Here is a 72,089-nt window from a genome sequence, read left to right as displayed (position 1 = left end):
TAGTGGTTAAGCAATTCAACCATTTGGGGTCAAATGAGTTAATAAATAATGTCATAATTAAATAATAAAAAATTAAAATATATAACACAAAAAAGTAAAAACAATTGGGCATATCTCTAATATTGTTTATTCATTATACTAAACAAAAGTAAGTATGAAATGTAAGAAGTATTTTTATTAATGATGAAAATGGAATGCTAAATTTAAAATCAACCTAAAATGAAATGATGTCTTAGTCAAATAATAAAATTTTTAAAAATAGAAAATACAAAGAATCACAAAAATAAAAACTAGAGACAATTTTGGGCACATATCTAATGTTATATATTTATAAAAATAAAATATTGGGTACACTTCTAATATTATACATTTATTGTATTGAACAAAAATAAGTATTGTACATAAGAAATGATGGAAAGTTTAATGTCAACCTAGAAGTCAAACTATTTTTCTTTTTGGGTGTTGGGTTAGTGATTTTGGTCAAATGGATAAATTGAAAATATGAAAGTTAAATAATAAATCTTTAAAAGTAAAAAAGTACAAGTAATCAAAAGAATATATAAAAAATTATATATCAATTATGTTAAACCAAAAAGTAAGTGTGAAAAGTAAAAATTATTTATATGATGTAGATGAAATATATAATTAAAACTAATATGAAAGAAAAGCTATTTCCTTACTAGATGGTGGGTCAATGATCAAACTTTTGTAAGAAATTAATGATGTCATAATTGAATAAAAATATTAAAAAATATATAAAACACAAAAAATGAAAAAGTACATAATTCTGTAAAAAACATTTGGGAATGTTCTAGTGTTATATGTATTCATCATATTAAATAGGAAGCTAAATCTTGTGGATAGGGGTGTCAACAGTAATGGAAATTTTGAATTCGATATCGAAAGCAATCGAGCCAAATTCGAATAGTTCGATTAGTGTGGACGGTCGAATTCGAATATACATCATGTATCGATTATATTATCGAATCAAATCCGAATACACATTGATTTGATTCGATAATTAACCGAATTCGATTATTATAATAGAATATAATATAATATAATATAATATAATATAGTATTTATAAGTGTCATGATTTTTTATAAAAGAAAGATAAATATCTTCAAAACTCGGCCAAACCGCCAAAGTGTCTATAACTTTTTGATGTTAGATACATTATTATATAAAAAGGAGAATTAATTACTCCTAGCATGATAAGACCACTCGGTACAAACTTTTTGACAAGTGATAAGTTTTGCCAAAACAACCTACTCCATCTCATCTCCGCCCTTTAGTACCTATTCCATTTCATCTCTGACCTTTAGCCAATTTCAAAATTCCCCATTTCCCTCCCTTCTGTCTTCTTCCCCTAGCGCCTGGTTTTACTGGTTTTTTCATAAAAGATTTCAAAAATATGAATAGCATATATTAAAGGCAAAGAAGGTCATGTATTAAAGAAGCAAAAGAGTGTTACAGTCATAGTTGTAGCTATTGTTCATTGATTTTACAGCATACAAAAATATTGTAAAAGCCTCTATTCTCCCCCCCCCTCTCTCTCTCATCTCTTGCTTTCTCTTTGTTACCGAAGACTTATTATTTATTTTAAATTTTATTATTTTTTTGTTTTTTTTTCCCCTTGTTCTTCGTCTATCTTCATCATTCATAGAAACAGGCTTGTCTCCATAGATCATTAAAAATGAAACAATATATTTTCTTCTTTCTCTTCTCTCTCTCCCCTCCCTCATCTCTCTTGCTTTCTCTAGGTTACCGAAGACTTAACATTTGTTCTATATTTTATTAGTTTTTTGTTTTTCTTTTTATTTTTCCCCTTATTCTTCATTTGTCTTCATCATTCATAGAATTAGGTTTGTCTCCATAGATTGTTAAAAATGAAACAAGATTTTTCTCCTTTCTCTGTAGTTCATTCAAAGGGAATGAGAGTGCTCTATCGTTTGGTTTCAAGAATTAGGTTTAATACATCGAATTTGAATTAACCAAATATTCGATTATCTAAGTCGAATTCGAATTCAATTTTTACTTTTGAATATCCGTCGAATATTTAACCGAATTCGAATCATCAGTTTTGCAATCGAATTCAAATTCAAATATAACATGATTTGATTTGAATTCACTCCGCTTATAGGCCTACCTCTGGATCTCAAGTGGTTTGGTGTTATAGAGCAATGGTTAGCTATGGATGTAGATTCAGCTTTAATTTCTATAAATAGATAATGTTTTGATTGACCACAAAAATAAAAAACTAATGTTTTGACTTTTGATTGTTTTACTTATCTAAAAAGAGGAAAAAAAATTACCAGGGCATATAGCCATATAGGTAGGGATGTTAATAGGTCAGGTTTAATGGTAAACCCAAAATGATTTGACCTATTGGGTTAGGATTGGATCAACCTTGGTCAGTTTTTAGGTGAGGTCCATGTCGTTGTGAGTTGTGACTTGTAATAAACCCCACCCATGAGACATTCATGTACATAGTATTGTTTTAGTCAGACTGGGTTCGGGTTGAGCCAAACATATAACAAACCATACGTATAGCAAAATCAAATTATGTGAGTACAAAATTTAAAAATACTTCTCTTAGTCTATTGTCTATAGTTGCAAAGTGTAACTATTTTGGAATGTTTAGAACACCCACATCACAAGAGAGTTCGGCTTCAGTCAAGGCAAGTCTCTGTTCATACCATTCGAATAGCCTCTTGCAACCTTGCATTGGAAGTATCTTCCTATGAAATAAGGCGCATAAGTATGAAAGATATTCCCAATGTAAGGTTGTAAAGGCTGTTTGAAAGGGCATTGCACTGATCGAAGCTGAACTCATCACGAGATCAAATGGGTGCCAACTAAAACAGTGAAAATGCCAAAATCAATAGAACTGGGATACGTTATCAAATTTGGGCATTATTTAGAGTCCCTTTTGAACTCAAGACTTCTCCACATTCCATTTAAATGTGGTAAAATCAAATGGCAATAACTAGGGTTCTCAAAAGATACCGAAACCTGACTTGAATCCTATCCAATTATTTCAGTTTCATATGTTATAACCTACATCCCTTTAATAAGCAAATCAGATGATCTGATTAAGGTCCAAGCATAAGTGTGCACATGCAAATCACGTTGCAATTCTAGATAATCATAATGATTGTAATAATATATCCAAAATTTTTTATAAACTTTATGTATTTTTTATTTTTTGTTTTTTATTATTAACTAGATGTAGATTGCAAAATCCAAATTTGATTACATAAACATCTCATCCAATTATGTGATAATCGGATCAAGTTGTGAAGTTACAAGTATCATTGACAATCCTACATGCTTGGCTAGAATCTTCTTTTCGTAAAGTTTTATTTTTATGTGTATCTTTTTTATTCATTTATAAAAAAAATGTAAGATTTAGATAGAGGGAATTGAATGAGGTGAAAAGAGTAATTCAATTTAGAATTTAAACCACACAATTGAACATTTTAGTAAAAAGAAAGTTCCATAATCTTATTCATATTTTTAATATATAGTAGTGTAAATATAGAATTATAAATGTATTCAATTTTTTCTATATATATTTTTCTGTATTTTTATGTATAAAAATAATTCTAATATGCTCAACTAAAATTTTCTTTCATATAATAAATATATGATATTGTACATGTGCCTAAATATTTTTTTTTAATTTATGTATTTTTATATTTTATTAGTTATTATTATTTATTTATGACATGAAAGGATAACACATTTGACCAAAAGTTGAACTATTGATCTTTGCTAAACAATCAAATAATTTCAGTTTTGGTCAATTTTAAATTATGTATTTCATTTGCATTATCAATTTAATTATTACACTTATTTTTTCATTTGATTAATAAAAATATCATAAATGCGTCTATTTTTTTCTACATTTTTGTAATTTTCTATTTTTATTTTATTTTAAAAACATTATTACCTAATTATGACTTAATATGTTAATTAATATGATTTGGATGGTCGAATTGTCTAGCCACCATTTGGATAAAGAACGATTTTTTTTTTTAGTCAGTTTTAAAATATATGGATTTATATTGTTAAAAATATTGACATAGATCTAATTACTAGCATTTATTAGTGAAAAATAACTAAATATAGGATTTAATAAGAGAAAATGGGAGTTAAAATCTAAATTATAAGACTTAATGAGAGGGGATTAAATGAGGTGGAAAGTAATAATTGAAGTTGCATATTCAACTCTTACAATTAGATATGTACTAAATACACAAATATGGGCATATTAATAGCCATTAGCTGTAATAAATTACTTTTATACCTTTTATCAAACAAAGAAATAAAGAGTAATTTTAGTCCAAAAAATCTTTCACTCTACATCCACACATTGATAAAATATATATATATATATATATATATGATTGATAATTTTAGCAGTTATATTTTAAAAGTTGTTATATATGCATAAATTAAAAATTAAATATATTTTTTTAATTTTCTTCATTTTAAAGACAATTATCCGATTTTGGTCTGAATTTGATATTTTGAACTGGATTTGGATTTAAAGTTTCAATAATAGGATTGGATATTCTCATATCCAATCTAAATATGTCCTAATTGCAAGCCTAACTAAAACTCTTTGTTAATGTTGATTGAGTTGATCTACTAATCTAGTGTTTGGTATTATGATTTTATGGAGACATTTCATTGTTACTCCGGTAATACATGGGCATTTTGACCATTAACCCATCTTAAACTACCATAGTGCACCACTAGCTTGACTTAAATCTCCTCTTTCAATCTCTAGAAGGATGATAAATCATAAAACTATTTGGGGAAGAATATTCTTTTCTTCTCATTCATTCGTTCTTGTATATTGGATTACATCCTCATAATGTCCTCACAAAACTTGTAACTATGCATTGAGAACATTCCGGCACTTGCATGTTTTGTTCATTGGGAATTGTTCTTAGTATATATCTATAAGTATTGTAAGGACTGTGTGAGGACTTGTCAACATCCAATTTTTGTTCAATCCCTTCACACTATCTTTTTACACCAAAACTTGAAAACATAATTAGGTCAATGTAAGACTTATTAAAACCCAAAAATTTCTTTTTTTTTTTGGCACAATTTATATGTTAAACGCCTAACTAAACTACACTAATAAACTTAACCTCTAATTAGCGAGAACATTGAGATCAACATCTAATATTACATAGGCTTTATTACCCTAATCAAACATAATTCATAGACTTGGGAAATGAAAACTTAGTTACACATACGTTGAATTTTGTGACCAAACTCCAAAGACCCATCATTCATCATACCAACTTACTTTTCGATGGTCCCGATATCTATGTAGTGTTCAAACCTCAACTTTACAAAATAAAATCCAACACATCCATTGCTCCAATTATAATAAGATAAAATCAACTCCCAAATCCCACATCAAATTTATGACAATAAACCATAAAAATGCCAAGATTTTATTTCAGTGTTCTTGGATGAATAAGTTAGACAACCAAGACCAGCAAATTCTTTATCAAATCTAAACATTTCACTTGATTCCTCATCTTAATCAATACATACACTACAAACTTCAATTCAAATTCCTTTACTTAACCGTCCAATTAATAAAGATTCCAATTTGATATTTAATATTAAATTACATAAGAAATTGCAACTCAATCCGCCCAACTCCTCTCATTAAGTCTAGCATACTAAAAATAACCCATCAATTCAATTTTAGGCTTAAATTCCTACATTTCATTCCAAAACAAGTAAGATTTTGTTTCAAGACTTCTTATTCGTTGAACCATAAGCTAAAACCTTAATTAAGTAAATTTTTTAATCCACATCTTTAATCAAAGATCCAACTCTTCATCATATTTATTAGGACACTCAAAAATATCTATATGCCCACCAAATTTCATCAAAAGATTCTCTCATTTTACTGTCAAGACAATATTTTATACTAACAAATATCATTCTTTAAAACTTATCAGCTATAAATCAACATCATCCAAGCCTCATTTGACTAATCAAACCTCACTATCAAGTTTCACAACCTATTTCCTTCATTTCAATGTTAAACAAACAAGATTTTGTTTCAAGCTCTTTTATTAATTAATGAGTTATAAGCTAAAACATTAATTTAAACCAAATCTTTCAATCCACATATCTGATTAATGGCTCGTCTCTTCCATCGGATTTAGGACATTTAAGAAATTTTATCCACCAAATTTCATCCCAATACTCCCTTATTTGACTTACTATCAAGCCAAGTTTATGTTTCAACAAATCTTATTTATTAGAGCAAACCAACCATAAATCTTTATCATCAAAACCTTATTTGACCAACCAAACCTCACACCACTAAGATCAGAGACCTAAAAAGTCCTAGTATGTCAAATTTCATGACATAATTCACTCGTTAAACCATTAAACTAGAGCGATCCAATTTAGATGCACTAGATTAAATCACCCCTTCATCTGTCCCAACTTAAGACCTCAAAAGGGTGGGGTAGATTTTAGCCATTTACTTGACCTATTAAAACATCTAGACCAATAAAATTGAGACTAATAGACTTAAAACCCCCAAAACCCAAATATACCTTTACTTAAAGTTAAGAAAAGACAACATTTATAGTTGACTCAAATTTACACTTTATGTCATTGGGAGCCCTAAATAATACAAGTTTGTTATGTCAAGAATGCTCCAAACTTTCATTGGATGCACAAAATAAGTTCCAAATCGGGTAGAAGTGTTGCACTAAGAAGAAAATGTTGACTATAAACCTTTTCTATTTGAAAATTCATAGTTTTTTTTTTTCATTAAATTAAGCACCTTCCTAGAAACTTAGTTTTGTGATTGGATGAATTTTAAATTTGCACTTTTCCTTTTTTTCTCTTTGAAATGGACCCAAATTGAGCCTAAAAGGAATATGTGAGATCTTGGAAGCATTCCTAGCCTCTATAGAGTTCTCATTTGCAAGAAATCTCCAAGTCTTTGAGCCTTAGACTTTAAATCCGCCTCACTATGTTTTAGGTTTCAAATTTGCAAATACTCTCCAAGTCTTTGATAGTTTCAAACATCCCTCAACATTGAAGGGTCAGTTAAAAACACACCATAAGCCTGAGTATTGATTCAAGCATCCTTTTAATTCAATTTAGCTATTAAGAATTCATTGTCAAGGTTATGTACGAGATGTAAGCCTCTTACCTTATCTTTTCTCACTAAGTTGTAATTCTCAGGTTTATCCCAGTTTTGGGTTATTTGAAGTTCCAAGAACTTAGAGAACTTGCACTCTTAGCTTCTTTTGGACTTTTATAAAGAGGTAGAGGGGCATGGGTTTTAAGAAAATTAGTATCTAATGCTCGATAGCATTTCCTCAAACAAGTTTTAATTAGAAGAAGTTGGAAGCATTTTCCATAAAATTTTGGAAATGATTAGCAATTTACCTTACTATTTTTTGTTGAAGTTTAAACCTAAACAACTCAGAGTCCATTTGAATTTGATATCTCTGGGTTAATAGTCTTTCTCATAGAGAAATATAATTACTATTTTGCAAATAAAACCAAATTTTGAAGACTAAAATGAGGGCCCATTTCCTCTAAAAAAATAGTAGCGACTCCTATTTGAGCTAGCCATGAGTTTCCCATAGTTCATAAGTACAAAATCAAAATTCTCTTCCTTGGGTAATTTGTTTTCTATTTACATGGGAAATATCACATTAATCACATGCCATATTGATGGTTCTACAACTTAGCTCTGGCAATGAGTCTTATCAAATTGCTAAAAGTGCTTTTTAGGGAACTGTTTTACCTCTAGGGTTAGGCTTGGGATACGTGAAAACTGGTTTTGTAAACCTAGGGGAGGTGTAAATGGTAAGCAATTTTAGGAAGAGGTTAAACGGAAAAGCTTATTCTAGAAACAAAGTAACTTCTCTCTATATTTGCATTTCCTTTATTGCACCATGAGTTTCATGGGTTGTTGAAATTGACGTGCATATTCACCCATCAATGGTTTATTTTTTCTCTTTGGAATGCGATCGATTTTTTGTGAGTTGAAGGGTGGATTTAAGATAAAAGTTACTATTATGAGTACAAGGAAGCTAGAGATATATTTGGACTGATATTGTAGCTTTCTAATGAACTAATAGGAAACTAATGTTAGAATCTTAGTTGAAGAGTCCATCATTAAGTTTCACACATCGAAAATCCATGTCTGATTTGACATTTGATTCGATTAGCTTGGAGTAAGATGAGCTTTATGCATCATCGGATTGGATACGGGTGGGGTGAAACATTTGATTGAAAATCAGATTGAATTCGAATTAATATACTCCATTTGGTCTAATAGAACTCCAACTTTGACTTATTATATAATAAGATAAATTACAAATAGGTGCCCTACACTTTTGGGGTATAATGACACTTTAAGGATATGAGCTTCTAAGTACTACATTTTAGTATCTTCAACTATTAGAAATATACACGTAACTCCAACTCCATTAAACATGCATTTTAATGAGGGTGAAAATTACTGAAATGTCCATCTTCAAATTACCCTTTTTTACTATTCCTCTTCTTCTACCATTAGACGCAATCTAGTGGTGGCATACAAGAAATGCCAATTCATAGAATAACAGCTAAAGTTTGCACTTTGCACCTAAATAGAAGTATTTGGAGACAAGTGAGAACATTTTAGTTCTCACTTAGATGTTGATTTTATACCACTATTTACCTCCAAAGGTAGAAGAAGATGAAAAAAAATCTAACATGGATATTTTCTTAATTTTATTCTTATATTAACATTAATTTTAAGGGAGTTGGATTAAAGTGTATATTTCTAAAAGTTGAAGATATTAGGCCATGTTTGGCTTGATTCCACTGGCTTCATTCTTTTAATTCCTATTGATTCTAAGAAAGAATGGACAAGAATGAATGAGATGGGGGTGTTTGGATAACCATTTATTGCCATAGGACTCGTTCTTCCTAGAATGAAACTTTCTCTAGCAAAAAAAGAAAACATGTGTATTTTACGGCATGAAAATTATTCGTGCCCTACTTTTCCAATTTTTTGGGAAAATTCCTGATCAATACCCTAAACTTTAGGGGTTGTGTCAAGTCAGTACCCGAACTTCAAAATGTGTCTATACAGTACCCCGAACTTTCAGAATGTGTCTAATAGGTCCTTGCCATTAATAGTTCATCAATTAATTTAGGAATGTCAAAACTACCCATTAGGTGTCATCTAATTTTCTTTATCTACCACTTCCACATAAACCAAATTAAACAAAACTCCTTGTGTTTAAATCTTGATTCCAGTAAACTACGTTGTCGTTCGACCTTGATTCCAAGTAATCTTGTTTTCCAGCTTGTGGAATGATAGGTTACTAGTTACCAACATTGAATTTGTGGACGAACAACAACATAATCAACATGATCTTAATCCTGTCCAAGAGAGTACTTTTAGTTGTAGTGATATTTTGCTTCATCGGCTTGATATTTCCAGACCTTTTTAGAAAAAAAGGTATTTCTTAATAATTCCAAGGATCTCTACATCAAAACAATCATCATCGCCACTCTCAAATCTCATCCCACATATCTCCACCTTCACCTCTTTAATAGTGGATGTTGTTTGCAATAGATGCAAACATTCTTCTTCTTGTAGTATGAAGCTATATGTCCAAATCCCTTTCACTCATAACATTGAGTTTTAGAGGGATCCTTCCCACCCGATTTCTTACTTCCACATGCAATAAAAGTTGTATTCATCCCCGAGACAAGTTGTTTTCTCAATATGTTTACAACAGTCATAGGTCTAGTCTGCTCCCTCAACAACTCTCCCATCACAGAGTCCAAGTCTGGAAGAGTTCTTTTACTCAAAATATTTGACATAATTATTTCATATTCAGGTCTCAACCTCATAAGGAATTGATTCACTTTTCTAATTTCAAAATGCTTTTGTAGATACTTGACACACTTTGGGGGATCCGATGGTTTAATGTGAACTAGTTCAGATTCTGCCCATAAATCAATGAAGCTTGCATATTATTCTCGTATCTTTTAGTCCCTTTGGTAGTAGGCAAAGATTTCAGATTCAATCTGATATTACTGAGACATACTGGATTGATGGTAAACTTTCTTCAAATAGTAATACATTTCATGGGTTGTTCTTAGTCTTCTCATAGGAACAAAAATATGAGGTGAAATGGAACTTAGAATTCAGGAGATTAATCTTCCATTGTCCAACTTCCATTGTGTAAAGGCTTTGTTGTTCACTTCATCGGGTTTGCAGACAATGCCATTCAAATAGCCTTCAAGTCCCTTGCCATAAAAAAAAAAATTGAAATGAAACTTCCACGTATTGTAGTTGGTTCAATCAAATTTCACAAGGATAATATCTATTTTTTTAGTCATCATAAATAAATAAAGGTAACCCAGGAAGCAAAGTAGCAGCACTGATATTTGTAGCATGGTTTTTAAAACTGATTCGAAGACCCAACCGGTCAAGGGTTTGGTTACTGGGTCGAATGGTCAATCCATTTTGACAAAAAAAATAAAAAAATAGTCAAAACCGTTCGAACAGTTAACCGCCTGGGTCAGCGGTTTGCTGACCAAAATCAATGATTTTTGAAGAAAATCCAGTTTTGGGGAAAACTGAAACCAGTCACCTAACCGTTTCCCGGTTTTTCTAGTTCAATCATTGGTCCGATCCGTTTTTGAAAACCATGATTTTTAGTTCAGGATTGTTAACCACTTTACTTGATTCAACAACAATTTAAGTACTAAAAAAATAGTATTGCATCAACTTAACATAGCTTTCTTCATAGAAAAGGAACTTAATATCACGGTTGCAACAAGCAATGCTGACAAACAGTAACGAAATATGGTCTAGAAGAGAAATATAATCAAATATCTTCAATATAGATATGCCACTCTGTAGAGGACTCAAAATCCTCTAAGAAATTTTTCAGAACAACTCCAACCAGATTGTGTGCTATGTTGACTATCCAACTCAACAGTGTTCTAGGACTATTGAACTAAAGAGAAAGGAAGTACTCTCCAAAACTGATAGACAACTGCAACTAGGTAGTTTAGGGAGTAAGAGTACCCTAGGATGACACCAAATCTAGGGTAAAAAAAAAATAAGATTGCCGATTAAGTAGAAGAGGCAAATTTACCAACCCAATACATGCAAATTTCCAGAAACTACTGCCTAAGAGAGGAGATCAAAATTCCCCCATACTTGTCCAATCACAACGAGATTTTTTGTGTAGGTAGACCAGGTCTAGATGGCACACCATATAAAGTTTCACTTCAAATAGATGCTTTCCCAAACAGTTCTATGAAGATTTCCCTTGTTGAAATCGTAGAATATAGTAACTGGGATTAGGATTGACTGAAACAACTCTAGCTTCAGTTGATGAGTCCAAAAACTAACAAACTTTTGAGATATCAGAGAGAGAGAGAGAGAGAGCATGAAGCAAGTACTGATTATAGAGCAACTTGCTTTGATACTATGTCAATTAGGTAGTTCGTACAAGAGAGGAAAATACCGATTTCTGGGGTGAAGAATTGAATAGTTTGGCTGAACCCCAATAGACTCAATATAAAGATTAATAAAATAAGAATATTTACAAAAAAGCCCTTGCAAGGCTAAAGAGAAAATAACAATAAAATACAAGATACAATACAACAAGGATTACACTAATATGGTACATCAGTGAGACAATGATTAGTCATTTTGGACACCCAAATGATTGCAATGAGTGGTTGGTACCTATATTCTGACTAGTTGACCACAAAAAATGAATGACATTTTATGTAGTGGTTAGTGCCAAAGGTGATCATTTTTCATCAATTGTCTTTAGCATCAACAAAAACAAAATTATTAGACTTGTCCTATTTTGGAGGAAGATGCATAAGAATGAGGAAGGTGGACAAAAAATAAATGGGTAAATTAGCCATTGTGGGTTTAATAAAAAATCTGAAGATCCATTGTAACTGTATAAATTTTATATTTTGATAAATTTCAAAAGAATCAGATGATATTTCCAATTATGATAGAATTTATATTTCAATTTGATTTAAGCCCTTTACACTTTTTAGAACATTATGAGTGTTTGCATGGTGATGTAGGGAGCCTCCTTTTTTATGAGTAGTGTTAACACCTGATTTTTGCTCGGTCCGCCGCCTGAACCTCCAATTTACCTCAAACATCTAATCAGACACTCTTGATCTCTTCAAAAGACCCCAAAACCCAAAAATCATGAATTTCACCCTAAGAGCCCATAGAACAACTTTTAAACCTAACTAATACCTATCCGATGGCCCTGATCGACCCCCACTTACACCTCAACCATTAGAGTAGACAGAACCATTAGACTTAGGACCTTCCAAAACACCTATCTACCCATAAAATTTTAGCTTAAGATTCCTCCATTTACCCCTTCATCGAACAAATATTCCATTCAAACGCCTCTCGATGGCCTAAACACCCAAAACTCAGATTCCCTTGATCTTGACACATCTGAATCGATCAAACCACACCATAAAGTTTCAACCCTAAATTCCCCCAAATGTCATTCCACAAACCAAGACTCCATTTCAAAACATCTCGTTGACCCAAATTCCTACAATATTGACCCTCTAAGATTGATTAGACATCACCAACATATCCTGTACACCTCCAAATACCCACCTATAAAATTTCATCTAAAAAAACCTTTGCTTACCCTTCCATCGCACCAATATTTCATTTTAAGGCTTTATATTGACCAAATTCCAAATCTGCCTAATCTGGGCATAGTTGACTCAATCTAACCTTATGAATCACCTCATACTACCTGAAAATCATATCCTATGAGATCTCAACCTAAAACACCTTTGTTACCCCTTAATCACTCATAGATTCCATTTCGAGGCTTTAGATTAACTAAATCAAGCTCTTTCTAGATTTGCTCGATGAGGGCTTATTTGGGCCAATTTAACATTCCAATCAGTCCAAAACCCCCAAAAACTTCACCTTGCCAATTTTCACAAAAAATACCTCCATTTTCCCTTAATCATACCAAGATTTTGTTTCAAGGCTTCAGATTGACTAAATATCAAGTCCTTTTGATCTTTGACCATTTGACCCGATCTGACTTTACCAATCATCTCAAACTACCCAAAAACCCTATATTGAAAAGTTTCATCCAAAATAGACCCAGTTTGCCCCTTGGTCGCACCTATATTCCATTCCGAGACCCCATATTAGCCGAATTAAATCTTATCCAGATCTACCCGATCTGGGCCCACTTGGCCTAATCCAACCCCACCAAACAACTCAAGACCTCCAAAAACTTCACGTTGTGAAATTTCAGTCAAACATACCCCCATTTACCCATCCACCAGGAAATATTCCATTTTTGCCAACATTGGTAGCTCACAAACACAAAAGCCCCCTTTGTTATTGAACGCACCAATCTCAATCCTCCATTTTTCTTTAACCCGAACCACCCATCATCGAACCAAACCCGGTTTGACCGAATAAACCCTTTTTGACCCGCGTGTGCAAAGCTGTCAGTCTCCCCCGAATTTTTCTTAAATTTACGAACTTGCCCCTAATTATTCTTTAAAAGGGGCCCAAGCTCTCTGGGTGGGTGGGAAAGCTGTTCCGTCCCTGCTTCACTTGTCAGCGGTGGTCCCTGCTTCACTTGTCAGCGGTGAACGAATAATGGCCAGCTTCTTTTCCCGACTCTTCCTTCTGTAGCTGGTCTCTGTCTTTCTTTTTCTTTTTTTTTTCATAAGTCTTTCCTCTTGTTCTGCGTTTTATCTCTGTATTTCTTTTCTCTGTTCTTCAATTATAGAGTAATAACTCGCGGAGTGAGGTTTGGTTTGATCTCCAATCGGATTCCGGCGATTCACTATCATTTCCGTGTATCAAGTTCCAGAGTTTTTCATCTACCTTCGTCGTCAGTCGCTGTTTGCAGCGCCAGTCAAATTCAGGCCAAAATCTCAATTAGGTCAGTCCCAGCCTGGCCAAAATCTCACTCAGGTCAGTCGCTGTTTTCATCTACCTTCTCTGTAAATTTTGGTATGAAATGATGGGTGTCGGGAGGGTCATCAGAACCGATGATGATAGCTCCACTGAATCTGTTCTCTTGAGACCTACCCAGCCTCGTCGTAACATCCCTTAGATCTCAAATGTCGCATCATGTTTTGAGTTTACAATGGATCCGTTATATAATGGACTTTTGTTTTTCTTTGTTTTCTCTATTAACGATTATGCTTCTCTGCGTTCACAACTGCGTGCGGCTCATTTCAATTTATCTTTCATTACATCCTTTGTCTGATCTATTTGAATAAATGGTCGTAGGTTTCAGATCTCTTATCGTCTTGTTATGTTGAAGGATTGTTTTCTTTTAATAAACATTATTGAGTTTACAATTCAGTTGGTCACAATCTCATAGTGTTTGTTATGTTGAAGGACCGATACGGCCATGAACCAGCTGCGAGAATATTAGTTAGAGGTTTGATTGTTTTGAAACCTAGACTGTGACAAAAGATGTTGGGGGCATATTGACCGTTAAGGCTTATTAATGCTGTAGACCAGGGAACTGTTGATGTTAAGGCCCGGTTCTGAAACCTCTTCAATCACAAAAGAGAGTATATAAACTGTTTGATAAAAAATAAAGATGATTGGAAATCTTAATAATTATAACATTTCAACAAGAAGGAAGAAGAGAGTTGGGGAGTTGTATGCAAGGTTGCTAGGCAAACAAAACAGGGGGTTTGGTGGCTAGAGCTGAAGCTATGTTAGGGGAAGATTCAGCAACCTAGAGAGAGGATTAGAAAGGAAGGGGAAGGAAAACAGATTACAGGGAGCACAGTAGTCTCCCAACAAAACCAGAATAAATCATAAAAAAATAAACATAAAATGGAAATCAGCAACAAAAATGGCATAAAAAATAAAAAAAGAACGTAATAATAAATAGTGGAGTCAAGATATTTTGAGCAGATTTGTGAGTTTGAACAGTTAGTTTGCTTTTGGGGTAAAGTGATGGGATAAGGAGGGTGAGAATAGGAAGAGTTGGAATTGGTTAATGGGTGGGGGGAGGGGGAGGGAATTAATGAATACATGTATAAATAGGATTCAATTAAAAAAATAATAATAATAAAAAAAAGAAAAAGAGTTGACATTGCAAAATAAAGTGGATGTGATAATAAGAAATATGATAAAATATAATAATAAATTTGATGTAGTAGTTTCTTTTGTTTGTTCTTGTTTCTTATTCTTATTACTATATCTTGTTTGTTTGTGCTTGTTGGTATCTCATGTGGGCCCCACCTATTGGACCGGGGAGAGGGGTGTCTAACCCCTTCCCTCTCCCATTCGAGTCTTACCCGGACTGGTGCCTTGGGCTTTGAGTCACTATTAAAACAAAGTATTTTGAAAATCACTCTCGAAGGTCCCATCACCTCCATTTCCTAAATTGATGGGTGGTGATTCCATTTCCAGCCCAAGTGGAATGTGAGCCGTTTTTCCGATGCTCACGAGTAGCTTGGATTGATCATATGGATCCTCCATGTAGTGGTAATAGCTAGGGATCCTCTATTGAGCATCCCTGCTTGACCTTATTAAACTTTCTACTTATATATGGGATTTGGGTGAGTAATTTTTTTTTCTTTGTGTGTGGTATCAAAGAGTGAAGATAGATATTTTTTTAGCAGTCAAAAAAAAAAAAAACAGGAAAAATGGGAAAATGAATGCTTTGAATTAGCCCTGCCATTTTCCTACATGCTAAGAGAGATTAGTGTAGTGAAGAAACTTGCATGATCATGTTGAGTGCCCTCTCACTTTTCATACAGACATACTACATAATTCTCTCTTGGTTTCAAAGCTGCCTCTATACATACATGTTCTCTCTTGGTTTCAAAGCTGCCTCTATACATACACGTTCTTTCTTGGTTTCAAAGTTGCCTCTATACATACATGTTCTCTCTTGGTTTCAAAGTTGCCTTTACTAAACTATGGCAACATATGATTGATAAAAAAAAAAAAAAACTATGGCAACATATGAGCTTACTGGATTCCTGTCATAAACTCATAATGGATGATGTTGTTGGTACCAATTTTGTTTTATTGTCGCACTGACGCATCTTGTTAAATCTTGTAGATTCTCAACATGGGATTAAGCAAAGTAGAAATTAACCTGAGGAGGTTGCTTGCAGCAGCACCTCAACAACAGAATCAGGCAAAGCTTATGCATGTAAGTACAAAGTGGTATAGATTTACCCTGAAACTGTTTGGATTCCACCAAGTCTACTGGGTTTCTTTATGTTTGTGTTCTATTGATTAGTTCTTGATGAGTAGACTGAGAAACTCAGGCCGGTAGGATAGCTAACAATTGATGATCATTGTTTAAAAACATGGAGGCATGAGATGAGGTGCTAGGAACTTTAGGTGTAAAAAATTATGGACTTTTAAGAAAAGCATCGAACTAATATGAGAATCATAAAACATTCATAAGAGGAGTATATTCTTATAATTTTGTGTAAGAAAAGGATATACTTGAATTATCAATTGCATAAACAAATGAGTTGAGAATATTAGGAGCTTTAGATAATGTCGTTGCATTCATACAAATAATTTAAGAACTATTAGGGAGCTCTAAATGATAATCAAAATGGATTTAAATATGCTAAAGCATTGATACGAGCACATATTTACGTGTAAGTGTATATACATATTCATACATACATACACACACACAAAATGCATCTTGTGTGTCAAGAATGTGTTTATACTTTCAGGCACGAGTGTCAAGATTCACACTTGGGTTATTTAAGCCTTGTATGCTTTTTAAAACACTACTGCTGATGTGTAGAAATGGGAAACAAGTTGGGGATTTATGAGGCAGGTAGTAGGATTTTTGATGTTGGAAGTGAGCTGGATTAGCTGGTTTAGGATTGGAACTGTGAAGCTGGATTTTTGAAGGGAAACTGGTGCTTAAGTTTGAGAGAGGGTATTGATGAAAGGAAATAAATTATAGGGCAAATTTCTTAAACTACCCCTACCGTTTAGCTAATTGACAAACTGTACCCTTACTGTTTAACTATTGTCTTAAACCAGCTCTATTGTCTCTGATAATTAACATCGTCATTAAATAATAACAGAAATGATGAAATGTTCCTTTTGCCCTTGGTCTCTTCCTCACTACCATTCATTCTCCCTTCCCTCTCTAGTTACAACGGCAAACCAAAAGAGACGGACAATGATGCAATAATCCCCTACCTCTGGCCTCTCTCTCTCTCTCTTTCTCTCCTTCTTCCCCTTTGTTCTCTCTTGTTCCCTTCCCCTGTTTCATCATTGCCATTGCAAGTGGCAGATTTAAACTCAGTAGCAGCTCCTCCTCGATCTCCCTCTCTTTCCCTTGATCCCCTATTCGTCTATTTCCCGCTTCCCGTCTCTGCCCCTGCTTCTCTCTTCCTGTTATCTTGTGTTGCTTCCCGTTCTGGCATTAGCATTGGCAGTGCCATTAAGGCTGAACTTAAACACCATTGGCCGAGTCGGGGCACGACCACTAGCGCTGCTGCAACTTCTTTTCTCTAGTTTTCCTCTATAATATCCCTAGAATAAGACAAAGGAGGCATCAATGGCATAGTTTTACATAGTTGCTAAGGTGAGCTTGGGAACTGGAGCTGTAAATTATATTGGAGGACCGTGTATTGATTAGATACCCTAGCTATTTGACACCTCACAGCCGAGCTCCAATATTTTGGTTGAAGAAAATAGGGAGGTAGCAAAGAGAAGTGTTGTCGCAAACGACGGAGAAGCAGAGTATAGCATTGAGGGCGTCACCAGTTAGGGGTGGGGGGGCCAGCCCAAGCGGTATCAAGGATATCCGGCCCGTTGGTGGCAGCAAGGACGATAACACCACTATTGCCAAAGAACCCATCCATCTCCATGAAAAGCTGGTTGGTTGTTTGCTCCCTCTCATTGTTTCCACCTCTGAGCCCAGCCCCACGCTGCCTACCCATGACACCAATTTCATCAATAAATACAATGCATGGGGCTTGGACTTGCCTTTTTGAACAAGTCCCAGACTCTTGATGCACCAACTCCTACGAACAACTAGACAAACTCCGACGCAGCACACGATAAAAACAACTCTTTAGCTTCTCCAGCAATGGCACGGGCCAAAAGGGTCTTTCCAGTTCTTAGAGGTCCGACCAAGAGAACCTCTAGGAATTTTCGCTCCAAATTGAAAAGGCTGTTGTTGGAGTCACTCTCTGAGACGGAAATGTCGACACTGTTCATGGCGAGGATGTTGATCAGATCTGGGTCGTAGGAGTGTGTGTCTTTGCAAACTTGAGAAAACTGCCACTTATTTGGATTCAAAGAGAAGTATTTGTGGTGGGGGAGAATGTTCTATTGTCTGCATCTTGTGATTGGCTTTATGTACCAGGATGATCCAAGGCTTTGTTCTTCTATGAGCACTGAATGACAGCGATAGTGTTCTTCAGAGACGAGGGTTTCTCCTTCTCCCTTTCCTTCTCTTTCTCTGTCTCTGGTGGTCTCCCTTTACACCACGTGAAAATGCTTCTTATCGGGAGCCGCAAATTGGGTGCTGGCAAATCCGCTTGTTGTCATTGCTGCAAAATTGGGTTTTGACGAACAAGGAGGGAGAGGGAAAGGGATGAAGGGTAAAATTGGGTTTAAAAAAATTTATTCGTCACGTGGTGTCACGTGTACAGGTTTTGATGGAACATTAATGGATGCTAATGGCAGGGATAGAGCTAGTCAGTTGTCAAAAACAGTAGGGGTGGTTTAAGACAATAGTTAAACAGTAGGGTACAATTTATCAATTAGCTAAATAGTAGGGGCAGTTTAAGAAATTTGCCCAAAATTATAATACATGATGTAAAGGGATCAATAAACACAGAATTTTGAAAGATGGAGACGAACTTCATATCGACAAATAGATGGAGAAAGATGCTGTAAGTGGAGAAGAAGAATTTCTTACTGGAAGAAACAGGTGGATTAGCGATTAAGATCAAGGAAAACACTTTGGTGTTTCTTAACATGGAGGCGATAGTGTGGTCGAAAGGCTTTATCAACAGCATTCTCTTTGGAGTTACAGTAACTAGTTGGAAGGGTGAGTTTAGCATGCAAGGGAAGAACATGCCAGTATGCTTATCATCTTTTGTTCAAGAAATTTCTTTTATATTGATTAAAACATAATTGTCTCAGTTTAAGACCATGGATGCATACTTTCGTACTTTGTTTGGTTTTATTTTTAAATATCTTGATCTTATTGCATTTCTTATCTTTTATAGAGGTCACGTTGAACTAAATCCTTTTACTTCCTGATTCATGTAATTCAATTTTGCAGTATGTTGCAACTTTACGGGAACAACTGGAACAACTTTCTGAAGAGACTACTCCAGAAGGCTTACCAAGGTTTGCCTTACTTATTTTCTAGTCTTTCTTATTTTAGGAGCCAAGAGTGAAAATTAGAAATTCCTGGAATTTTAAATATTTTTTGATTGTTAATATAAAGTGGTACTGGAATGGAAGGTGCGAACCAGCTGGTTGGTAATGTCTCCTGCTGGTCGTAGCGGAGACTTGGGATTGAATCCCGCCTGCACCTAGGTAAGTTGGGGGGGTTATGGGTTGGGGGATGGGTACCCCCCCCATTATTTAGCCCTTCAAAAGATAAAAAAAAAAGTCGTATTGAAAGAATGGAATGGTGAAACTTATCAAAAAAAAAAAAGAGAATGGAATGGTGAAACAGTATTGATGCCAATTCCATTTAGTTGGGGCAAGGCTTAGATGATGATTTTTATTCTTTTAATATGTAACAGAAAACTTTTATTAAAATGAAAAAAAGAGATGTACAACTGATGATTAGACCAGCTACAGCAGTACCTAGACTAGGCAGATCCAGCCCATCGTATTTTACATTTTGTTCTCTGCCTAATCCTTTAATAGTTTTTTGTTTATATTATATCAATCACCCACTGTTTCTATCAATCCCTAAAATAATTGCTCTCTACTAGTTTAATCATCCCTATTATCTTTTTCTTGATTGGATTGGATTTGAGGGGCTATCTCCTCAGTTCAACAGTCCAGTGAACTTGCCTTTTTTGGATTGTCACCTGCTATCACCCTTTATCTAGATGATTTGTTGATTGGGTATTGACCGCTTCAATCTTCTGTTATTATTTGCATTTTGTTATCAAGTTTTGATCTGTATTGGTAGGACATCTGCCTTGTTCTCTTCTTTGGTTTTCTTGAATCTTTCTGCTGAAATGGCTTTGGAAAAAAAACATTCTGAATGTGAAGTTTGATGGGATTAATTATACCTATTGGAAGTTCCACTTTTAGTTCTTCATTGAAGGGAATGGTCTTTGGGGGTATGTTGATGGCACAACAAAGCAACCTGATGAATCTACTTCTAAGGGTCTGAAACAATAGAAGATTGACAATGCAAAATTTGTATCTTGGCTTCTTAGTTCAATCAAAATTGACATTGCCATTGCCATTCTGATGTGAAGCTTCCTGGACTGCTAATGAGATGTTTTTTTTGATAAGTAATGCTAATGAGATGTCTGCCCATATTGAAAGGTGTATCAACAGTCTGACATGTACTGTCAATATCAAATCAAGTCAAATTTTTCTTAAAATCTGGGTGAAAAGAAAATACAAGAATACCATACTGTTTTTGTGAACTTGTGGATAGAGTATGAGCTAGTTCATATGGGTCACTCAACTTTTTCTTGGTACATTAAAGCTATGAAAGAACACTTTGACAGGAGAAAGATAATGCATTTCTTAATGATTATGAGACCAGGGTACGAAGTTATAAGATCAAAAACCCTTAATAGGATACCTCACCAACTCTTGACTCGGTTGGGATAATTCTCAGAGAAGAAACTATATTGATTACACAGTCTGCTATTGGTGTGAAACCAAATTCTGGATTAGAGGTAGCTTTTTTGATGAACAGGTCAAAGCCAAAAGACTTGTCTTGAGTACAGTGCTACGAATTTTAGGAGTACGGGCATGTTGTCTCATATTGTTGGTAGAAAGAACTTTTGTACTTATTGTAAGTAGCAAGGGCATATAATAGTTGAATGTTCTACTTGGCCAGCTAAGTTAAATGGTTTGGGCCCTAAGAAGAATCAGCATAAGGCTTACCAGACAATGAAAGAAGTATCAGATAAAGGGACTGTTGGTTCTTCTGCAGGAAAGGATGAGAATTCTGGGACTCTTATAGAAGAAAAAATGGGACAGCTAGTATCTTCAGGGATTTGGTCTACGTTTTCATCCATTGGCCTCTTTTGGTGAGTCATCCTATTATTTTTTGATCAGTAGAAAGTTTATTTTACTGAAGTAGTATAAGTGAGGACAATACTATTTGATGACAAAATGTCATTCCAAATGTCAAAGCCAATTTACAAAGAAGCCCAAAACAAATGTTGCCTTGGATATATTTTTTGAGAAATAAATCTGATGTTTTCCAACCTTAAATCCTTCTTGGCTAAGATCAGAAATCAATATGATACTAGTATTGGGGTTTTCCATTCAGACTCAGGGGGTGAGTATTTTGATGCAGACTTTCAAACTTTCTTGATAGACAATGGAATTCAATCACAGAGATCTTGTCTTGGTACTCCACAACAAAACGGAGTGGCAGAGTGCAAGAACAAACACATTTTGAGTATTGTCAATACCTTGATTAATAATTCACATGCTCTTACTTCCTTTTAGGTGGAGGCTAACACTACTGTTTACCTTGTCAACCTTTTTCCTTCTTTTGTTTTTCATAATGCTTCTCCCTTCTAAAGCTTATTCCATTGTTCATTTGACTTCTTTGTACTTCACATGTTTTTGATTGTGTGCTTTGTTCATCTTTCACTTCATGAGTGCAGCAAACTCATCCCCTAGTTAATAATGTATGCCTTTGTTGGATATAACCCTGACCATAAAGATTTCCTTTGTTATGACCCTTGTTCCCATCAGATTTGTGTCTTATAGTGTTATTTTCCTTGAGATATTTTTTTCTTTGCTCACATTGTTAAACTTTCTGCTACTTCTATTTTAGTGCTACATTCATTTTTTTGGCCCCTAAATTTACTCCTGGTGGAGGGGTGGCCATCGAAAATTTTATTAATTATGTACGAAAAACCCAAGCCTAAGATGGGGGGACATAAAAACCTTACCCCTCGAGAGAAAAACTAATTACATTAAAATCCGTCCTAACTATATTGTAATTACAAAGAGAAAAAGGAATGGATCTTGTCTAAGATAAAAAATGCAAAAAAACTAGCTTTCTTCGAAAGCCAATCCGCCACCCTATTAGCCTCCCTGAAGATATGTACAACCCAAACATCCATAGTTTGGTAATATTGTTGTAGCTTTGTTTGCCAGTTCTAGAGTTTCCAAGGGAGAGAGAAAGCACCCTTTACAATTTTTGCTGGAATTTGAGAATCTGTTTCCACAATCACCTTCAAAATTCCAAAGATCTTGCTATTAGGTGTCTCTGTTATGGGCCCGGGAATAGGATCTCGTCACGGGTCGGTCCACGGGGAAAACCTCCTGTTTTCCCTTGTTCCTCCCTGCTCTTGATGAACCTATCTTGGTGCCCTAATGGTGATTTGTCCAAGAGATCACCTAACTCTCCTTTGCTCTCTTTCTTGACTGAAATTTTCGATAATTTTATTCAATATTCTCAACTCCTTAAATAGGAGATTACAAGAGATAAGAGTCCTACTTTTAGGAAGACTCCTTGCTAATTAGGAAGACTCCCTACTAATCTATCCTACTGAACTGATAAGATAAGATAAGATAAGACTCCCTTAATCTATCCTACTGATAAGATAAGATAAGACTCCCTACTAATCCATACTACTGAACTGATAAGATAAGAACACTGAATAGATAAGACTCCTACTAATCTCTACCACTGAAAGCAGATAAGGTAAGAATATTGAATAGATAAGATAGGATGAGAACACTAAATTGCTGCTGCCGAGAACACTAAATTACTGCTGCTGCTGCCGGTGTCTACATCATTACTCCCCTCCTAGACTATGAGCTTGTCCTCAAGCTCGAATTCAGGATGGGTGTCTTGAAACACAGTCAAAGGAATCCCGGATAGGTGGAATGATTTTGCCCTCCTAGATCGGGTTCCAATGAAGAGGGTTCATCCTCAGACAGCTATAGTGAGATATCAAGATTTGACCATGCGTAGCTGCATTCTTTGCCACGGCCAACTGCAGCCTTAAGGTACTTCTGAGATGTCTTGAACTGTAGAGTACAAAGATTGTGAAGGCCAAGCTGGTGCCACTGAACCGCATCATTTGGATCCTCTTCTATTGCATGCTTTAGTGTGTACAAAGCTCGCTCTTCCACTTCCGTCAAATCATTATGTCCAGTTCCAAACGTTGCTGTAATTTCATGCTGAGCCTTGTGAACCATGGCAAGTCCTGCCCATGCTATCCGAAGCTCAATTGTTGCAGAGTCCCCTTCTCTGAGTATTGAAGCCATTTCATTCACAGCCCATGAAAGTTGTTTAGTGGGATCTTGAGACCTTTCTGCATCCTTGATACGATGAAGCGGAACAACATATCGAGTTGACATACAATTAGGCTCCAATTTTGCTGCCTTCTCCAGGCACTTTCCAGCACTTCTATGATCACCAGCCACATAGTATGCATTAGCAAGATTAACCCAGATATGTGCAGCCCTAGGATCTGATTTGACTGCAGCTAACAAACACTCTTTTGCAACATTTGCAGCCGCAACATGAGGCATACAAGCTCTTTCACCAGCGATGATGACCTTGGAGTAGTTGCTCTTATTCTTCTTTGAACTCTCGTGGATGGAATCCTCGACGACACCGGATTCCTGCTTAATCGGAACATTCTAGGTGTTGCTAACCTGCGCTAGGGCAATGACCTACTGCTCGTCGGACGATTCTGCCATGTCTGGTCAGCGGACGGTTGTGGTTGCAGCCCCTTCTGGGTTCCTTTCCTTGCTGGAAAAGTACAACTCCATCAAGCGCCTTAATTCTCGGACGTCGTCCTTGACATCAATTGCTCAAAGTCACCCATGACGCCTTGCTCTGATACCAAATTGTTATGGGCCCGGGAATAGGATCTCGTCACGGGTCGGACCATGGGGAAAACCTCCTGTTTTCCCTTGTTTCTCCCTGCTCTTGGTGAACCTATCTTGGTGCCCTAATGGTGATTTGTCCAAGAGATCACCTAACTCTCCTTTGCTCTCTTTCTTGACTGAAGTTTTCAATGATTTTATTCAATATTCTCAGCTCCTTAAATAGGAGATTACAAGAGATAAGAGTCCTACTTTTAGGAAGACTCCCTACTAATCTATCCTATTGAACTGATAAGATAAGATAAGATAAGACTCCCTACTAATCCATACTACTGAACTGATAAGATAAGAACACTGAATAGATAAGACTCCTACTAATCCCTACTACTGAAAGCAGATAAGGTAAGAATACTGAATAGATAAGATAGGATGAAAACACTAAATTGCTGCTGCCGAGAACACTAAATTACTGCTGCTGCTGCTGGCGTCCACATCAGTCTCCTTGTGGTATGACAGATCTGAAATCACTAGGAACAGGTTCACCATCTGCAAACATTAGTTCCTCCCCTTTCGATAGCTATGCCTGTTATTGATCCTCTAATCCTCCATTACACCATTCATCTTGTATTTATCATCCTCCTTATCACTATGGTTTTCCTTCAAACTATATCTCTCTTTTAGTTGTTTTGTCTACCACAAATTCATAGTTTTCAAGGCGCCAAGGTGAGGCTAGGTGACTGGGGGGCGCCTTGTCGCCTAGTTGCCTAGGCGATGGATTTTTTATGTTAAAAACATAGATCCTAGGGTAGTTCCCTAGGTACCATAACCATATTTCTTTAATAATTATTCACGATTTTCATAAGAAAAGTATAAATTCCATATTAAAGTATAGAAAATCAACATATTCATGAGAAGAAAAGGAAGAAGGAAAATAAAATTCAAAAAATATAGGGGCTGAACCCTTATTTTTGTTATAAGAAAAGAAGATAAAAAGTATTAGTAGTAGTAGTAGTAGAAGAAGAAGAAGAAGAAGAAGTAGAAGAATATATGGAAGAGGAAAATGTGCTGATTAGATAAAGTTTTTAGTTCTTCCTTACTTATTGGTTCAGGTTTCTAAGTCTTTGAAGGTTCAATACAGCATTTAGCAATGTTTGTGTTGATTAAACTCTAATAAATAAGAAAATAATAAAAAGAAATTAGTATATAAACATACAAAATGATTATTATAGTTTAATAATGTTTATTTTATAATTATAATCTCAAAAAGGAATGAATAAAAAAGTATTTTATAGTAGGAAGTAGAAAACTGTTAGGCGATTAGGCAAGGCGAGCCTCAAAGGGCGCCTTGTCACTTAGGCGTCGCCTTGACAACTATGCACAGATATTCTCAGATCTCACTGGTAGACTACCGCTGTTCCGTATTGGAAGAAAGCTGGATACTAAGCTCCAAGCCTTTATTGATAATGACAAATGAGATATTGTTCCTGCCCCCTCGTTTGTTTCTCTAATTGGTAGAGGATGGTTGTATTCTATAAAGCTTAATTTTGATGGGAGCCTTGATAGATATAAGGCTCGTTTGGTGGCACAGGGGTACAAACAGGAATGCAACATAAGTTAAGAGGAGACATTTTTCCTCATAACTAAGATGATTACCATTTGCTTTCTTTTGTCCATTTCTACATCTAGACATTGGGACATCCATCAGATGGATGTCAAGAATGCCTTCTTAAATCTGGATGTTGGGCATCTCTAGGATATTATGATAGTTCTCCCATGGTGTGTCACCTTAAGAAGTCTTTGTATGGTCTCAAGCAAGCCCCTAGGGTATATGGTTTGAGAAGTTTTTCGCAGTGGTCACAGATGCTGGATTCTTTCAAAGTTGTTCTGATTATTCCCTATTTATTTTGACATCCCAAGGAATTACTTTGTTGCTCTTATATGTAGATTACATCCTTATTACCAGCGATAGCCTTCACTTTCAACCATATTTGTTCTCTTAGGCCACCCACAAAGCAGCCTAGAAGAGCCTTTTTTGGCCACCCTTGGACTTGGACCACCAACTATTCCAATTCAACTTGATAGTCATGAATGGTTCTAGTTTGCCTCAGCTTCGCTAGGCTTTTGTCATAATCCTCAAATACAGAGGATCCAAAATGTATGCATAACTCATCAGTAAGTGACCAAGACAACCATCCTATACCACTGATACCAAGTGTTGAGTGGACCGATTTATGTTTAGTTTGTTTTCTTTTAAATTAAGAAGTAGTTGGGCCTTGGGCCCATTAGTTTTTTATTTTTAAAAGAATTGTAAGTATTTAGTTTGAGTTGCTGCCCTACTAGGGGCATCTTTGTAATATCTCATATTTAAGTTAATTATAAATAGAACGAGGGGCTGGTGGCTAGGGATATGCATCACTATCTTAGTCAACCTTCTTCTCATTTTCTTTCCTTTCCTTTGTCTATTGCTGAAACCCCCAACTTTCTCCTCTTCCTTTCACAAGAAGCTTGGCCGAATCAGCACATAAGGCTTTCTACTTGGTATCAGAGCAGGTTGAAGGTTCTTGAAGAGATTCACTCCTGCAGCCCTAGATCGGCTGACTGCATGGAGATTTAAGAGGCTAATCGAAGCTCTCAGGTAAGCCCGGTTTTTGGATTTTCTTGATGGATCTGTATTCCCTATAGCTGGTCTAGGGTTTTTCATCAGAATCAGGAAAAACTGGAGAAAGGGGAAGAGTCCTGATTTTGTTGGACTCTTCAATTTTGACCTAGGTAGTGGCACCCTAATTTTTTAGGGTTCCTCTAGGTTTTTTGTAAGGGGCGATTCAAGTTCCATGTGGTTTGGAGGCTTCTAGAGAGGGCGGTTGCTTTTTCTCTCTTCTCCCATCCCACAGAAAAGGAATCTTTTGTGGAAAGAAAGTCCAGGACACCAAAGGAGTGTTGTTGGTTCCAGAAGGTATTCTGTTTGTTCTTGTTGCATTTTTTGGTTGTTTTCTGTACCTCTTTTGAGACACATGGAGGGACAGAGTTGAATATAAGCCCGAGAATGAAATGAGACCATTGGAAGGAGGTGCTGGAGACCCCTTCGGAGCTGGGACCATTAATACAATTAGGTTGGATGGTACAAACTACTTGGAATGGTCCCAATTTGCAAAGATGGCCATTGGGGCTCGTGGAAAATTGGGGTATATTACTGGTGAAGAGGTGAAATCCGAAATTGGCAACTCCCGGTGGGTTTAGGAAAATTATATGGTAATGACATGGTTTTGTAATTCTATGTTGCCACATATAAGTGGAAATTTTTTATGGGCAAACACTGCTAAGGAGATATGGGATGGGGTTGCAGAAACCTATTCACAAAGGGAGAATGTTGCTAGGGCTTATCAACTGAGAAATCAAATTATTGCCACAAGGCAGGGAGATAGATCTGTTGCAACCTATTTTTCAGTCCTTAAGACCTTGTGGCAGGAGATCAATTATCTAGAGACCTTTGCTTGGCAGGAGATCAAAGACATTTAGAGAAGTATAGGGTGTTCAAATTCCTTGCTGGCCTTAACCTTGAGTATGACATTGCACGACTACATCTTTCTAGGGATAGTGTCACTCTCTCCCAAGCATATGCCTTTGTGTCAGGAGAGGAGTGTAGGAGGGATATAATGATGAAAAATCTCAGTTTTGATCAGTTTGCTATGGTAAGTGCCGTGAAATCTAAACAGAATGGCAATGAACACAAAAAGGAAGACAAAAGGGACTTGGTCTGTGACTACTGTAAGAAGCCTAAGCATACAAGAGATACTTGTTGGAAGCTTCACCCACATCTTGTGCCGACCAGATTGAAGAATAAGAAAGGAAATGTGCACATGACTGTTACTGGTGATACTCTGGCCCCCCTACTACAACTGTTTTGGAGTTTGTTGCAGCTACTGTAGTAAGGGCCGAGCTTGAGAGGTTTGGGTTACTTCTTAATCAGAGGGATACAACTAGTTCCAGTTCAGCCGTAAGCGGACAATAGGGTACAGGTATCACAGGTGGAGCTCACTCTACCTCCTTTGCCCACACAGGTAGTTCACATGTCACTGCAAACTATGTTTCTGCTTCAGGTAAGGAGAGATCTCCTTGGATTATAGACTCTGGAGCCTCAGAGCATATAACCCATTGCTCCACTATTTTCTCCTCTTATCAGCTCTGTTCTAGCAGAGATAGGGTCTCCACAGCTGATGGATCCCATGTTCCTATTGTTGGGAAGGGATCTATCAAGATTAATGATTCTATTTGTTTACCCTCTGTCCTCCATGTTCCTAGATTGAGCACTAATTTGTTATCTCTTAGTAGTTTGACTAAGAATCTGAACTGCTCAGTAATTTTTTCTCCTGGATGCTGTATTTTGTAGGATCTGGATTCAAAGAGGACGATTGGGAGTGGTCGTGAAGTGAATGGAATCTACCTCCTGGATGCTCCTCATCTTCACCAAAGCCATCATGTTTGCAGAAACAGTGAGCCAAAATCTGTGGGTCAGATTATGCTTTGGCACAACCGTCTGGGTCATTTATCCTTTTCTTCTTTGAGTTGTTTGTTTCCAAAACTGTTTGAGTTTGTGAATCCGTCAAGTTTGAAGTGTGAGGGTTGTGAATTTGGAAAGCATTGTAGACACTCTTTTAAACCTAGTAATAAAAGATGTTCTTCTCCCTTTGATGTTATTTATTCGGATGTGTGAGGCTCTTATCATGTTCCCTCTATGGGCGGCTATCGCTGTTTTCTCTTGTTTGTGGATGATTTCTCTCGATATTCCTGGATTTACCTGATGAAATCACGCGATGAAGTACCATCCTTGGTGAGGCAATTCCACTAGATGGTACTAACACAGTTTGGGTCGAGAATAAAGATGTTCAGATCTGACAATGCTAGGGAATATTTTGAGAGGCATCTTGCCTTATATCTGTTGGAGTATGGTGTTGTCCATCAGAGTAGTTGCTCCTATAGTCCACAGTAGAATGGTGTTGTAGAGAGGAAGAACAGACACATTGTTGAGACGGCAAGAAGCATGATGATCACAGCCACAGTTCTGGTTCGTTTTTGGGGTGATGCAGTTCTCACGATAGTATATCTGATTAACAGGGTGCCCTCTCGTGTACCCGGATTTAGGACCCCATTCAGTCTTCTTTTTCCTCAGGGGGAGATGTTTCATATTAGTCTAAGGGTGTTTGGATGTGTCTGCTTTGCACATATTCTTGGCCCTTACCGTTCGAAGCTTGATCTCAAGGCAAAGAAATGTGTTTTCCTTGGATATGCAGAGTATCAGAAAGGGTACTGCTGCTATGATCTAGTCTCTGGGAACCGGTATGTTACTATGGATGTTACCTTTTTTGAATCTACGTACTTCTTCTCAAAGGATCCTTCTTAGGGGGAGTGTTTTGGGGAAGTAAGTTAGCAGTCTATCCCTCTCCCAGTTCCAGTCCCTGTGTCTACTCCTATGCTTGACCACCACCTGATGTCACCCACCTTGCCATCTCCTTTACGTTCCATTTCATAGTATTACTCATGGTAGAGACTCCATAAGGCGGTTGATTCCACTATAGCAGAACTCACACCACTTTCTGTCGATCTCTTGGAGACTCCAGATTCGGATGATACGGATTCAGGTATTCCTCTTGATCCCACTACTATTTCAGTTCCCATTGATTCTACTGACACTGTTACAGATAACCTTGATCTCCCTAGTGCTCTTAGAAAAGGGAAGAGAAAGTGCACTGCTCATTGTATCTCACAATACTTATCCTACAGTGGACTTTCTCCTTCCTACCGTGCTTTTCTCTCTTCTCTTGATTCAGTGTCAATACCCAAGGGTGTTAGTGAGGCTCTCTCCAAATCTGAGTGGAAGACAACTATGCAGGAAGAGATGGGGGCTTTGATTAAGAATCAGACATGGGAGATTGTGGACCTACCAGAAGGCAAGGAGACAGTTGGATGCAGATGGGTTTACACAGTAAAGTATAAGGCAGATGGAAGTATAGAGAGGTACAAGGCAAGACTTGTTGCAAAAGGGTACACACAGACCTATGGCATTGATTATCTAGAGACATTTGTGCCAGTTGCAAAGATGACCTCTGTTCGGATACTCCTTTCTCTTGCTGCCTCATACTCTTGGCCCTTGTTTCAACTGGATGTAAAAAATGCTTTCCTAAATGGGGATCTGCAAGAAGAGGTGTATATGGATCTTCCAGCTGGTTTTTATGATAATGCTGAAAAGGGAAAGGTATGCAAGCTGAAGAAGTCACTATATGGCTTGAAACGATCTCCCAGAGCATGGTTTGATAGATTCAGAAAGGCCTTGATTGTTTTTGGCTACACAAACTCAATCTGATCACACATTGTTTGTGAAGTGCAGGGGATCTTTGGTGTCAATCCTAATTGTTTATGTGGATGACATTGTTGTCACTGGGAATGATCTGAGTGAGATTGATAGTTTGAAGAGGAACCTGCATAAGGAATTTGAGATTAAGGATCTTGGAGAACTAAGATACTTAGGCATCGAAGTTGCAAGATCGAAACATGGAATTTTTATCTCTCAAATGTAGTATGTCTTGGACCTTATCCAAGAGACAGGGAAGCTTGGAACAAAGGCAGCTAGCACCCCCATTGATCAGAACCATAGAATCAATGCATCAGAAGGTGAACCAGTGAAGGACATTGGGAGATACCAAAGACTTGTGAGTCGGCTACTATACTTGTGTATGACAAGACCAGACATCTCCTATGCAGTAAGTGTAGTGAGTCAATACATGCATGCTCTACCAGACCAGCACTGGAAGGCAGTTGACAGGATCCTTGTTTATTTGAAGGGACATCCAGGCAGAGGCATATTGTTTACTGATCATGGACAGTTGAAGCTAGAGACCTATACAGATGCGGATTGGGCAGGATGCCTTGATGACAGAAGATCAACTTCAGGAGTGTGCACCCTAGTTGGGGGTAACCTAGTCTCATGGAAGAGTAAAAAACAAACAGTTCTGGCAAGACCAAGTGCAGAAGCAGAATATAGAGCCATGGCACATGGAGTTTCAGAACTTCTCTAGATCCGTTATCTGTTAGAAGAAATCAGTGTATAGGCAGAACAACCTATGATGCTATGCTGCGATAACCAGGCAGCAATCAATATTGCCCATAATCCATTCCAGCTTGACCGAACTAAGCACATTGAAGTAGATAGACATTTTATTAGAGAAAGGGTAACTTCTGGGGAAGTTTGTCTTTCATACATTTCTTCTGATCTGCAGCTTGCTGATGTTCTCACAAAAGGCGTTGTGAAGAATAAGTTGAAACATGATCTACGCAAGTTGGGAATGTGTGACATCTATTCCCAACTTGAGGGGGAGTGTTGAGTGGGCCGATTTATGTTTAGTTTGTTTTCTTTTAAATTAAGAAGTTGTTGGGCCTTGGGCCCATTAGTTTTTTATTTTTAAAAGAATTGTAAGTACTTATTTTGAGTTGCCACCCTACTAGGGGCATCTTTGTAATATCTCATATTTAAGTTAATTATAAATAGAATGAGGGGCTGGTGGCTAGGGTTATGCATCACTATCCTTGTCGACCTTCTTCTTCTTTTCTTCCCTTTCCTCTGTCTATTGCTGAAACCCTCAACTTTCTCCTCTTCCTTTCACAAGAAGCTTGGCCGAATCAGCACATAAGGCTTTCTACTCCAAGAACTGCGTCCACTTCCAAGTGGACAAAGGCTGAAGCAACCCAATCTTGATTGGGTGCTTCATTGTAATCGAGTATCTTTCAGCTCGGTAAATCCAACGATCAGATCCCCTAGAGAAAATTGGAAACTCTAGCTTGGCGCTCTTACTTGCTCAAGATCTACTATGATGACTGCCTCCTTGGTTGTCACCTTTCTATCCCCTTCCCTGTTTCGACTTTTGTGCATCTGATTGAGACGAAGTGCCATTGCTGTTAGGGATTCCTGGATCTTATGAAGATTACTTGACACCTGGCTGAGCTCCACCTCCAACTGATCAACCCTGGTATCAATTGGTGTTGTTTGAGTGTTCAGCATTTTTGCTTTGCTACAAAAAATGTTAGGATTGTACCTAACTCAGGGTTCATCGGGGGAACCAACCTCCAAGAATGGAGAGAGAGAGAGGAGACAAATGCAAAATTCCTCTATTCCTCTTATTTGAATTTCACATTTTATATTCCTTACATCCTACAATCCTTCTGCTATTTTGTTAATGAGAGACCAAATTCTATAGGAGCTTAAGGCAAATTTACTTTGGGTCCAACACACCATGAAAACAATCCATGGCTGCAAGCACAAGTTGGTTGAGTACCAAGTGGGTGATCAGGTTTATAAGCTTGGTGGCAAAAAGGGGATTTCAGAAATACTCTCCCAGGTACTATGCATAGTTGCCAAGGCGACTCCTAGGCATCTAGTCGCTTTTTGGGGCTTGCCTCGCCCAAATGCCAAGTGGTTTGTATACCACTTGTACAAAGTTATATAATGTTTTATATGTTTTTATATTTTTAGTATATAATATTAATATAGGCATGATACACTATATCTCTCTATTATTTTTTTCACTAAATAATATCTTTTATTGTTAGCTTCTTATTTTGTTAAGGTTCTGAGTGATAGATATTCGAAAACTAAGAATGAAGACTTATAGGGTTTGAGTGATACAGAGTTCGAAGTCTTAAGCAAGGAACACCAACCAATTGCAAAAGGTATGTTCTTCTTCCAGAACGAAAACAGGGGCTCTGCTCCGTCTTATTTTCTTCTTCTAGAAAACAAAAACAGGGGCTCTGCCCCTTCTTTTTCTTCTTCTGAACAAAAACAGGGTTCTCACCCCTTCTTATTTTTCTTCTTCTGGAATAAAAACAGGGACTCCACCCCTTCTTATTTTTCTTCTTCTATAACAAAAACAGGGGTGAAGCCTCTTCTTCTTCTTCCTTTTTCTGGAACATGGGCTCCAACCCTTTTTCTTCTTCTGGAATGAAAGCAGGGGCTGTTACCCTTCATATTTTTGGAACTAAAACAGGGGCTCTGCCCCTTCTCCACCATTTTTGTATGTTCTTTTATGTGCTTTCGTTTATGGAAGACAAGAACAGGGGCTCCACCCCATATTTTCCACGTTACAGCCGTTACTCTGTCTTTTTACTTCTTTTCCTACAATAGAAACAAGGGATCAGGCCATTGTTTTTCTATCCTTTTTTAGACACTAAGTGACACCTAAGCGACTAAGCAACTAAGCTCTCCCTTGTTGCCTAGGTTTGCCTTGGCGCCTTGAAAACTATGGTACTATGGCCCCTTCCAAATTTTGGCTTGGATTGGTCCACTGGCCTACAAGCTTGACCTTTCCCACACTTACAATATCCATCCAATCCTTCATGCAACACTCCACAAGAAGTGCCCCAATGCAGTGGCTGTAGGGGGACCAAACCTGCCAATTCCTGATGAGGAAGGAGGGCATCAGGTTGAGAGATAGGATTAGCTGAATGCAATAGCTGTTCAACAGACTTTGGAATCAATAATAACACTCCACACGAGTCATAAAATACATGGGGTCCACAACTATTCAACCTCTCAGTGTGGATCCCATGTATTTTTTCACTGGTGTAGGGCATTGTCATTGGTTCCACAGCCTGCTACACAGCTGAAGCGTTCAGCTAATCTGAATTCTCAGGTTGAATCTACAAAGATAATAGACTACAGATTGGCAAGACAAGGTGGCAAGATTATTGAGGAGGTGTTGGTATTTTGGAAAAACCTTTGGGAGGAAGACACCACCTGGAAATATTACTCCTAGCTCCAACTATTGTATCCACACCTCAACCTTGTGGACAAGGTTGACCTGAAAGGTGAGGAGAGTTGATAGAACCTTGGTAAGTGGCCAGCCCACAGATTCCACTACCAAACCCATGCCAGCAGTGGCCCAAGACGGTCAAGCTCCAGTGCATGCAATGATGGTTTACTGCAGGAGGCCACACCAGCCAGTTATTGGGGAAGAATTGATGTGATTCTTGTTGTCTTGAGATCCAGATTTGGCAGATGTAAACACTATTTAAAGGAATAGGGGAGAAATCAAGGAACTGCGAATGCAAATTTCCCTCTCTTGTTTCTGTAAGGAGGTTTGATCTCCCTCAGAGATCCCTGAGTTAGGCAGTAACCTAACAACAGTTCACTTCATCATAATGACTGATTCATTTGTTTATTTGACTTGCTGAAAATGACAAACATTCAGAAGAAAAAATTAAGGGACTGTATTAGTGCATATCTTAGGAAATTAAAAACAAGATTGTGCATGTATTTGGAGGTGTGCAATGTGAGCTGAGGATTTTATATGCCTTGTCTAAATGCATTTTATTACTATGAAGATCCCTGTTAATAAACTATGTGTGAATTCTTCAGTTCTTCACATAGTAACAGAGAATTAATTTTGGAAATCTTTCTGCAGAATTTCAAAAGCAAAGGTGAATGACTATTCAGAGAAGATTGAAGCTATAGCTGCCAAAATAGCTTCTCCACCGGTGCGTCTACTGACTAGCTCCTTTGCAAAATTCAGAGATTATAAAGGTTATTTTTAAGTTTTTGCTTTACTGTCCTGTTGAGGTAGCGCTGCATTTAAAGGCTTTTTCCTGTAGTTGTTTCCTACAAAGCATTTGTAATTTTCTTTTTGTGCAATAGTATATTTCATTAAAGTACAAAAGCAAAAAAGTTATATGGAGGTTTATAAATGGTCTACCTAATAAATTGTGGATACTAAAATACAAATTGAAAAGAAACCTACAGCTTTACCCCCAAAAATATCAAGAGCAGAAAAGAGAAACATCAATATCTTACTTTTCTAATCTGTTGGTTCTTTTTATCCATCATATGCTGGTCATTAAACTCCTTTTGAATCAGGACCCAGTCTGTGATGAGAGCAAATGTCCCTACCAGACATTTCTACCAGGTTTTTTTATATTCTAAATTAAGATCCATATACTAGAAAAGCAATTTTCTTTACAGGTGGTGACCTAATGTGCTAAATGGTATTTATTCCAAAAAAAAAAAAAAGAACTTGGAACATGCAAAAAAGAAAAAAAAGAAAAAAGGAAGTGTCTGTATGTCATTTTATGACATTTTAAGGGGCTGCTTATTCGAGCAACTCCATTGTAAAAGCACTTTTTTTTTGATCAATACATTGTAAAAGAACTTTGAATACCAAAGACAGAGATAACAGGAAGGAAAAGACACTATTGGGTTCCATTGTTTGACGGTTGTGATCTGGTTAATTTGCAAAGAAAAGAATATCACATGCTGTTGATAAAAAGAGCAACATCCCTGAAGCAACTCTAAAGAAAGTTATTGGCACAATGAGGTTGTGGTGTTGCTTTTTTGAGCATCTGATATGTATCTACATGCACATGATCTAGTTTATATGCTTTTACACTTCTGTGAATGAATACATTATACTTTTACACTCTTTTTTTTTGATCAAAAAAAAAAAAAAAAGAAAAAAAAGGAGCAAAAGAAGAAAAAGCAAAAAAAGTTGGATCATAAGGACAGTTTTCTCACATTTCAGAGTAATAGCTCCTTTTTCATTCAGTGGCTATTCTGGTTTGTTTTGCTGTTTAAATTGCCCTTGGCATTTTTTATTTTTGTTATTCTAAGGACCTTGAAACTTCTCATTTCCCATTCTAGAGATGTCAACATCAGTCGGGTCTGCATCTGGACACCAGCCAAACCGACCTCTTTTGGTGGTGAAGTCTGCTTCTCCCCTCTATCCTTAATGGTTCCTTCCAGCAGATCCCCTGGAGGAAACTCAAATTCAACATCTTCAACAGCCAAAGCTGAGTAAGATCAGGATCTTTGAATGTTTCTTCTCTGGCACCCCCTCAATTCCAGAAACCTTCCTTTGATTGTGAATGCTTTTCTTCCTTGACTGTGGAGGCTCCCTTCTCACCCACATCACTATTAGACACCTCTCTTTGCAGTTTTCCCGACCATTATCAGTCATCATCTTGTCTCCTTGAGCCTCCTTTACTTGAGTATCATTCCTTACCAGACTTGTAGCAGTTGTCGGTTCTGACTCCTTCCTCTCAAACTGCATTAATGGAAGAAGATTCTGTTACAAATGTGGAGGCTGGTTCTAGAGCTGATCAAAATGGGGTAGAGTTGGGAGGGGTTGCTGAGAATAAAGAATGTGGGTTGGTGGTAAACAATGGTGAAAAATGAATCCATTAAGGTACTTGTAAGTTGTATGCGATTTTATGAAAGAGAAAAAAAGGAATTATAGAACTTGGCCTTTGGTTGGTAGTGCTGAGAGTAAAGATGAGGGAGGAGAAAAAGGTGAACTTGTAGATGAGGTGGTTTTAGATGAAACTCACCAAGTTGGTTGAACTGTTTACTTGGAAACTGTTGTAAATGTAGAGTTCAAAGTCAGAAACTTTGGGACACTGATTTAAAAGGCGTGCCTACACGAACATGTGAGGCACATTTTAGGGTATATGCCTTGCCTAGGTCCTAGGCACAACACTTTCCAAAGATGCATGCTGGTGTGCCTTGTGCTTCAACCTAGGCATGTGCCTTTCGAAAATTTGTGCATTTTTGCTATTTTTTATGCTTAGCAGTTGGACTGGGGACTTTGTCCTTGGACCCTTGACCAAGCCTGTTTTATAATTGACCAATACGCCAAAGGCCTTAAGAACGATTGAACGTGTCAAGCCAAGCACTTTAACCATTTAGGACCGTAACATACCATCACACTTCTGTAGTCGATGTTTCAGCGGCTTCACTCTAGGCAACTCTCACTCTAGCGGTAGGTAGCCCTCCTCATGATGGCTTTCACTCTGGCGGTAGGTACCCCTTTCCATGACATCTCACACTCTTGCAGTAGGTAGTCCTCCCTTTGGCGGCTTTGACTTTGTTCCAAGTATTTCTTTTTGTGATGGCTTTCACTCTACTTCAGGTAGCCCTTTCCATGATAGCTTTCACTTTATTCTAGGTAGCCCTCTCTGTAATCTGAACTTGAGACGTGGTGGTAGGCTCTAATACCAAATGTTGTGTGCTTGATGAATATGCCAAAAGCCTTAAGACTGATGGAACACGTCAAGCCAAGCACTTTAACCATTTAGGTTTGTAATAAAGCCCATGAGGCAAGCCCAATACAAGTCCATATCAGAGGCTTAAATTCTTAATCCTTATAAAAATGTTTTATAACTACAAGTGTCTTTTAAAAATATCTTTTATTAAGATGAATGAATGACCAACATTTTGCTCGCTCACAAAAGCTCTGAAAACCCATATTTGCTAATGTTGCTCATTCATTCATCCTAATAAATGATATTTCTAAAAGGGACTTAAAGTTATAAAAACTTTTTCTATTGGGATTAAGAGTTTAAGCCTTTGATGTGGGCTTGTATTGGGCTTGCCTCAAGGGGTTGGTACAAAGATGACTCATAGAATCAAGAATGCATTATGTTTAACATCACATTAGCTATTTGAAGTAGTGCAATTGGGAAAAAAATAAAGAGATTGAGAGTTTACATGCTTGAATTTGTTCTATATGTTATGCTTGATTTTCTTTTTAAATTTTCATTTTAAATATGTTTTACATGTTATGTTTATGTATTTTAATTTGAGATAATAGGTTTTTAAAACATTTATTTTAGAATTTAAGTTTATATTTTAATTAAATTTTGTTTATTTTTTCAATATTTTGCAATATTTTGAATTTTTTTACCATTTTTTCCTTTTTTGCGCCTTGCTTCAAAAAGGTGCATACCTCATCTTTCTCCTTGTGCCTTAGGCACAAAATGGCCATTGTTCATTTTTTGCACCTTACACTTTTAAAACACTCCTTTGGGATTATTTTTCTTGGGTAGGGAATAATTTGAGGGCACAAAATGGTCCTTATCTGCATAGCCTCCATGTTAAGCTTGGTCCATCATCTCATCAAATAGATTTGTGTGATACTTCTTGATCAATCCCTTGATGGGTATTTTGAGGTTGATTAGCTTGTGTAGGCAAGGTTTAAAATATCGATATAGGCCGATACGCCGGTAGGGGCATATTGGATTGGATCGATGTTCACTCTCCTGGGTTTTTTCTTTGAAATCGTTAAGCCTGATATGATACGCCCGATACAGGGCGTATCATATCGAAATTTTAAACCTTGTGTGCAGGTGGTACCTTGTGCGGTTTGCAACTCTTTGTCCTCTAAGATTAATAGATCCTTTCTTCACTATTATCGTCTTTGTGGGCAATTCCCTTGTTTCATCCTCCATCCCCTTCATTGATTAGGGGTGCTCCTTGCTGGATTTCTTCTTCTTTAGCTTCTTGAAGTGCTTTTTACTTGTGCTTCAAGGGTTTCAACTCTCTTGCAAAGGGTAGAAATCAATGAATCTCTTTATGTATCAGTACCCCTGTACTTGCCACTACGTGTAGCCATGATGATAACAGCCTATGACCTTGGCTCTGATACCAAACTGATGTAGAACCAGCTTAATTCTAATCCTTAGAGAACGTTGAATGGTCTTCTTTGATTAGAAATTTATGGCTGTTGATGGCTGTAATGGCTTCTTGAAGGAATAAGAAAGAAAATAGGGAGAGAAAAAAAAAGAGAGAATACCCGGTATCTCTCACAGGGTTCCTAGAATCACTCTAGGGTATGGGAATCACTCACCATAATTAACATAAGCTAAAGAAAACTCAAAAAATTTCATTGCTCTTTGTGTAAAACGACCATACATCTTTATGGACTTCAAACTCATAATAAACCTAGGAGTTAAACTATTAGACTCATAATAGTCCTAGGTGTCAAATTGTTAGACTCAATAATCCTAGTAGGACTCAAACTAAGTTGTCATATCCTATTTCAATTCAAAGAGGACTCGATAACTCTAATCCTACTTATTTAATGATTGATTTTTTTGGATGAATAATAAAACATTTCATTAAATATTTTTAAGATGGATTTACATCCGATACAACATTTAGTTTTCCCAAGAGGCGCGAGATGCTGCCTTGAAAAACAAACTAAATTACAGTATCGCCCAGAATAATTGACCCCTATTCACCCCTTGCTTAGCTAGTAGGTCTGCCAACCCATTTGCCAATCTTCTCTCATGCTAAACCTTGGTTGTTAAATTATAAGTTAGCCATTTGAATCTTCTATGACCAGATTTGTGAGGTTCATCTCTTTAGCGATTTGAGCTCGCTGTATAATAGCTTTGACCTTTGCACTAACCGCATCCTCCACTTCAATTGGACCAGAGAATAAAGCCACTATCTAGCCCTTTGCATTCCTTAATACTCCTCCAATTCTAGAGGGCTTAGGATTATCGAAGTTGTTGCAATCAAAGTTGAGTTTTGTGAAACTCTTTTGGGGCTTCCAGGCTTTAACAGGTTTGTCCTTAACTGAAGAAGCTTTAGCAACTAGTTCCCAATTACTCCATATGTCATCAACGGAGAAAAGTGAAAATATTCTTCAACAATGTTACTAAGCCCCTAGAAGCAATCCATGATGGTATAAAGCATGGTTTTTAAGAATGACCCGGAGATCGAATCGGTCAGGGGTCCAGTTACCGGATCAAACGGTCCGACCGTTCAAATTGAATGGTCAGCCCATTTTGACAAAAAAAATAAAAAAGTAAAAAAAAAACGGTGGCCTGGGTCAATGGTTTGCTGACCAAAATCAACAGTTTTGGGAAAATTTCTGGTTTTGGGGAAAACCGAAACCGGTCACCTGACTGGTTCCTGGTTTTTCCGGTCTGGTCCGGTTTTGAAAACCATGGTATAAAGGACCATCCTAAGCCTCTAGAGCCCCACACGCTCCTCACCTATCTTCTATCCAGTTTTGCAACTTTTGTTTCATGCCATAACCTTTCTTTCTTCAAAGGCCATCTCCATAACCACTTTCCTAGTAGAGCTTCATTATTATGAACTAAATTCCTTACCCCCAAACCCCCTTCTTCCTTCAATTGGCTACCTCCCATCTAATCAAGTGATCCTTTTTCACTTCCCCTTGGTTCCCACAAAAAATCCCTCTCTGCCTTTCCTAATTTCCTAGCTTCTCAAGAGGGAATCCTAAAGATTGAAATGAAGTAAGTTCAAAGGTTGGAAAGTGTAGCCCTGATCAAATTCACTCTACCTCTAGACATGTAATTCTTTTTTCAAGCTGCCATTCACTTTTCAAATTTTTCTATAATAGGAAAAACTCTCTCCTTGGGGTTGGCACCTAGGGGAGGCCTAACTAGTAGGGGTGCAAATGGATTTGATCATGATTCGATTCGATCCGAGATCCGATCCTATTTGGTCAAAATTGAATCACCCCTAGTTGGATCTTCGGATCGGACCTTCGGATTTGGATCACCCCTATCCGATCCGAGAAGATCCGATCCGATGTGTTATATATTTATAAATATAAATATATATGTTATTTATTTATTTATAAATATATTATTTATATTGTATTTTTATAAATTTATTATATTAATTTTTTTTATAAAAACATGTATATATATGATGAAAATAATTAAAAAATACTTGTATTTTTTGTTTTTCTTTATTTAAATTGGTATATTTTATTTTTTCTTTTAATAATTTATTATTTTTTAAAGAAAACAAGTCGGATCAAATCAGATATGGAGATCTGTTAGGATTCGAATTCAGATTGAGTCCTATTGGATCCGATCGGATCTGACATGAATAGTGTCGGATCAGATTTGAATCCGACCCAATCTGTTTGCATATCTACTAAGTAGGTCAAAGGCCAAGAAGAGGTGGAACAATCTAAACAACTTGCAATAGACTCCACCTCCCGATTCTCCAAATTTATTCCAACCACACAAACTTTTTTCAAAATTGATCCTCAAGTTGGAGGCATTCTTAAAGGATTTTATTAGATTCTTAAGATTTCTCACCCTTCTTAGGTCACTCTTCTCTAGCTGCTCTTGAAATCATTCTACTAAGTACATCAACAACGAGGGTGAAAAGGAAAGGTGAGAGTGGGCCACTGTTTTGGAATGGTAGAATATTGATATGTTTCATTCTATTGCCAATGGGCATATTTGTATAGTAAGCTGCTGCAATAAATAGAAAGAAGAAAAAATAGAAAGAAGAGAAAATAGAAAGTACAAAAATAGAAAGAAAGAAATAGAAAGAAAAAACTTTCTAAATCAATCCTTCCACAATCCTAGGAATATATACAATTCTATTTTCAGATCTGAACCAATAACCCCACATTTTCCAACACTCCCCCTCAAGCTAGTGAATAGAGATCCTCCATTCCCAGCTTGGCTATAATTCTCCGAAAGTCTGTACTATTGAGCCCTTTAGTAAGTACATCGGCCAGTTGTCCTTTTGTAGACACATAGGGAGTGCAAATCAACTTGCTGTCCAGTTTCTCTTTTATAAAGTGTCGGTCAATTTCGATGTGCTTCGTCCTGTCATGTTGAATAGGATTGTGAGCAATATTGATGGCTGACTTGTTGTCACGATATAGTCTCATAGGCTCTTCTCGTGGAATCTTCAGGTCTTCTAAAATTATCTTCAACTAGAGTAATTCACACATTCCTTGTGCCATAGCCCTGAATTCTGCCTCTGCACTTGACCGGGCCACTACATTTTGCTTCTTACTCCTTCAAGTGACTAAGTTTCCTCCTAAGAAGGTACAGTAACCAGAAGTGGACCGTCTATCTACTGGAGGTCCTGCATAATCGACATCTGTATATGCTTCAAGAGTCAGTCTTCCATTTCTTTTGAATAAAATTTCTTTTCTTGGATTGGCTTTGAAATAGTGCAGAATTCGATGAGCAACCTGCAGATGAACTTCTTTAGGATTATGCATAAATTGACTTATTACACTTACAGCATATGCAATATCTGATCGTGTATGTGCAAGATAAATGAGTTTTCCAACTAGTCTTTGGAACATCTCCTTGTCTACACTTGCATTCTCGTGGGCTTCTCCAAGTTTATGATTGGGATCTATAGGCGTGGAAGCTGGTTTACATGCCATATTTCCTGTTTCTCTCAAAAGATCAACAACATACTTTTGTTGAGAGATAAAGATGCCTTGTTTAGAATGTGCAACTTCAATTCTGAGAAAATACTTTAGTCTCCCCAAGTCTTTTATCTCAAATTCTCTGGCAAGGCAGTTTTTCAATGCTTCCTTCTCCTTTTTATCATTCCTAGTAACGATTATATCATCCACATAGACTAATAGTGCAGTAACTCCCCCTGAGGCTGTGTGTTTGATAAACAATGTGTGGTCACCTTGACTTTGCTTGTAACCTGTACTCAGCATTACCTTCGTAAACCTTCCAAACCATGCTCTCGGAGATTGTTTGAGACCGTATAGTGCTTTCTTCAACTAACAAACTTTGTTCCCTTTAATACCTTCTCCAAAACCCGATGGAATGCCCATGTATATCTCCTCTTCTAGATCACCATGGAGAAACACATTTTTTACATCAAACTGTTGCAAATCCCAATTATAGTTAGCAGCCAACGACAGTAACACCCTTACTATATTCATTTTAGCTACTGGGGCAAAAGTCTCCTGATAATCTACCCCATAAGTCTGTGTATATCCCTTGGCTACCAGGCGTGCTTTGTACCTTTCTAATGACCCATCAGATTTGTACTTAATTGTGAACACCCATTTACAACCTACCATCTTCTTGTTTCTTGGTAGATCCACAACTTCCCATGTGTTGTTTTTTTCTAATGCCTCCATTTCCACTCTCTTGGCTTTTCTCCACTCCTTATTAGAAAGTGCCTCGGCTAGAGTATTAGGAATTGGAATGGTGTTAAGGCTGGCTAGAAAACTTTTATGGGATTTAGAGAATCTTTGGAATGATACATATTTGGCTAAAGGGTACAATGGGCGTTTGGTACATTCTCTGGTTCCTTTTCTCAGTGCAATAGGTAGGTCATACTCATACTCAGACTGTGAAGGTGTGGGTTCAGGATCTAAGCATCCCTCAGTTCTAGGATTAGGAGTTGAATCTTGGACTTGCACAGGTTGAGGATCTGGATTTTTCCTCCTAGAGTAAACCTGCATATATCTCACATTATCATGCACATCATTCGTGGGGTTAATAGTGTCCGAATTTGGTTCAATGGTTGGGTTGTTTGACTCTTGTTGAGACTCGGGAATGTGGGACTCAGAGGAATGTGACTCAGAGGGATGTGATTCTTGACGATTGAATGTCTGTGAGGAGGGTAAAACATCTAGAGAGAGTAGATCCGATGCCTTATCTTCCATTAATGAGGGCTCACCCTGAAGATAAGGTTGAGTGAAAAAAGATTTTCCTTCCTCAAATGTGACATCGATGGAGGTGTAGAATTTTCTGGTGGTTGGATGATAACATTTATAACCTTTCTGAGTTGGGGAATATCCCAAGAAGACACACCTGATTGCTCGTGGGTCTAATTTTCCCTTATTATGGACATGAACAAAGGTAGTGCGGCAAAAAATTCTTGGTGTAAGATTATTTGAGGCTCGAATATCAGGGTAAAATTGAGAAAGGACTTGTATTGGGCTTCGGTTGTCAAGAACTTTAGATGGTAGTCTATTTATGGTGTAGGCAGCAGTAAGGACAACTTCCCCCCAATATTGTTTTGGCACTTGATTTTGAAAGAGAAAGGCTTGGGTGGTTTGCAAAAGATGGCCATTTTTTCTCTCAGCTAGCCCATTCTGTTGGGGAGTGTTAACACAGGAGGATTCATGCACAATGCTTTCTTTCTGAAAAAATGGGGACAAATTCTAATTAAAATAATCTGTAGCATTATCAGATTGAAACCTTTTAATTCTCACACCAAACTGAGTTTGGACCATGTTATGAAAGTTGGGAAGAATCATACCCACATCAGATTTAGACTTAAGAAGAAAAATCCATGTGACCCTAGTGCAATCATCAATAAAGGTGACGAACCATCTGGAACCAGTAATGTTGGGAATTTGAGAAGGGCCCCATATATCCGAATGAATCAAATAAAAAGGAGTTGAAGATCTTTTATTGCTGATTGGGAAAGAAACCCTTTTGTGCTTAGCAAGTTCACAAATGTCACAATGAAAGGTTCAACATTAATTCCTTTAAACAAGGAAGGAAGCATTGTTTTTAAAATAGGAAATGAAGGATGACCAAAACGGAAATGATGACGCCAAATTAAATCTTTATTGGAGGTAGATAAGAATGACTCGTGTGTGACATACATAACAATGTGAGATGATTTGCTGGTTGCTTCAAGGTAGTAGAGTCCATCTCTTTCCTTAGCAAGTTCAATCTTCTTCCCCGAAACCTGGTCCTGAAATACACAGTTAGAAGGGAAGAACACAACATTGTAGTTCACATCCTGGGTGAGTTTATGTATAGAGAGAAGGCTAGTGGATAACTTAGGAACATGAAGCACATTTTTAAGTAATAGGGATGGAGTAATTTGAATATTCCCAATCCCTGCCACTGTGGTGAAAGAACCATCAGCAACATAAAATTTTCTATTACTAGGACAGGGTGTATAGGTGAGAAAATGTAGTGAAGAGGGTGTCATGTGGTCAGTAGCTCCAGAATCAAGAATCCATGGAAAAACACTAGCCGAGGCATGTAATCCTAGAGATAAAGACTCACCTGAGAGAGCAAGAGAGGTAGAACCACTTCCTGGTTTCAAGGATTTCAGGAAGCACCTTAGCCTTTCAATTTCTTCATCATTAAATGGTCCCTGACTTGAGTGTTCTTGCTGCGGGGTTGTGAAGACATTATGGGCCTGTTGAACTCCTTTTGAAACTCCTCGATTTCCCCATTCCTTGCTAGATGTGGGAGGTTTCCCATGAAGGTTCCAGCACCGATCTTTCGTGTGTATGGGCTTCTTGCAATAGGTGCACCAGAGGTTATAGTTAGAGTCACGGGTGGTTGTGTCACGAGCCAAGTTGTAATTGTTCTCACCCTTTGAACCACTGCAACTTCCTCCCCTTGCCACCATGGCTGAGCCTTCGGGATCTTTAGGCTCAAGCATGATTCCATGGCGGCTTTCCTCAGCTCTGACAAGGGCTATGACTTCATTCAATGGAGGCACTTCTTCTTTGCCAAGAATTTGTATTCGGACCTGATCAAATTCAGCATTCAGTCCGACCAAAAAATCATACACCCTATCTCTTTCAATAAAGTTCTTCAAGATCACAACATCATCTGCGCACTTTGTCTCAAGAACTTGATAATGATCAAGCTCATGCCATAAATTTTGCAACAGATTTGCATACTTTGTAACACTCTTGCTCCCTTGTTTGGCTGCCACAGTCTTCACTTTGACCTCATAGACACGAGCAACGTCATGGGCTTTGGAATAGGTTTGTTGGACAGCATCCCAAATAGCCTTTGCAGAGGGAAGAAACATACAAGTATCATTGATCTTGGGTGCCATTGAACTCCACAACCATGACATAATCATGGAGTCCTCTTCGTCCTAAGCATCAAAATTTGGCTCGCCCAACCTTGGTCCTGTTCCAAGGAGGTGACTAATTTTTCCTTTTCCCTTCAAATAGGTACGCACTAGTTGTGACCACTTCAAGTAATTCTGGCCATTCAGTTTATATGTTGCCTGAATATTCTGCAAATCACCAGTGTGAGGATGATAGTTTGTTGCTCCTTCATCGGTTTGGACGGGAGCACTTGTTGCAGTCATGTCGGTCATTGTTAATGGAGGAAAAATAAGGCCAACAGGAAAGGAGAATAAAGGAACACTTCTGGTTACAGATCAACACTGAAAGCCAGAAGAGAAAAACACAAAAAACTGGCAATGAAGGCCGAAAAAATCTCAAGGCTGACAAACCTTGAGCTCTGATACCATGTTTTGGAATGGTAGAATACTTATATGTTTCATTCTATTGCCAATGGGCATATTTATACAGTAAGCTGCTGCAATAAATAGAAAGAAAGAAAAATAGAAAGAAAGAAAAATAGAAAGAAGAAAAAATGGAAAGAAGAGAAAATAGAAAGTACAAAAATAGAAAGAAAGAAATAGAAAGAAAAAACTTTCTAAATCAATCCTTCCACAATCCTAGGATTATATACAATTCTATTTTCAGATCTGAACCAATAACCCCACGTTTTGCAACAACCACCTTGTCTTAAATCTCTGGAAAGAAGTTCTTTACCACTCCATTGACTAACACTGAGTAGTGACAAGATGCCAAGGCAACCACTTACCCAATTACACCATCTGTCTCCAAACCTACACCTTCTTAAAACCTCTAGAAGGAAACTCCAATCCACTAAATCATAAGCCTTTTCCAAGTCCAATTTGCAAACAAAACCTTGATTTCCTAATCTCCTCATCTCCTCATCTCCTCCACGCACTTGTTTGCAATGAGGATCTGATCTATAATTTGTTTGCCTTGTAGAAAGGCTCTTTGAACTCGACTAATGAGAGGAGGAACTGCTTTGATCCTCAAGGATGACACGTTTGCTAAGATCATGTAGATGCTAGTCACCAAGCTAATCGGCTTGAAATCTTTGGGATGTTTAGCATCAATATTTTGGGAACAAGGGCTAAAAAAGTGGCATTAACTCCAGAACTAATGCCATGTTTATCCTCAAATTCTCTAAAAACTTATTTTAACTCTTCTTTAATTACATTTTAACAATCTTGGTAAAAAGCCATAGTGAAACCATCTGGACTTGGTGCCATAGTGAAAATATTTGTTGTATTCAAACTTGCCCAATCCAAATCTTCCAATTTCACTCGACACTCTAGTGGTCTTTGCAAAATTGATTTAAAGTCGGCAACAAAGCAACTATCTATCTCCTCATGAGAATTTATTTAAACTCCATCAACCTCAAGTTTAGCTATCAAAATTTTCTTCCTCCCATTGCCCACAACTTGAAAATATTTAGTGTTTCCATCCCCTTGATCCACTTGTGCCTAGACTTTTGTCTCCAAGAAATTTGCTCCTGCAAAAGGGCCTCTTCTAATTCCTTCGTTAGTTTCCATCTCAATTCTCTTTTCTGTACACTCATGATCCATTGGATCTCAATCTTTTTAATTTTTTTGTGCAATTTGACTCCTTTCCGTTTCACCCCCTCATTTCTTCACTCCATTCCTTAACCTTATGCACAAAATCCGGATGTGTTAACCACATATTCTCAAACCTGAAAGGTCTTGATCCATTTCCAAAAGGGTCTTGCCCTAGTTCCAATGGGCAATGGTTAGAAGTTACTCTAGGCAAAGCCTTAGCCACCAAACCCCTCTAGTGACTCTCCCGGCCTTCAAACAAGTTGGGTTTTCTTGGAATCTAGACCAAGTAAAGTTGGTTTGTAGTACGGAAGCTCCCTTAGTTCACAACTGTTGATGAAGTCATTGGACTTCCTCATACTAGTCATGATGGACTGTTGAGGATTGGTCATCTTAGTTATCAAATGTCTGACATTAAAATTTCCCCCCAAACACCAGGCCCCAGGGACCTTCCCCTAAGCCTTGAATCCCACAACTCATTCCTCTCTCTATAATTATTTGGCCCATACACATTAGTTAACAACTAGGTAACTAATCCCCCCGAAGCTCCCCAGGAGAGAGCTGAGCACAACTCACTTCTCTAAACTTTAGGGGCACAGAAATGTTGCTTAATAATTCCTCCAGTGGTTCTACAACATCCTCTCTCCAAAAACTAACTAATCCCCCCGAATCTCCCCAGGAGAGAGCTGAGCACAACTCACTTCTCTTGCTTCCCACACATCTGTAGCCCATCATCTATCTAATTCTGCTAGTTTAGTCTCTTGTAGCATCACAAGATTTGTTTTTTCTCTTCTAAGTAGTTCCCTGATCAATCAAAATAACAGGCCCACCAGCAATTGAGTTGGCAGTTACGTGCCTTTTTAAAACTACACCCTCCCCGGTCTGACTCAAAGGGTCAGCCCCCCAGGCATTGGTTCAACCGTCCTAACCAATGAATTCCTTCCCTTTGAATTTTGAAGTGTTTAACCTGTTCGAACAGCTCTCTTTGGCACCAGAAACTAGTACATGAGCAAAATATCTGTTAACTGCCAGAACCTAGTACATGAGCAAAAGTTGAACTTTGATTGAAGCTCCTTGGGCCACCCAGGTATGGTAAGAATAGGATGGGGCAATCAGAAATTCGGAGGCTAAGATATTGGTTCTTTATTCAGGGCCAATTGGTGTGGCTGATTCTGTGAAGGCTGAGTTGCTGGCTTTACTACATGGTCTCCTGCTGGCAAAGCAACTGGGGTCCAGACAGTTGGAGGTGGAGGGGTACTCACAAGTAGTTAACTCATGAGCGAGGTGTAATGGACATTTTCCTTGGACTCTCGAAAATGTATACAGGGAAGTTGAAAGGATTGCAAGAGAGTTAGATGCTGAATTCAAGTGGGTAAGGAGTACAAATGGGCTAGCTCACTCCCTTGCTAACATTTTCCATGTTGATGCAGTAGATCCTTTTTCTCCAATGTGCAAATCCAAATAAGTAAAAGGAAACTCTCCAATTTGACAGTCCAAGGCAGCACATTTTCTTGCTTTATATAGAATTTTAAGAATAAGAAAGGTGGTGTAGATGTTTTGAGGCAGGGTTTGCTTGGGGGAGGGTATAGCAAATTGTTGGCATTGTAAGAGGAAGGAGGTGGTGAATTATTTTTGTGTATAATTGCAAAACTTAGAAATTCTTTTTTTTCCATTTTTTTTGGGAGGGGTGGGGGTTATGCTGTTATGTGGGAGTGGAGGGTTTCATTTTTTTGCTTCCTTATTCCTTGGTTATCTTGTCACCAGTTTCCTGTATATCCTTTCTCCCTTTTTTATTTTAATGAGTTTTCTTTTTATTATCAAGGGAATAATGACTGATAAGATTGTTCTGGACACACAAAAGAATTGGGGGGGGGGGTTGGCCCACTTGCTAATACTTAATAATAAAATGAGTTAAAGGATATTTTTTTATGCCCTTAAATGCATTAATATTGTATTCAATATAGATGTCGTTTGATTGGTAATATTCAATATTCAAAATAAATACTGTCATTACCTAACCAGCTATTTGGGAAAATCCTGTCAGTCTTTAATGCCAGGATCACTACAGGCAGTCAATGTTATTCCTATTGAGGGAAGCCCTAAAGCAGAGGAAGAAGCCCATTTTCCTTCTTCACCAGGACTGAGGAGGAGATTTGTGTAAGTGAACCTGCAGCTGTTCACATTCACATGCTTGATGTTATGACATGAATATGTTTCCTTTTTCTTATGTTATTTTCTGCATTGAATTTCTAATTTAAATATAGGCCTCCTACAAAAGTTGAAGATAGAACTATGACTGCCAAAACTGATTCATCTGCGCCTATCAAGTTGGATGCCTCAACACAGGCACACATCGAAAAGCACAGGTATCTATTCACTTTTAATAAACAATGTCAATTATTTGGTTTTATTTCAAATTATATTTTCTTAGAGAGTGGAATCATTATATAATTGCTTTTTGTACAAATTTAGCATCTCTAATCTTTAGTTCTCTAATAACAGAAAGCTCCAAGAAGATTTGACAGATGAAATGGTTGGGTTAGCACAGCAGCTAAAGGAGAGTAGCCTTATGATGAACCGTTCCTTGCAAGACACAGAAAAGGTATTATCTCATACTATAACATGAAACTGTTGATTAAAAGGCAGTCTATTAGGAATTTTGATACAATATTAAAATGAAACTGAAGTATATATTTCACCATTTTTTTTGGGGGAAGGAAAATGCTACTTTTGACTATGACCACACAAGTGGCATTTGGAAACCTGAAGTTTGATGTCACTGAAGTCTAAGTAGATCTGATTGGGATAAGAGCTCATTTTCTGAACAGTATCTGTCAAGTATGATTAAATCACCTCTGAGAAGCCCAACCAGGGGGGGATATCCCAGCTCATCAGATCTGTGATCTACAAATTTCCTCATAAATTGCCTTCTTAGTTTAGACCACGGTGCTTATAAATAATTGACTTTGAACCAACTAAAAAGTTGGTCTGTGATCTGCAAATCTCTGTCAGATTAAACCTCAATGTTGGAAAATGTTACTTATAACAAAGGTGAAAAAAAGAAGAGGGGCATCCCTGAAATGCTGCTGCAACAAGAGCCAAGATCTAATAATATTCACTCTTCTTCTAAGTACCACACCTTCTTGGGATCTTGTTATCAAAATGACACATATTCTGACAGCTCAGAAAAGGACTTCTTGATTTTCTGGAAAGCACCACTGCACTCTAAAAATGCCCAGAAAATGGTACCAAGGTACTGAAGAGATACTTCCATGGAGGAACAGATTTTGTCTGTGGCTGAGAACATAGAGGGCAGTCCATATTGTTTAGGCCTATCCCTCACCTGATTAGTTGACAAACAGTTTGGCATTTACCCAATGTACCAGGCATACTTTTCAAGGCACCAAGGTGAGGCTGGGTGACAGGGGGGCGCCTTGTCGCCTAGGTGCCTAGGCGGGCGCCTAGGTGATGCACTTTTTTATATAGAAAATATAGATCCTAGGGTAGTTCCCTAGGTGCCATAGCCATATTTCTTTAATAATTATTCATAATTTTCATTCATGTTAAAAGTATAGAAAATCAAATATTCATGAAAAGAGAAAAAAGAAGGAAAAGAAAATTCAAAAAATATAGTGTTTGAACCCTTATTTTGGTTTAGTAGTAGTAGTAGTAGTGTTAGTGTTGATTAGACAAAATTTTAAGTTCTTCCTTATTGGTTCAGGTTTTAAAGTCTTTGAGGGTTAGCAATGTTTGTATTGATTAAATCCTAACAAATAAGAAAATAATAATTAGTATATAAACACACAAAATGAGTATTTTAGTTTAATAGTGCCTATTTTATAGTTATAATGTCAAAAAATAAAGAATAAAAAAACATTTTACAAAACATAGTACAAAATTGCTAGGCGATTAGGCGAGGCGAGCCTCAAAGGGCGCTTAGGTGTCACCTTGACAACTATCGTGCCAGGCTTTACATGAATACCACTTTAGGTGGCACGTTAGGGACATCAAACTTTGTTACATTACATGGACAGGAAGCTAGGTTTGTAGAACTTGATCTCCTAAAGAATGACTGGACTATGTGGTTTCTGATCTGTCCCATACCCAGATTCTGCACTGGGGTGAGGGCAGTTCTTGCATTATTAGCAAAATTTCAGCCATGAAATCAATGTCATAGTCATTAAGGTCATAGTTGTCAACGCACCAAGGCAAAACTAAGCATCAAGGCATGTACCCACCTAGGCATCACCTGGGTGATGGATTTTATAAATAAAAAATCTAAACCTTTGGTTCATTCTCTAGGTTTCATAGAACCAGAAATCATCAAAAGATAGAAAATAAGAAAAGAACAGAAAACTTGAAAATATAGGCATTGAGCCAAGAAAAGAAGAGAAGGGGTGGAAGATAAAACTTTGGGTGGGACTTTGGGTTTCGTAGAGGTTTAAGGGAAGAGGAAATTGTGTCTCTCACAAATCTGCTAAGTCTACTTGATATAGTATGTTTGGACCCTTCTAAACCTGATATTCGGATTTGGACACTCCAGCAGAATGGATCCTTTTCATGCGTTTCTTTCTTTAAATCCATTACTCAGTCTACCCCCAATCAACTATTCCCTTTTAAGGAAATTTGGTGCAGGCCTGTTCCCCCTAAGGTTATGGCTTTTTGTTGGGAAGTGTATTATAGGAAAATAAACACCTTGGACACTCTACAAAAGAGAAGACCTTTTCTCTGTCTCTCACCTTCCTGGTGTATACTTTGCAGGTCACATGGTGAGGACTGTAACCATATACTAATATCTTGTTCATTTACTGCAGAGTTATGGGAGTGGTTCTTCTCATTGTTTGGGTGCAGGTTGGTTAGGCCAGCAGAAACAGGTTTGTTCTTTGATTCTGCTTTCTTCTCTTGGCGGCATAGAAGAGGAAGAATTATGTGGAGGTGTGCAAGAGCAGCACTGATTTGGTCCGTGTGGGAAGAAGGAATGCCAGAATTTTCCAAGAGAAGGAGAGAAACCCAAAAGAGGCATTCTAAATAGGGTGATCTTATGGCTAAAATCACTGGACCTATTCCATCATTTCTCAATGATGTGTGGAGGATTTGGTTAGCAGTGGCTAATTGCTCATCCATAAAAACTAAAGTGAGCAGGGCTTGGGAACCCCCTCCTGAAAGATTCTTGAAGCTGAATTTCGACGGGAGTAGTCTTGGTAATCCTGGTCCGTCAGGGGTGGGAGGGTTGCTGAGGAATGAGAGTGGTAATGTGGTTCTTATTTTCTCAGGACCCATAGGAGTTGGAAACTCTACTAGGGCGGAACTTGCTGCCGCTATCCAGGGAGTACAGTTAGCAGTGCAGATAGGTGCCGAACAATTGATAATAGAAGGGGACTTGAAGGTGGTAGTGGGATGGCTACAAAATCCGGAATCTGTAGTGTGGTGTTTTAAGAATGAAATTAAAAAGTTCAACTGCCTAACAAGAAGCTTGACAGTGAGAATACAATGGGTGAGGAGGTCAGCAAACTCTATGGCTGATCATCTTGCAAAGCAAGGGGTAAATAGGGAAAGTTTGTATTGGGCTCAATTGAAGTCTGAATCTGTTTTCTATCTTTTGCCTTTCTTCCTACTGGTAGGAGAGGACGCAGCTCGCGCCTCTCCAAGGGAAGCTTGTAACTGCACTAGTTTTATTAATGAAATTAATCCTTTTTAATTATAAAAGAAAGATAAAACTTTGTAGTTATTTGTTGCTTATCTCTTCAGGTTTTGAATTCTCCAAGGATTCAACACAGTTTCCACTGATTTATTTGTTGATCAAACCCTAACAATTAAGAAAATGATAAAAAGAGTCTAGTATAAAGGTTATGCAAATATTTTAAACACAACATGAATAATACTGTGTAAGGCTGTCTTTTGTAATATTATGATATCTTTTGTCTAAAATGGTGTTGTATGGTTTCCAATAAAAGTCTGATGCACACCTACCCAAGAAAGAATTCTGGCCTTCAGTTTCACCAACAGTCCCTCTTTTCTATCTTTTCTTTTTTTTGAGAAAAAAGTGACTGATAATTTTAGAAAATGAAAAGTACATGAGATGATTTACAAGCAGCAGAGAGAACCAACACTTGGAAGTTACAAAGGCAGATTCCTATCACTATTCAGAAATCCTTAAATTCCTTTCCTTACATAATGTCCAAAGCACTGCAGAAAAAGTAGTCCTCCACACGATCCTTCCTTCCTTAACCTCTTAGATACCAGCTTTTGACAAGGCCTTCCACTTATTTTGGGTTACATCCAACTACCCCAAAATAGCTTTCACCCACTGATGCAAGATCTTTCTGAGTCGGCACTGTTCTTGCAACTAAACTCAGGTTGTAGATGCATAGATAAGAAGCAAATATCAAAAAAGAAGAAAGAAGAGAAGAGAAAATGTAAGTTGAGATCCATAGGTAGTCACATCTAAAGATGAGGGAAATTACACCCTAAACTTGGCATCTATAGGCTTTCCTTGCACATCTTTTTTTGAAGACGAACAAGCTTTCCTTGTTCATCAACCAAAACTGTTCTCCAAAGGAGCTTTACAAGCTTAATAAGAAAAAAAATTTGCCCACAAGTTGGCTTTCTCCACAAGCCTCTTAAAGACGTTAAATTGGACTAAACCTGCCCCCAAACAACTACAAACATAAAGCCAAACAAAGGATATTAAGCTGAGACCTACCCCCAAACATAACTCTCTTTTGATATGCCTTAAGTTGATATTCCTATCATTTCTCCCCAACTTGGAAAAACTTGGATCCATCGAGTAAAAGGAAAGGTATATCTCACACATATCATAGTTTAGGTGTAGGGACTATTCCACGGTTATCCAAGTGCAGTTAGAGTGAGGGCAGCCTTTCCACTTGACAAGAAACTTGCGATATCCCCCATTTCGTGTTGAAATGATCTGCCCCCAAACATAACTCTCTTTTGATATGCCTTAAGTTGATTCCTATCATTTCTCCCCAACTTGGAAAAACTTGGATCCATTGAGTAAAAGGAAAGGTATCTCTCACTATAGTTGTCAAGGCAACGCCTAGGCGACAAGGCACCCTTTGAGGCTCGCTTCGCCTAATTGCCAAGCAGTTTTGTACTGTGTATTGTAAAATACTTTTTTATTCTTTATTTTTTGACATTATAATTATAAAATAGGCACTATTAAATTAAAATATTCATTTTGTGTTTTTATATACTAATTTCTTTTTATTATTTTCTTATTTGTTAGGGTTTAATCAATACAAACATTGCTAAAGACTTTAAAACCTGAACCAATAAGTAAGGAAGAACTTAAAATTTTGTCTAATCAACACATTTTTCTTTTCTTCTTTTCCTATAACAAAAACAAGGGTTCAGCCCTCTATTTTTTGAATTTTCTTTTCCTTCTCCTTTTTCTTCTCATTAATATGTTGATTTTCTATACTTTAACATGAACTCTATATTTTTTTATGAAAATTGTGAATAATTATTAAGGAAATATGGCTATGGTACCTAGGGAACTACCTTAGGATCTATGTTTCCTACATAAAAAATCCATTGCCTAGGCGCTTCCCTGACGCCTAGCCTCGCCTTGGCGCCTTGAAAACTATGTCTCTCACATATCATAGTTTAGGTGTTGGAACTCGTCCACAGTTATCCAAGTGCAATTAGAGTGAGGGCGACCTTTCCACTTGACAAGAAACTTGCAATATCCCCCATTTCATGTTGAAGTGATTTGATCATCAGTAACATCTTCTATCTCCACCATAGTTTTCAAGGCATCTAGGCGATTCTGGGTGACATTGGGGCGCCTAGTCGCCTAGTTGCCTAGGCGATAAAAATTTTATAATATAAAATACTGACTTTTGGCTAGTTTCCTAGTTTTATATACCATTCAGCATGTATATTTTTTTTGATTACCAAAGGAGAATTTTATTTGAAATTAAAGTTAAAAAGTTTTACAACTTTGTGTATGAGACTAGAAGTCCCACACTATTACATATTTTTGTCACTTTTTACATTGCTGCCCAAAACAATTGTCACCTCAAAGCCCCTTGTTTAGCAAGATAATAAGCTATCCTATTTGCACTCCTAACCCATTTGAATTCTGCCTCTACCTCCCTTGCAACCTTTTCCACTTCCTTTATCACTTGTTTGGAAGTCCACGGAGTAGTTCTATTGTTTTTAGCCCAAGAGATGATCACCTTGGAATCCCCTTCAACCTCAATATGCCTCATTCCTAGTTGCTTGGCTATCTTCAATCCTTATAGCAATGCCATTAACTCAGCTTTTAGAGAGTTTCCCATGCCGATAGGTCCAAAGAATAATGCTAATATTCTCCTTTCAGAATTTCTGATTACTCCCCCAATACCTAACAATCCCAGATTTCCAAATGAGATTCCATCAAAATTCAGTTTAATTCTATTACCATCTAGAGGTTTCCATTCCATCCTTACTCTCTCTTTCACTCTTGAAGATTGCGCTACTTCTGTCTAGGATCTTATAATGTCTGTGACTGAGAAATCTTGAAAAATATGCAAAGATCTTACCCAATGAGTTACTTTAACTTTGGTTGTGTCAATTACCTCCTCCATTGTTCTACTCTTATCCATGAATATTCTGTTATTCCTTTCTTCCCATATCACCCAACAAATAGCTGCCTTTGTAACTTTCTACATAACCTTCCCTCTTTTCTTTGATTGCCTCAAAAAGTCTCGGTTGAAAAGTCCTACCACATCTTGAGGGGAAACCCACCTGCAACCAAAGAGAAGACAAAAAGATTCCCAAATATGATGCACAAAAGAACAAGATAATAATAGATGTGTCAAGGTCTCACCACTTCCCTTACAAAGGGAGCACATGTGAGGAGAAAGGCAAGCAAAAGGCCTTCTTTTCTGCAACATATCACACATGTTAACATTGCCAAGGAAAATTTCCCAATATAAGGCTTGAATTTTTGGGGGGATAGGCTTATTCCAAATTTCTTTTACAGGGAAGTCCCCAACCAGGTTGTTAGGTGTGGCAAGTACATTAAAGAAAAAGGAACAAGAGAAGAGGCTATCTGAGGAGCCTTTCCATATTCTAGAATCTTCCAAGGACGGGTCCAAATGAGCTTGTCCTATTAGATCCAGCAGTTGAATTAAAGAGGAACATTCATTTTCCCTGAGGCCCCTCCTGAAACCCAGATTCCAATTGACTGACCCCATTTGGGCCAGGATTACCCAAAATGCTTACTGTTTCCCCTTTGAAGTTTGACAAAGTGTATAGGTTAGGGAAGAGATCTTTGAGTGGACTATCTCCCACCCAAAGGTCTTCCCATAAACGAACTTTATTACCCTGGCCCACATCAAACCGAATGGAATTAAGGAATGTTGGGTAAATTTCATAAATTGCTTTCCAAGGAGAAGATGAGTGGCAACTTTTGCATCCCAACCATTTCCATCCAAACCATGAATACTCACAATGACTTTGTGCCACAACCTATCTCTCTCAAGTGGGAATCTCCACAACCATTTTCCTAACAGAGCTGAGTTCTTAAGTGAAATATTTCCTATTCCAAAACCCCCTTTATCCTTGGGCTTTTTAACTTGATTCCAAGGAATTAGGTGAGCCTTCCTCTCCTCACCTAGGTCCCAATGGAAATCTCCCATGTATTTTTCTAACCTCCTTACCTCCTTGCTACTCTACAGGGTATTCTAAAGGTTGAGAGGAAGTAAATAGGGAGGTTTTTCCAACGTGGCTCTAATCAATGTTATCCTTCCACCAAGAGAGATGTAATTCCTCCTCCATAGAGCTAGCTTCCTAGCAAGTCTTTCAATGACTGGCTTCCAAAAACCTTCTGACATAGGGTTACCACCTAAAGGTAACCCCAAGTAGCTAATTGGCAAACTTCTAATCTCACACCCCAAAATATCTACAAATTTATTAAGTTTCCCCTTCCTCCAGATTGATCCCTACAATGCCTGTTTTGGTTCAATTTATCCTTAAACTTGTCATCCCCACAAAGTTATCCAATAGCAGCTTTAGATTAACCACACCTTCCTCGTTACCTCCCTCACAAAAGAAGGTTGTGTCATTTGCAAATTGAAGGTGGGTAACAACCTCTTGATTTCTACCTATCCTCCACTCTCTAAACAAACCTTGGAAGTCGGCTTTTGCCACTATTCTTCTTAACACCTTAGCCACTAAAGTGAAGAGAAAAGGGGATAAGGGGTCTCCTTGCCTAATTCCTCTCTCAGTCGGAAAGAAATCTTTTGCTACTCCATTAATAAGAATTGAATAATGGATAGAACTTAGACATCCTCTAATCCAAGATCTCCACTTGGTTCCAAAGTCCAACCTTTCTAACATTTGAAGTAGCATTTTCCAGTTAACCATATCATAGGCTTTCTCTAGGTCCACCTTACACAACAACCCTTTTCCTCTACCCTTTTTTTTTTTTTTTTTTTTTTTCTGCAACACACTCATTGGCTACTAAAATTTGATCCACAATCTACCTATCTTCCACCAAGGCACCTTGGAATGGTGAAATGATCGATGGAAGCACTTTTTTGATCCTTTCTTAGAGAACCTTTGCAATATTTTTATATATACTCCCAACAAGATTAATTGGCCGATAGTCTTTAGGGATATTGGCCTCCCTCCTCTTTGGGATTAAAGTGATAAAAGTGGCATTCACCCAGCGAGGCACCTCTCCTTTGAGAAAGAATTCATTGAACACTTCTAGAATATCAGTTTTTAGCCAATCCCAACATTCTTGATAAAAGGCCATTGAAAATCCATCCTGCCCGGGGGTTTTTGTTCTTTCCATGGAGAATATTGTAATCTTAATTTCTTCCAAAGTAAATTTCCTCTCCAAAGACAAAAACCGTTCTTCTGAGAGCCTATCCCCTTCCATTTCTGGTAGCTCTGTTGTCACCCCACTTGAGCTTGTGAAGATTTGTTTGAAATAATTAACAAAGATCCTTGTGATCTCTTGACTCTCTCTTACTTCCTGATACCCTCCTCCACACTAAAGATAAAATTTTCTTTCTCCTTCCATTTGCAATTGCATGGAAAAACTTAGTATTACCATCTCCTTCAACAATCCATTGACACCTTAACTTTTGTCTCAAACATATTTCCATCTTCCTTAAAATCTCTTCCAATTCTTGCTTGATTTTCCATCTATCCTCTCTCTCTTCTTCTGATGATCTTTTGATAGCCTCTTTCTTGTCAAGCTCCTCAATTTTCCTCACTATATTATCTTTTACTTCCTCTACCCTCCCAAAATGCTCTTTGTTATGTATGTTAATTGAAAAAAAATAGCAATTCACTAAACAAAATAGCAATTCTCTTTATTAAAAGCATTAAATTTCCTCTTAAAATGTGGTAAATCATCACATTCAAAAGATTAAAATCTTTTACATATATTAATTTCATTATTTCCAAAAATAATACTGCTATAATAAGTATTTAATAGAGCAAATTCATATTAATTAGTAGCTAAAGAAGGTTCTGAACTTTATATCATAAATATTCAAGATGGAAACTAAAATAGAAAAAAAAAAACAAGGATGGAATTTCTATTTTATTTAATTAGAGAGAGAATAGAAAAAAAGAACTTTATTGTTCTATTCTTTCTTTCTTTCTTTCTTTCTTTTTCTCTTCTCAAAACCCTTTGATATTTTAAATTTCAATTGTAAAACTTTAAAACAACGTATAACTGAATATATATATATATATATCAATATAGCATATAATAAAATGTATTAACACATACATTAATAAGACACAACAATATAAATGATATTATAAAAGGCACCAGCCTTGTCATTTTTGTTGCCTAGGTGGGTGCTTAGTCGCCTAGGCTGTCGGCCACCTTGTTGCTAAAAATCAAGGCATTTGGGCAAGGCGCCTAGGTGGGTGCCTTGACAATTATGATCTCTACCTTTGAGAGGATTGGTGGTAAGCGGGCTACTAGCTGGTTCATATTGACATCACCATGATACAGCATGCCAAAAACTTCATATTGAACACACTCCTAATACCCATATCCTTTGGCAGGTCAATTACATAAGCATTAGAATTGATCTTCTTCATTTTAAAAGGACCCAAACTTCTTGAATGTAGCATCTTGTAAACACCCTTAGGCTGTGTTTGGTTTGAAGGAAAAAGTTTGATAAGGAAAGGTAGGGAAACCATCACAAACTTTGTATAGGTTTTCCCTTCCTTTCCCTTTCTTGTCCTTCAAACCAAACATAGCCTTAGGGAATATTTAGGCTTCACTCATACCATTATCATGTCCCCTTCGTTAAAATTTATAAACCTACATCATAGGTCAATAGAGACTTAAAAACATCTAGGGGTGGATTTGAGCTGAGCTGAGCTGAGCTGAATATTTGGCTATTTGAACTCGGCTCACCAAAAAACTATGAAGCTCGAGCTTGAGCTTGATCCAAGCTAGAGACTTGAGCTCGAATTCGGTTTGACTCAAAAGCTTGTAAGTTTGAGCTTGACTCTGAACCAAATTTCCTATAAAAATAAAAAATTAAGAATTATACTAGTTATTATTATATATATAACTGATTGGCCTCTTAGCTACTTGGTCCTACCTTTAGGAGATAATTCGAGAAATGTTAACTTTTGGATCCCTGTTGTGGATAGAACATAGATTCACTAAGAGGTGAGGAAAAATAACCTCTCTTTGGGCGACTAGATAACTTTGATCAAGTCCACTTTATCCAACCTGCCTATGTATTTCCTGTCAGTCTTTTAGAATCCCGACAGGTATGAGTAGAAGGTTGGAGAAGTTGATGAGAGATTTCCTTTGGGAGACAGGTGAGGAAAAATGAGATAATAGAGTTGCATGGGAGATGGTTACTAGAGGAAAGAATAAGGGAGGTCTAGGTATAGGGGGCATTTAGGAAAGGAATGAGGCTCTTTTAGGAAGTGGTTATGGAGACTACCAAAGGAAAATGATAAACTTTGGGCCAAGGTAATTGTGAGTATTCATGGGAAAATGACTGATGGTTTGGATGTTGGAGTCCTGGCTAGGGCTACATGAGCTTCTCCGTGGAGATCTATTCATGCTATTCTTCCTTCCTTCTTGGCTTATATCAGGTATGCCCTTTGTTCTGGCAATTGAGTGAAATTTTGGGAACATAATTGGGTGGGGGATATCTGTTTGAAAGAGCAATTCCCCTCTTTGTATTCTCTGTCCTCTAAAGATGAGCCTGTGTTCTCTTTTCTGGTTCCTTCAGATTTTGGCTCTGGGTTTGATTGGGACTTACGTTTTAGAAGGGGCCTTAGGGGTTCTGAAATCCTTTCTGTCTCGGGTCTAACTCAGATCTTGGGTGGGGTGTTTTTGGATTCAAGACGGGGGGATAGAAGGACTTGGACTTTGACCTCCCCTGGAATGTTTTTTTGTGCCTCCTTTTTCAAAGCCTTAATGCAGCCTTATGATAGCCTGGAGATCAACTTTCATGTTCTTGAAGTTTGGGGTAAACTGATTCCTCCTAGGATTGGGGCTTTTTGTTGGGAAGCTTTTCTGGGTAGGTGTAACACTTGTGACTTGCTCAAAAAAAAAAGAGGCCTAATTGGTGCTTATCTCCCAACTGGTGTGTCCTTTGTAAGGCTGATGGTGAAAACTACTATCACCTATTAATTTCCTGCCCTTTTGTTTTAGATATTTGGCTTTGGTTTTTCTCCTTGTGTGATTGCAGGTGGACACCCCCTCTGGATATATGAAGCTTATTTGCCTCATCTTTTTTCAGATGGCCAAAGAAGAGGGGTAGAACTCTATGGAGATCTGTTAGGGCTGCCATTTGTTGGACTGTTTGGGGAGAAAGGAATTCATGAATATTCTCTGACAAAGAAATGAGTAAGAAAGCTGCCATTGAGACAGTCACTATTAGAGTGGTACAGTGGGTGCAGTCCCTGAAATTGTTTGAAGGTATTTCCACCAACATGATAAGAAGAAATTGGAAGGAGGTGGCAGATTCATCCCTAGCAAAGACCAGAATTGTTTCTCTTTGGTCCCCACCAGCCAATGGGTTTATTGAACTGAATTTTGATGGCAGTGGTGAGGGTAATCCAGGGCCTTCGGGCATAGGTGGAGCCTTTAGGGATGATGAAGGAAAAGTCATAGCTTTTATATTCTGGTGTTGGAGACTCTCTCCGGCTGAGGTCTTCGCAGCGATGGAAGGCATGAAGAAGGCTAAGGATCTGAATTGTCGCAAGCTTATTGTTGAAGGGGATTCAAAGCTGGTTAGTGGAGGCTGCAAAAAGAAGATAGTGGTCTATGGAAGTTTGCAAATGAAAAAAAGATTATTTAATCAGTTAGCACAAGGCTTGGAACTTCAGATAAAATGGGTAAAGAGAAGTGCCAATTCCTTTGTGGATACTCTTGCTAAGCAAGGGGTGGGAAGGGAACAATCATTTTGGGCTATGTTGTAATTTGTTTGTTGTTTCCCCTAGGGGAGGGTTAAGAGGTTTTTCCTCTTCCCTTCTTCTTTGCACTTATTTCTCTATTCTTTAATGAAAGTTCTATGTTTATCATCAAAAAACAAAGTTGAAGAGAACTTCAACTTAGTATTCAGCATACGCCAAAGAATCCTCAAAAACTAACTCATAAATTTGGCATCTCTATTGGAAACATTAGTGTTGGGCAAGCCATGCAAGCACACAACTTCTTTAAAGAATAGATGGTCAATGTGTACAGCATCAAATGGAATTATGCCCCTATAGAGTTTTAGAGAGGCTGAATCCATGCTATGGTCTTGCCAAGGAGAATGTGAAACAGGGAGTGAAATGTACAAACCAGTATTTTGTTTCCTTCCTTTTGCTAGTTGACATACCTCACTACTTGATAACATTAGCTACATCCTTCTCAAGTCTTGGCCAATAAACAATCTTCAGTGGTGGTAATAGTTTTGTCCCTTTCAAAATGACTTGTTGCCACCCCTACATGTTCCCAAATTATCTCTTCCCTAAGTGAGGTATTAAGCAGACAAAGATGAGTTCCATCAAAGACGGAGCCATCATGTAAAGAAAAGTCTTGGTATGCTGCTTGCTTTCCTGATTGCAAATCTGCATAGATAATGCTGAAATCTTGACATGTAGGATGGCGTTTCTTGAGCAATTCAAAGCCTATACAACCTTGGTGGAGAGGATATAAACTTCTCCTTCATAGCTTATGTTCGACACAAAGTTGTATTCTTGGAGGTTTGCAATCAATTTGGCATGTTGATTCAACCTCTTTTGGGGATGAGATAGTGTCACTAATAACTTAAGGCCTATACTACAGCATAGAACTCTTTGTCATGGGTGCTGTATTTTTCTTGGCATCATTAAGTTTTTCACTAAAGAAAGCCACTGGGCTACGCTCTTGGTTGGGTGCTCCAATCCCAACATGGTTGGCATCATAAGCTACCTCATGTGCTCTCAAAAGATTGGGAGGCGAAGGATTTGTACTGCTGTTAGTCTCTTCTTGATCTCTTCAAAAGACTTAGTTGCAGTGGGAGACCATAAGAACTTACCCTTCATGTAGTTAATTATGGGTGCCATTATGTTATGGACCCGCAAATAGGACCTCGTCACGGGTCGGTCCACGGGGAAAACCTCCTGTCTTCCCTTGTTCCTCCCTGCTCTTGATGAACCTATCTTGGCTGCCCTAATGGTGATTTGTCCAAGAGATCACCTAACTCTCCTTACTCTCTTCTTGACTGAAATTTTCGATGCCTTTATTGAATAATATCAGCTCCTTAAATAGGAGATTACAAGAGATAAGAGTCCTACTTTAGGAAGACTCCTTGCTAATTAGGAAGACTCCCTACTAATCTATTCTACTGAACTGATAAGATAAGATAAGACTCCCCTTAATCTATCCTACTGAACTGATAAGATAAGACTGAACTGATAAGATAAGATAAGACTTCCTTAATCTATCCTACTGAACTGATGAGATAAGAACTGTATCTAGCTAGAATTAGATAAGATGAGAATCAGCAAATCTTGCTCCCTTTACTGCTGCTGCTGGCGGTGATATGTCTTCCCAATAAAGCGTCCACATCACATTACTGTGCTGAAATTCTGAATAGAAACCCTATAAAATGTGGCCAACCCATAAAGCTCCGAACCCCATGTAGTGTGGTAGGTATAGGCCAATAAAATATAGCCTTAACCTTGTACAAATTGCCAAAAAATAAAAAACCTTCTACAGATCAATCTTCACACTATCAGCTGATGCTACAAAGCCTAGAAACTCAACACTAGGCACCATAAAACAACACTTGTTCAAATTAACATATTGTATTAGTAATTACTTTTGAAGACAGCTTTCTCCATTTACTTAATTCTGCATGTTAATTTTAATATTTTAGCATGGTTATAACGTTGCAGATACTTGATTCGACAGAGATGGCAGTGGAGCATAGCTTGGCGAGTACTGGTCGTGCCAATGCCCGAGCAATGGAAATATATTCAGAGAGTTCTAAAACAACATGCTTCACATGGATTCTAATTTTCATCATGACCTGTATTTTCATCATGGTTGTACTTCTCATTCGCATCACCTAGACATTCATTTGAGTAAGTGCTGCTTCCATTCATGTTTTATTTGTCACGTTGTGTTTTTTAAGGGTTTCTGTAAAATTCTACAAGGAGTCTGTACAATTAGAATTATATTCACTGTTGGATTTTTTGTATGTGTATCCCAAAGCCCTATATTTATGATCACTTTTTTGATCTCCAGAAGTTGCATTTTATTAGGATAAAGTGAAACTGTATGAGACAAACAAAAAAAATTTGGTTATCTTTGATAATTAAAATCAAAGTCAACTAGTGAAGTTCCCTACATGCCTTATTCTATTTTTGCCACTTTGAGGGATGATGTTTTAGATGTCAATCGCATAGGGACCCTCATAATTGTTTTGGAGTGTGATCCACTAGTTCATATACTTGACCTAACCTTGAATTGGTAATTTCTCCAACAATTATTAGCAGTCCCAAGTTATAATTTTCTTGCCCCAAGAAAGGGCTTATCACTGGCACTTGATAACTACTTTGACTAAAAAAACAAGAAAAAGATAATAGATTGCTAGTTGCTGCCACAAATCTCCTCTCATTACTAGGCAGAGAGGTCAACCTTTCCCCAAGCTATAGTGTTGAATACAGTTCACAGGGGAGGTCTACTTTTACAAGAAGACCAAGAGAGAATATTAGGGAAAAGATGTTAATGGTTCCATTACATTCGATGTGATACATATTTATAACGAACCACAGAACAGTCATAACCATTTCTGATTACAAATCATTGACAATGATTGGCTCATCATAATCCTAAAATGGTCTTCTTAACAACTTTATTCTCCGCATAAGTGGTCCTTCAATGGGTGACAAATGTCTACCACACATGGTTTGCAATATCAACGATATTCAGCAAAGTATCCCTGAAATATCCCTATTTGCTGCTAGCTGGTGGTACAAAATGTTTCAGGAATCTTTTTTTTTTTCCAAATATCCCCAATATTTTTCCTATATATTGGCAACATTTCAGGTTTCATTGATAGACTATATGTTTGAAGTTTAAAATTTTACAGTATTATTAGAAAACCTATCAATATTTCATTAATATCATCATGATTTTTTAAAAAATATTGTCCTAAATGAACCACTAGGGAATTGATGATTGGTTAATTGGCTTACTACTTTGATATGATTCATTAAGTCACTATAATTCAAAAGAAAAAGAAAAATGCGTACAACTACAAATGAGTATTCTCAATATAATCAGAACATATAATAACAATAAAGACGAAAATTAAAATGACAAGTAATGGACATACATAAAGTAGATAAGATGGCTAAAGACCAAAATGGAGTTAAATAGGAACATACCTATCACTTTCTCTTAATTTTTCCTATTTGATTTATAGAGTTCTTTGCTATAGTTTCTTGAACCTTAAATGTGTAATTATATTTTTTCTAATGATCTCTTGAAGTTTATTAACTAATTCTGTGTTTCTAGAAAGCTTTCCTATTTTTTTTTAGAATTTTCAAATATTTTAGTGAATTTAATGAAATGTCTCCAAAATGGCTTACTACTTTGATATGATTCACTAAGTCACTATAATTCAAAAGAAAAAGAAAAATGCGTACAAGTACAAATGAGTATTCTCAATATAATCAGAACATATAATAACAATAAAGACGAAAATTAAAATGACAAGTAATGGATATACATAAAGTAGATAAGATGGCTAAAGACCAAAATGGAGTTAAATAGAAAAATACCTATCACTTTCTCTTAATTTTTCCTATTTGATTTATAGAGTTCTTTGCTATAGTTTCTTGAGCCTTAAATGTGTAATTATATTTTTTCTAATGATCTCTTGAAGTTTATTAACTAATTCCGTGTTTCTAGAAAGCTTTCCTATTTTTTTTTAGAATTTTCAAATATTTTAGTGAATTTAATGAAATGTCTCCAAAATTTCTCCAAATTTACATAGTGAAATGTTCATCAGTATTGATATTACAAACCTTGCTGCCACATGTCACTTGGGGTTGATCACATGACAACTCCCCCACCCTTCTCAAGGTCAGCATTCAGGAACTTCTGGTTGATAGCCTCCCAGTTTTCTAATGTGGTGTCAATCTCGACTGTGCCTTCCCATTGGATGAGCACCTATCACCACACAGTTCCCTCTTTTGCTGATATTATCTAATCCAGGATAGTTTGGGGTGTGTTGTCAGCTTGCAAGTGGCTGACATTGGGGCTTGCTCCCTCACCTGTTCCTTCCATCAAGAAACATGAGAAATTGGGTGGAGGGCAGCAACCTTCAGGTGAGGCAAGCCTATATGCAACCAGTCAAATTCTCTGTCACTTGGAATGCATCATAAAATCATTCAGACAACTTCTGTGATCTTCAAGCTGCAATGGTGCTCTGCTTGTAGGGTGGCAGCCAATGGTACACCCAATCACTCATTTCTTTCAATGGGTGGTAGATTGATTTTAATTAGACATGCATATGCTAGTATGACAATTCATCTTCCTGTTGTGATAGCTACTCCAAACTCCAAAAAATGTTCTGAGAAGGGTCGATACTATCTCGATCAACTTTTATTTGTTCTCTATTGATGTTAATACTAAACACCACTGGATGTCCTGGGCGAATATCTGCTTTCCATATGAATGGCCTTGGAATCAGAAATATTTATGATATTCGTGATTGTTTCACGGTGATATCAATCTAGGTTAGCTATTATAACCAATAGATGGGCAGTTGGTAGGGTCTCTGTCTCTTGTAGTGGAGACTTAGGATCAAATCCCACTGCCACCAAGATTGAGGGGGTTATGAGTATGGGGATGCAATGAACCAAAAAATACCTAGATGGCTGTTGCTGGTTCTTCTTTGTGGTCAACTATCTTCAAAGGTAAATTTCTAAAGGGAAAACGTCTTTCCATTCCCCTTCAGTTAGTGGCTCATTTACTTGGAGGAAAAATCTTGACCTGTTGGATATTTTTATAAGGAATACTTTGGTTGGTTATTTATCAATAAAAAAATAGTTTTTGGTTGGTTGCCCGGGTGGCATCTCCTTTTGCCTAATATATTGGCTGAAATTCAACTGAGACTATCCTCTCTTCTTGTCCAGATATAATGATTTGGTGATTTGAGTATGACACTGTTTACATAACCGGAGGATATGCATGACCATTGGAAAATGGTATGGAATTCCATCGTCCCCATTAGTATTTCTGTTGCTGTTTGGAGAATTTTGCAATTTTAAGTTACAGGTTGAAACTAAAATTCAAGTGCTGGGTAACCAACTGGCCTCAAAGTGTGTGCTGTAAATATCCTCACATTGAATCTATAGATCATTTGTTTGTCAATGGAGTATTAGCTTCAAAGGTGTGGACTTTGTTTTTGCCAATTTTTTTATTTGTATTGTTCCAAATGAATAAATTTCACAAATATTTGTTAGATGGCAAGCCAAGGTTCAACCTGAAAATAAAAGGCAAGCCATGGCAAAACAAACTAGTTTTGGCCTTCTTTCTTTTGTTATTTCCTTGATTATTAGATGGTTAAATGAATTCTATCCTTTTCTGTACACGGATGGCGCTTTATCTAACCTTGAATAGGTCTCAATTGAGTGCATCGAATCAATAATAACAAACAACTAACTAGTTTGGTGGATTCAGCCTAAAATTCAACTGATGTTTAGTGTGGATGACGCTTCAAGGGATGATCTGGGTACAAGTGGTGGAAGTTAAATTTTTAGAGATGCTTATAAGAATACCATCTTTTGATTTTCTATGGTGTTGCTACTAATGTGGAGATTGAAACCGAAGTATTTCTGCATGGTTTGAAAGTTGCATTGGAGTTGGGGTTGAATGATACGGTGACTTGTTCCGACTTTAAGATGATTATGGTTTTATTAGTAGTCATTACTCATTAGACCCATCCCCCTTGGAGAATTTGGTATTTTCTGAAGGCCATCGACAAAATCATAGCTTCAATAGTGGATCTCGTTGCTAAACATTGCTTTTAACAATAAGAAAAGCTGTATTTATTTTGGTTATGATTCTATTCTAATCATTTTTAGAAATGCTATTAGGAATGATACTTAATGTGGATGGGACTTCAAGGGGTAATCTGGATCTCTTTTCAGAGATGCTTATAAGAACATTATCTGCTGTTTCTCCTTTTTTATGGTGTTTCTACAAATGTGGAGGCCATGATCATAGTGCTGGATGGTTTGAAGATTGCATTGAAATTGGGGTTGAATAATGCGGTGGTTTGTTGACTCGAAGATGATTATGATTTTATTAATAGTCATTAAACTGGAGAATTTGGTATTTGCACCAGGCTATTGAGCAAAGGCAATTGGGTAGCAGATCTCCTTGCTAACATTTATTGTAATAGTGAGCAAAATTATATCTATTATGATTATGGTTCTATTTCAGTCCGTGTTAGAAATGCTATTAGGAATGATTATTATTGTCTTCCCTTTCTTCATTCTATTTTTTTTTTTATCGTATGCCATACATTTTTGTTGTACTTATTTATTAGATTACGGCCCTATTGTATAAGGCTCTATTTGGCATTCCTTATTTTAAGGACTTACCCATTTGTACTGTTAAAAAACGCTATTCATAGGGACATTTTAACTGCAAAAGGAAGATAAATCCTTAAAATAAGGAATGCCAAATGCAGACTGTCTTATTAGAAGGGTAAGGGATTCAAATGACTAAAGATCAAAATGATTTATGGAAGTATAATAATGAGAAGAGGGAATTCAAATGGCTGGTGAGGGAGATGGTAGTTAAGACATGTTGGATTAAAAGATCAGTTAATTCCCTAGCTGACGGTTTAACAAAACAAGGGGCAGAAAGGGATTCTTTGTTTTGGGCTAAGCTGTAACGTTAGTGTATTCGTATCTTTGTATTTTCTTTTTTCATTTTTTGAAGTTCTTTGTGACTCTTGGAAGATAAGTGTGTTTGTTTTCTACTTGTAAATTTTCTACTGATGAATTAATGAAAGTGTTATTGATAAAAAAAAAAAATAAGGATAAGGTTTCTGCCCCCCCCCGCCCTCCCCTAAAGGTTTCTTTATTGCAGACTAATAGATTAGCAGAATTTATGTTTGGGGTTTAAAAAAGTGAACTAACACATTTCTTGGAATAAATATTGATAAAATTACATTCCATCTAATGCACCCAACCATATTCATAACTAATTGGTAATTTAAGCCGATGCAAATGGTGACTAATCTCTTTAATCAAGGGATATTTATATAACTCCTTTTTAGTATTAATTTGTAGAAATTATATAATAATTGCTACTATAATGATCTGAACCATGTCTCATGTGAAAATCAACTCATCACTACACTCTTGGATAAGCTTTATGGAAATTCTTTCATGCTTCAATGGGTAGCAAAAGACTGCTTAAGAGTATCGGACAAGTACGGACAGATCCAATGCAGATTTCTGAATTTCATTACAGACCTATAAACATTCAAAATGTCAAAAACCTCTACATCAATGCTCGCCTGTGAATTAGTATCAATTCTGAACTGGACTGTACTTTGGGCTTATCATTCTCCCTTATAAGTATGGTAACATGTATTTTTCAAAGCAAAAATCATTGAAAGCATGGAGCAGGAATTGGATCTTTGCGATGTATCTATAGGGGAGGGGGTTGATTGGTAAAAACTCTTTCGGTATCATATCTTTTCACTAGCATAGGTTTTCCCATATATACCCTAATGATGTGACTTTAATGCCACATTACTAAAAATGTGCCATGCGACATTTTTATGTTGACCATGGTCATTTCTAACTATTTTGTGATCGATGTGGCATGATTAATTTGATGAGACGTGGCAACTTAAAAGAGGATTGCCCTTTAAAGACGTGTGGATTCACCACGTGGCAAGATGAACAAGGTGCAAATTATAGTCTGACATAAGGAATTTCTCATGTCACGTGGTAAAGCCATATGTCACAACCTAATGCTTATTTTCAAAGAAATACTAAACTGTAAAGTACAAGTTTTGAATATTAATTTTATCCAAACACTACTTGAGATTCCAAAATAGAACAAGTTTTGAATATTAACTTTAACCCAATTTGTGAAGTTTTAAAATTGATACTTTTTATTAAGTTTCAATGAATTTTATAATATTTTCCTAAGGTATATATATGCACACATTATCCCCTTTTCCATTTTCCAACATTTTCTTACTCTAACCGAGTAGTTCATACTTGATATCAACAATCAACCTATTATTGATGCATTTGTGGGATTTATGAGCTTCCCCTGATGTATTCTTGTACATCCTAATCCTTCCACGACATCCATGCATATCCAGTGTAATGTGATATTTTTGAACTTTGCTATTGACTAAAAAAGTATTAATTGTCTTATGTGGTTTAAAGTTGCAAAATTTATAGATGTGTTAAACAGTTTTTTGTTTGCATTTATAAATGTCTTTCATTGCCTTATTTGATCAAAACCCTTCTGTAATTTACTTTTGAACCTACAAATAATGTTGGTTAGTCTCATTTTCCTTCAACCAAATTCTTTTCAAAACGTACTTCCTAATCTTTTAGGATCCTCCTTTAATAAAAAATCATTCTCTAATTTTCTATTCAATTGATGTTGTGTGATCTAACTGTTCCCTATTGGAGGATGATCTGGCTTCTAGCCGGACAACGAGCTATGTAAATTTGCAAAATAAGATCAGAGAACCCGTGGTGGCTAGCCCGACGAGGTCGCTCTGATGCTTAAGTTAGTAAGCTGTAGCAAGTTGAGATAGCTTTGAATATAGAGAGCTAGAGAGCTAGAGAACTAGAGAGTAGAGAAATCACGCGTACCTCATGCCATCGGGGTTAGAGTCTTTATATAGTTGAGTATTCGTGGGGCACACGAAAGAGTTTTGGGATATCCGGGATGTGGAGATGGAGTTCGCTCTGCTTTCGAAGGAACAACATACAAGTAAGGCTTATCTTGTTCCTCCTCCGATTCCGACGGAGTGAGGATAATTGCTTATCGTGATCCTTGGAAAGGTCGGGGTCTGTTAACTTATCGTGATCTTGAGGGATCCGGGGGTCGTTGGAGAGACCTCTGGAGTTGGTTGCGCGAGAGTCGGTTATGTGTTGATTCGGGTTGTTGGTTCCGAACTGGTACTTCAACCTTTTAGTTTCGAACTGGCTTGAATACCGAGGTGCCTCGATGTCAAGGTGAGACCTGCATCGAGGTGACTTTGCCCCGTGGTGATCCTGAAGTCATGGCGTTTTTGCTGAGGTGATTGAATACGCAAGCTCCATTGTTGCGAATTGAACTTGCCAGTCTGAGTGTCCATGTGTCCCCTTTTTTACTAGGTCGGGCGAAATAACCCTTCATCAATTGCCCTCCACTCCCTGATCCAGGGGTCCCGACCCGGCACGGGGAGTTCATGACGAGTCCAGGTGGATTTGGCCCGAGGTCCAAGCGGCTTGTCGGGCGAATCACTGGTCGGACCTATTCGGCCACCCAACTCAACTAGGAATAACCTAGGTTGCGTCTAGTCTACGCGTGGACGTCACGCAATCTATAAACTCCGCGGACGTCAAAACACACGCTAAACCGATTTCAACCTCGGGGGTCGTGCAACCGGTTTTCCTAGGAGTTGTTGGTTCACTTTGATCTCGACCGTTGATTCTCGGACACAACATCTATAAATAGGGGGCCCGAGACTCATTTGCTTCGCCACAAATTCGCTAGCCTTCGATCTGAGGTCGCATTCGAGTTCTTCAGTTTGGTGTTTTCCCGAGGTTGTCTTCTTTTAGTTCGGTCTTCTTTCGGTCTCTCTTTGGTGAGTCTTCCCTAGCTCTCCCTTTCGATTCTGTGTCTTTCCCATGTCTAGCTTTAGTTTTGACAGTCTTTTAGATGGGAGCGGTGGATCTGCTAGGGTCGAGGTGGGTACCTCGGCTCAGGTCATAGATCGCCATACCGAAGAAGCTACTTCGGGTCAAGATGCAGTCTACGATCCTCTTGAGTTGGAATCACCCCGGGAGGCAGCCAGATAACTTCGACCCATCAACAATGATGGCGGACAGGCTCTGCCCCTAGTAGCTCGGTATAGGCTTCCGAGCAACTTAGTTTATAGTATTCTCCTAGGTAACTTTCCTTGGGAGCACGGTCACGACAATATCATGATCTTCGAGGAGCAGCTTGCATCTGTTCTTCGTCTTCCACTTCACCCCTTGATTGTCGAAGTCATAAAACTTTTCAACATTACCATAGATCAGCTGCACCCAAACTCCATTTGTAATGTAATAGAAACCATCTCCCTCTTCCACGACTATAACCTTCCTCTTGACATTGATATATTTTCTTCCATTCTCTCAATAAAGAAGAACTCCTCATGTGTTCTGCCCGAACACAAGCGAACTTACTATCTATCCCCTCGTCCGGGCTACAAACTCTTGCACGAGCTCCCAAACAAGGTTCCGCCCTGGAAAAGGCA

The 72,089-nt window shown here is 37.4% G+C and overlaps 1 protein-coding gene across 7 annotated transcripts; it reads left to right on the top strand.

The window, feature by feature from the left end:
- Nucleotides 1-13,644: 13,644 nt before the first annotated feature.
- On the top strand, nucleotides 13,645-67,185 carry LOC148844125 (uncharacterized). Of its 7 annotated transcripts, none has more exons than XR_016103286.1 (10): nucleotides 13,645-13,760; nucleotides 13,855-14,042; nucleotides 16,165-16,257; nucleotides 19,384-19,451; nucleotides 34,559-34,631; nucleotides 49,169-49,257; nucleotides 49,365-49,466; nucleotides 49,603-49,702; nucleotides 63,494-63,666; nucleotides 66,730-67,185. XR_016103286.1 is itself a non-coding variant. In XM_088957896.1 (10 exons), the coding sequence occupies exons 3-9, from the start codon at nucleotides 16,174-16,176 to the stop codon at nucleotides 63,652-63,654; spliced, it is 693 nt and encodes a 230-aa protein (XP_088814022.1). In that variant the 5' UTR covers nucleotides 13,645-13,760; nucleotides 13,855-14,010; nucleotides 16,165-16,173; the 3' UTR covers nucleotides 63,655-63,666; nucleotides 66,730-67,185. The 7 variants fall into 7 exon arrangements, 4 of the variants coding, with proteins under 4 accessions (XP_088814022.1, XP_088814021.1, XP_088814019.1 ...); XR_016103284.1 differs by having other exon boundaries at nucleotides 49,145-49,257; XM_088957896.1 differs by having other exon boundaries at nucleotides 13,855-14,010; nucleotides 63,478-63,666.
- Nucleotides 67,186-72,089: the final 4,904 nt, after the last annotated feature.

Source organism: Nelumbo lutea, chromosome 8 (assembly GCF_056320005.1).
Source record: "Nelumbo lutea isolate HS-2025 chromosome 8, American lotus-T2T, whole genome shotgun sequence".
NCBI classification, from domain to species: Eukaryota; Viridiplantae; Streptophyta; class Magnoliopsida; order Proteales; family Nelumbonaceae; genus Nelumbo; species Nelumbo lutea.
Note: the sequence above shows the minus strand (reverse complement) of the source record. Positions and strands in the feature narration are given on the sequence as shown.

Coding starts and splice junctions, on each gene's coding strand:
- LOC148844125 (XM_088957893.1), top strand. CDS start 16,174: ATGGGATTAAGCAAAGTAGAAATTAACCTGAGGAGGTTGCTTGCAGCA. Junction 16,258..19,383: donor ATCAGGCAAAGCTTATGCAT/GTAAGTACAAAG, acceptor TCAATTTTGCAG/TATGTTGCAACTTTACGGGA. Junction 49,467..49,602: donor GCACACATCGAAAAGCACAG/GTATCTATTCAC, acceptor CTCTAATAACAG/AAAGCTCCAAGAAGATTTGA.